General features: G+C 39.1%; 1 protein-coding gene across 2 annotated transcripts; it reads right to left on the reverse strand.

The window, feature by feature from the left end:
* Positions 1-30,703: 30,703 nt before the first annotated feature.
* Positions 30,704-58,827, reverse strand: stk40 (serine/threonine kinase 40). Of its 2 annotated transcripts, XM_012956493.3 has the most exons (12): positions 58,615-58,827; positions 53,872-53,962; positions 47,414-47,533; positions 46,153-46,238; positions 44,942-45,085; positions 44,490-44,717; positions 43,958-44,010; positions 40,217-40,332; positions 37,435-37,579; positions 35,788-35,907; positions 34,667-34,748; positions 30,704-33,818 (listed from the first exon to the last, which is right to left on the reverse strand). In XM_012956493.3, the coding sequence occupies exons 3-12, from the start codon at positions 47,523-47,525 to the stop codon at positions 33,573-33,575; spliced, it is 1,332 nt and encodes a 443-aa protein (XP_012811947.1). In that variant the 5' UTR covers positions 47,526-47,533; positions 53,872-53,962; positions 58,615-58,827; the 3' UTR covers positions 30,704-33,572. The 2 variants fall into 2 exon arrangements, with proteins under 2 accessions (XP_012811947.1, NP_001120455.1); NM_001126983.1 differs by lacking the exon at positions 53,872-53,962 and having other exon boundaries at positions 33,281-33,818; positions 58,615-58,739.
* Positions 58,828-70,466: the final 11,639 nt, after the last annotated feature.

Genomic DNA, 70,466 nt, shown 5'->3' on the forward strand with positions numbered 1-70,466 from the left:
ATTGAATTGCAAGGCCCCTAGGGAATCCCTACCCTTTCCTTATTGCTGGGGGTGACATACTAAACCAAAGAGGTCCATCATACCGCCCTCTACCAACCCGCAATGAAGGACCTCTTTGAGCATGTACACCCTTGCAAAAGGACCCACCCCCTTGGAGACCAAGCAATTCAATTGTTTATCCTTACAGTAATACCTAAACTACAAAAATAAAATGCTAAAACTCTATCTATTCTAAAACATACACAAGAATAATCTAAATATCTATACACAACTATATACATTTATGTAGCAACAATTGAATTGCAAGGCCCCTAGGGAATCCCTACCCTTTCCTTATTGCTGGGGGTGACATACTAAACCAAAGAGGTCCATCATACCGCCCTCTACCAACCCGCAATGAAGGACCTCTTTGAGCATGTACACCCTTGCAAAAGGACCCACCCCCTTGGAGACCAAGCAATTCAATTGTTTATCCTTACAGTAATACCTAAACTACAAAAATAAAATGCTAAAACTCTATCTATTCTAAAACATACACAAGAATAATCTAAATATCTATACACAACTATATACATTTATGTAGCAACAATTGAATTGCAAGGCCCCTAGGGAATCCCTACCCTTTCCTTATTGCTGGGGGTGACATACTAAACCAAAGAGGTCCATCATACCGCCCTCTACCAACCCGCAATGAAGGACCTCTTTGAGCATGTACACCCTTGCAAAAGGACCCACCCCCTTGGAGACCAAGCAATTCAATTGTTTATCCTTACAGTAATACCTAAACTACAAAAATAAAATGCTAAAACTCTATCTATTCTAAAACATACACAAGAATAATCTAAATATCTATACACAACTATATACATTTATGTAGCAACAATTGAATTGCAAGGCCCCTAGGGAATCCCTACCCTTTCCTTATTGCTGGGGGTGACATACTAAACCAAAGAGGTCCATCATACCGCCCTCTACCAACCCGCAATGAAGGACCTCTTTGAGCATGTACACCCTTGCAAAAGGACCCACCCCCTTGGAGACCAAGCAATTCAATTGTTTATCCTTACAGTAATACCTAAACTACAAAAATAAAATGCTAAAACTCTATCTATTCTAAAACATACACAAGAATAATCTAAATATCTATACACAACTATATACATTTATGTAGCAACAATTGAATTGCAAGGCCCCTAGGGAATCCCTACCCTTTCCTTATTGCTGGGGGTGACATACTAAACCAAAGAGGTCCATCATACCGCCCTCTACCAACCCGCAATGAAGGACCTCTTTGAGCATGTACACCCTTGCAAAAGGACCCACCCCCTTGGAGACCAAGCAATTCAATTGTTTATCCTTACAGTAATACCTAAACTACAAAAATAAAATGCTAAAACTCTATCTATTCTAAAACATACACAAGAATAATCTAAATATCTATACACAACTATATACATTTATGTAGCAACAATTGAATTGCAAGGCCCCTAGGGAATCCCTACCCTTTCCTTATTGCTGGGGGTGACATACTAAACCAAAGAGGTCCATCATACCGCCCTCTACCAACCCGCAATGAAGGACCTCTTTGAGCATGTACTCCCTTGCAAAAGGACCCACCCCCTTGGAGACCAAGCAATTCAATTGTTTATCCTTACAGTAATACCTAAACTACAAAAATAAAATGCTAAAACTCTATTTCTAAAACATACACAAGAATAATCTAAATATCTATACACAACTATATACATTTATGTAGCAACAATTGAATTGCAAGGCCCCTAGGGAATCCCTACCCTTTCCTTATTGCTGGGGGTGACATACTAAACCAAAGAGGTCCATCATACCGCCCTCTACCAACCCGCAATGAAGGACCTCTTTGAGCATGTACTCCCTTGCAAAAGGACCCACCCCCTTGGAGACCAAGCAATTCAATTGTTTATCCTTACAGTAATACCTAAACTACAAAAATAAAATGCTAAAACTCTATTCTAAAACATACACAAGAATAATCTAAATATCTATACACAACTATATACATTTATGTAGCAACAATTGAATTGCAAGGCCCCTAGGGAATCCCTACCCTTTCCTTATTGCTGGGGGTGACATACTAAACCAAAGAGGTCCATCATACCGCCCTCTACCAACCCGCAATGAAGGACCTCTTTGAGCATGTACTCCCTTGCAAAAGGACCCACCCCCTTGGAGACCAAGCAATTCAATTGTTTATCCTTACAGTAATACCTAAACTACAAAAATAAAATGCTAAAACTCTATTCTAAAACATACACAAGAATAATCTAAATATCTATACACAACTATATACATTTATGTAGCAACAATTGAATTGCAAGGCCCCTAGGGAATCCCTACCCTTTCCTTATTGCTGGGGGTGACATACTAAACCAAAGAGGTCCATCATACCGCCCTCTACCAACCCGCAATGAAGGACCTCTTTGAGCATGTACACCCTTGCAAAAGGACCCACCCCCTTGGAGACCAAGCAATTCAATTGTTTATCCTTACAGTAATACCTAAACTACAAAAATAAAATGCTAAAACTCTATCTATTCTAAAACATACACAAGAATAATCTAAATATCTATACACAACTATATACATTTATGTAGCAACAATTGAATTGCAAGGCCCCTAGGGAATCCCTACCCTTTCCTTATTGCTGGGGGTGACATACTAAACCAAAGAGGTCCATCATACCGCCCTCTACCAACCCGCAATGAAGGACCTCTTTGAGCATGTACACCCTTGCAAAAGGACCCACCCCCTTGGAGACCAAGCAATTCAATTGTTTATCCTTACAGTAATACCTAAACTACAAAAATAAAATGCTAAAACTCTATTCTAAAACATACACAAGAATAATCTAAATATCTATACACAACTATATACATTTATGTAGCAACAATTGAATTGCAAGGCCCCTAGGGAATCCCTACCCTTTCCTTATTGCTGGGGGTGACATACTAAACCAAAGAGGTCCATCATACCGCCCTCTACCAACCCGCAATGAAGGACCTCTTTGAGCATGTACACCCTTGCAAAAGGACCCACCCCCTTGGAGACCAAGCAATTCAATTGTTTATCCTTACAGTAATACCTAAACTACAAAAATAAAATGCTAAAACTCTATCTATTCTAAAACATACACAAGAATAATCTAAATATCTATACACAACTATATACATTTATGTAGCAACAATTGAATTGCAAGGCCCCTAGGGAATCCCTACCCTTTCCTTATTGCTGGGGGTGACATACTAAACCAAAGAGGTCCATCATACCGCCCTCTACCAACCCGCAATGAAGGACCTCTTTGAGCATGTACACCCTTGCAAAAGGACCCACCCCCTTGGAGACCAAGCAATTCAATTGTTTATCCTTACAGTAATACCTAAACTACAAAAATAAAATGCTAAAACTCTATTCTAAAACATACACAAGAATAATCTAAATATCTATACACAACTATATACATTTATGTAGCAACAATTGAATTGCAAGGCCCCTAGGGAATCCCTACCCTTTCCTTATTGCTGGGGGTGACATACTAAACCAAAGAGGTCCATCATACCGCCCTCTACCAACCCGCAATGAAGGACCTCTTTGAGCATGTACACCCTTGCAAAAGGACCCACCCCCTTGGAGACCAAGCAATTCAATTGTTTATCCTTACAGTAATACCTAAACTACAAAAATAAAATGCTAAAACTCTATCTATTCTAAAACATACACAAGAATAATCTAAATATCTATACACAACTATATACATTTATGTAGCAACAATTGAATTGCAAGGCCCCTAGGGAATCCCTACCCTTTCCTTATTGCTGGGGGTGACATACTAAACCAAAGAGGTCCATCATACCGCCCTCTACCAACCCGCAATGAAGGACCTCTTTGAGCATGTACACCCTTGCAAAAGGACCCACCCCCTTGGAGACCAAGCAATTCAATTGTTTATCCTTACAGTAATACCTAAACTACAAAAATAAAATGCTAAAACTCTATCTATTCTAAAACATACACAAGAATAATCTAAATATCTATACACAACTATATACATTTATGTAGCAACAATTGAATTGCAAGGCCCCTAGGGAATCCCTACCCTTTCCTTATTGCTGGGGGTGACATACTAAACCAAAGAGGTCCATCATACCGCCCTCTACCAACCCGCAATGAAGGACCTCTTTGAGCATGTACTCCCTTGCAAAAGGACCCACCCCCTTGGAGACCAAGCAATTCAATTGTTTATCCTTACAGTAATACCTAAACTACAAAAATAAAATGCTAAAACTCTATTCTAAAACATACACAAGAATAATCTAAATATCTATACACAACTATATACATTTATGTAGCAACAATTGAATTGCAAGGCCCCTAGGGAATCCCTACCCTTTCCTTATTGCTGGGGGTGACATACTAAACCAAAGAGGTCCATCATACCGCCCTCTACCAACCCGCAATGAAGGACCTCTTTGAGCATGTACACCCTTGCAAAAGGACCCACCCCCTTGGAGACCAAGCAATTCAATTGTTTATCCTTACAGTAATACCTAAACTACAAAAATAAAATGCTAAAACTCTATCTATTCTAAAACATACACAAGAATAATCTAAATATCTATACACAACTATATACATTTATGTAGCAACAATTGAATTGCAAGGCCCCTAGGGAATCCCTACCCTTTCCTTATTGCTGGGGGTGACATACTAAACCAAAGAGGTCCATCATACCGCCCTCTACCAACCCGCAATGAAGGACCTCTTTGAGCATGTACACCCTTGCAAAAGGACCCACCCCCTTGGAGACCAAGCAATTCAATTGTTTATCCTTACAGTAATACCTAAACTACAAAAATAAAATGCTAAAACTCTATTCTAAAACATACACAAGAATAATCTAAATATCTATACACAACTATATACATTTATGTAGCAACAATTGAATTGCAAGGCCCCTAGGGAATCCCTACCCTTTCCTTATTGCTGGGGGTGACATACTAAACCAAAGAGGTCCATCATACCGCCCTCTACCAACCCGCAATGAAGGACCTCTTTGAGCATGTACACCCTTGCAAAAGGACCCACCCCCTTGGAGACCAAGCAATTCAATTGTTTATCCTTACAGTAATACCTAAACTACAAAAATAAAATGCTAAAACTCTATCTATTCTAAAACATACACAAGAATAATCTAAATATCTATACACAACTATATACATTTATGTAGCAACAATTGAATTGCAAGGCCCCTAGGGAATCCCTACCCTTTCCTTATTGCTGGGGGTGACATACTAAACCAAAGAGGTCCATCATACCGCCCTCTACCAACCCGCAATGAAGGACCTCTTTGAGCATGTACACCCTTGCAAAAGGACCCACCCCCTTGGAGACCAAGCAATTCAATTGTTTATCCTTACAGTAATACCTAAACTACAAAAATAAAATGCTAAAACTCTATCTATTCTAAAACATACACAAGAATAATCTAAATATCTATACACAACTATATACATTTATGTAGCAACAATTGAATTGCAAGGCCCCTAGGGAATCCCTACCCTTTCCTTATTGCTGGGGGTGACATACTAAACCAAAGAGGTCCATCATACCGCCCTCTACCAACCCGCAATGAAGGACCTCTTTGAGCATGTACACCCTTGCAAAAGGACCCACCCCCTTGGAGACCAAGCAATTCAATTGTTTATCCTTACAGTAATACCTAAACTACAAAAATAAAATGCTAAAACTCTATCTATTCTAAAACATACACAAGAATAATCTAAATATCTATACACAACTATATACATTTATGTAGCAACAATTGAATTGCAAGGCCCCTAGGGAATCCCTACCCTTTCCTTATTGCTGGGGGTGACATACTAAACCAAAGAGGTCCATCATACCGCCCTCTACCAACCCGCAATGAAGGACCTCTTTGAGCATGTACACCCTTGCAAAAGGACCCACCCCCTTGGAGACCAAGCAATTCAATTGTTTATCCTTACAGTAATACCTAAACTACAAAAATAAAATGCTAAAACTCTATTCTAAAACATACACAAGAATAATCTAAATATCTATACACAACTATATACATTTATGTAGCAACAATTGAATTGCAAGGCCCCTAGGGAATCCCTACCCTTTCCTTATTGCTGGGGGTGACATACTAAACCAAAGAGGTCCATCATACCGCCCTCTACCAACCCGCAATGAAGGACCTCTTTGAGCATGTACACCCTTGCAAAAGGACCCACCCCCTTGGAGACCAAGCAATTCAATTGTTTATCCTTACAGTAATACCTAAACTACAAAAATAAAATGCTAAAACTCTATCTATTCTAAAACATACACAAGAATAATCTAAATATCTATACACAACTATATACATTTATGTAGCAACAATTGAATTGCAAGGCCCCTAGGGAATCCCTACCCTTTCCTTATTGCTGGGGGTGACATACTAAACCAAAGAGGTCCATCATACCGCCCTCTACCAACCCGCAATGAAGGACCTCTTTGAGCATGTACACCCTTGCAAAAGGACCCACCCCCTTGGAGACCAAGCAATTCAATTGTTTATCCTTACAGTAATACCTAAACTACAAAAATAAAATGCTAAAACTCTATCTATTCTAAAACATACACAAGAATAATCTAAATATCTATACACAACTATATACATTTATGTAGCAACAATTGAATTGCAAGGCCCCTAGGGAATCCCTACCCTTTCCTTATTGCTGGGGGTGACATACTAAACCAAAGAGGTCCATCATACCGCCCTCTACCAACCCGCAATGAAGGACCTCTTTGAGCATGTACACCCTTGCAAAAGGACCCACCCCCTTGGAGACCAAGCAATTCAATTGTTTATCCTTACAGTAATACCTAAACTACAAAAATAAAATGCTAAAACTCTATTCTAAAACATACACAAGAATAATCTAAATATCTATACACAACTATATACATTTATGTAGCAACAATTGAATTGCAAGGCCCCTAGGGAATCCCTACCCTTTCCTTATTGCTGGGGGTGACATACTAAACCAAAGAGGTCCATCATACCGCCCTCTACCAACCCGCAATGAAGGACCTCTTTGAGCATGTACACCCTTGCAAAAGGACCCACCCCCTTGGAGACCAAGCAATTCAATTGTTTATCCTTACAGTAATACCTAAACTACAAAAATAAAATGCTAAAACTCTATTCTAAAACATACACAAGAATAATCTAAATATCTATACACAACTATATACATTTATGTAGCAACAATTGAATTGCAAGGCCCCTAGGGAATCCCTACCCTTTCCTTATTGCTGGGGGTGACATACTAAACCAAAGAGGTCCATCATACCGCCCTCTACCAACCCGCAATGAAGGACCTCTTTGAGCATGTACACCCTTGCAAAAGGACCCACCCCCTTGGAGACCAAGCAATTCAATTGTTTATCCTTACAGTAATACCTAAACTACAAAAATAAAATGCTAAAACTCTATCTATTCTAAAACATACACAAGAATAATCTAAATATCTATACACAACTATATACATTTATGTAGCAACAATTGAATTGCAAGGCCCCTAGGGAATCCCTACCCTTTCCTTATTGCTGGGGGTGACATACTAAACCAAAGAGGTCCATCATACCGCCCTCTACCAACCCGCAATGAAGGACCTCTTTGAGCATGTACACCCTTGCAAAAGGACCCACCCCCTTGGAGACCAAGCAATTCAATTGTTTATCCTTACAGTAATACCTAAACTACAAAAATAAAATGCTAAAACTCTATTCTAAAACATACACAAGAATAATCTAAATATCTATACACAACTATATACATTTATGTAGCAACAATTGAATTGCAAGGCCCCTAGGGAATCCCTACCCTTTCCTTATTGCTGGGGGTGACATACTAAACCAAAGAGGTCCATCATACCGCCCTCTACCAACCCGCAATGAAGGACCTCTTTGAGCATGTACTCCCTTGCAAAAGGACCCACCCCCTTGGAGACCAAGCAATTCAATTGTTTATCCTTTACAGTAATACCTAAACTACAAAAATAAAATGCTAAAACTCTATTCTAAAACATACACAAGAATAATCTAAATATCTATACACAACTATATACATTTATGTAGCAACAATTGAATTGCAAGGCCCCTAGGGAATCCCTACCCTTTCCTTATTGCTGGGGGTGACATACTAAACCAAAGAGGTCCATCATACCGCCCTCTACCAACCCGCAATGAAGGACCTCTTTGAGCATGTACACCCTTGCAAAAGGACCCACCCCCTTGGAGACCAAGCAATTCAATTGTTTATCCTTACAGTAATACCTAAACTACAAAAATAAAATGCTAAAACTCTATTCTAAAACATACACAAGAATAATCTAAATATCTATACACAACTATATACATTTATGTAGCAACAATTGAATTGCAAGGCCCCTAGGGAATCCCTACCCTTTCCTTATTGCTGGGGGTGACATACTAAACCAAAGAGGTCCATCATACCGCCCTCTACCAACCCGCAATGAAGGACCTCTTTGAGCATGTACACCCTTGCAAAAGGACCCACCCCCTTGGAGAACAAGCAATTCAATTGTTTATCCTTACAGTAATACCTAAACTACAAAAATAAAATGCTAAAACTCTATCTATTCTAAAACATACACAAGAATAATCTAAATATCTATACACAACTATATACATTTATGTAGCAACAATTGAATTGCAAGGCCCCTAGGGAATCCCTACCCTTTCCTTATTGCTGGGGGTGACATACTAAACCAAAGAGGTCCATCATACCGCCCTCTACCAACCCGCAATGAAGGACCTCTTTGAGCATGTACACCCTTGCAAAAGGACCCACCCCCTTGGAGACCAAGCAATTCAATTGTTTATCCTTACAGTAATACCTAAACTACAAAAATAAAATGCTAAAACTCTATTCTAAAACATACACAAGAATAATCTAAATATCTATACACAACTATATACATTTATGTAGCAACAATTGAATTGCAAGGCCCCTAGGGAATCCCTACCCTTTCCTTATTGCTGGGGGTGACATACTAAACCAAAGAGGTCCATCATACCGCCCTCTACCAACCCGCAATGAAGGACCTCTTTGAGCATGTACACCCTTGCAAAAGGACCCACCCCCTTGGAGACCAAGCAATTCAATTGTTTATCCTTACAGTAATACCTAAACTACAAAAATAAAATGCTAAAACTCTATTCTAAAACATACACAAGAATAATCTAAATATCTATACACAACTATATACATTTATGTAGCAACAATTGAATTGCAAGGCCCCTAGGGAATCCCTACCCTTTCCTTATTGCTGGGGGTGACATACTAAACCAAAGAGGTCCATCATACCGCCCTCTACCAACCCGCAATGAAGGACCTCTTTGAGCATGTACACCCTTGCAAAAGGACCCACCCCCTTGGAGACCAAGCAATTCAATTGTTTATCCTTACAGTAATACCTAAACTACAAAAATAAAATGCTAAAACTCTATCTATTCTAAAACATACACAAGAATAATCTAAATATCTATACACAACTATATACATTTATGTAGCAACAATTGAATTGCAAGGCCCCTAGGGAATCCCTACCCTTTCCTTATTGCTGGGGGTGACATACTAAACCAAAGAGGTCCATCATACCGCCCTCTACCAACCCGCAATGAAGGACCTCTTTGAGCATGTACACCCTTGCAAAAGGACCCACCCCCTTGGAGACCAAGCAATTCAATTGTTTATCCTTACAGTAATACCTAAACTACAAAAATAAAATGCTAAAACTCTATCTATTCTAAAACATACACAAGAATAATCTAAATATCTATACACAACTATATACATTTATGTAGCAACAATTGAATTGCAAGGCCCCTAGGGAATCCCTACCCTTTCCTTATTGCTGGGGGTGACATACTAAACCAAAGAGGTCCATCATACCGCCCTCTACCAACCCGCAATGAAGGACCTCTTTGAGCATGTACACCCTTGCAAAAGGACCCACCCCCTTGGAGACCAAGCAATTCAATTGTTTATCCTTACAGTAATACCTAAACTACAAAAATAAAATGCTAAAACTCTATTTCTAAAACATACACAAGAATAATCTAAATATCTATACACAACTATATACATTTATGTAGCAACAATTGAATTGCAAGGCCCCTAGGGAATCCCTACCCTTTCCTTATTGCTGGGGGTGACATACTAAACCAAAGAGGTCCATCATACCGCCCTCTACCAACCCGCAATGAAGGACCTCTTTGAGCATGTACTCCCTTGCAAAAGGACCCACCCCCTTGGAGACCAAGCAATTCAATTGTTTATCCTTACAGTAATACCTAAACTACAAAAATAAAATGCTAAAACTCTATCTATTCTAAAACATACACAAGAATAATCTAAATATCTATACACAACTATATACATTTATGTAGCAACAATTGAATTGCAAGGCCCCTAGGGAATCCCTACCCTTTCCTTATTGCTGGGGGTGACATACTAAACCAAAGAGGTCCATCATACCGCCCTCTACCAACCCGCAATGAAGGACCTCTTTGAGCATGTACACCCTTGCAAAAGGACCCACCCCCTTGGAGACCAAGCAATTCAATTGTTTATCCTTACTTACAGTAATACCTAAACTACAAAAATAAAATGCTAAAACTCTATTCTAAAACATACACAAGAATAATCTAAATATCTATACACAACTATATACATTTATGTAGCAACAATTGAATTGCAAGGCCCCTAGGGAATCCCTACCCTTTCCTTATTGCTGGGGGTGACATACTAAACCAAAGAGGTCCATCATACCGCCCTCTACCAACCCGCAATGAAGGACCTCTTTGAGCATGTACACCCTTGCAAAAGGACCCACCCCCTTGGAGACCAAGCAATTCAATTGTTTATCCTTACAGTAATACCTAAACTACAAAAATAAAATGCTAAAACTCTATTTCTAAAACATACACAAGAATAATCTAAATATCTATACACAACTATATACATTTATGTAGCAACAATTGAATTGCAAGGCCCCTAGGGAATCCCTACCCTTTCCTTATTGCTGGGGGTGACATACTAAACCAAAGAGGTCCATCATACCGCCCTCTACCAACCCGCAATGAAGGACCTCTTTGAGCATGTACACCCTTGCAAAAGGACCCACCCCCTTGGAGACCAAGCAATTCAATTGTTTATCCTTACAGTAATACCTAAACTACAAAAATAAAATGCTAAAACTCTATCTATTCTAAAACATACACAAGAATAATCTAAATATCTATACACAACTATATACATTTATGTAGCAACAATTGAATTGCAAGGCCCCTAGGGAATCCCTACCCTTTCCTTATTGCTGGGGGTGACATACTAAACCAAAGAGGTCCATCATACCGCCCTCTACCAACCCGCAATGAAGGACCTCTTTGAGCATGTACACCCTTGCAAAAGGACCCACCCCCTTGGAGACCAAGCAATTCAATTGTTTATCCTTACAGTAATACCTAAACTACAAAAATAAAATGCTAAAACTCTATTCTAAAACATACACAAGAATAATCTAAATATCTATACACAACTATATACATTTATGTAGCAACAATTGAATTGCAAGGCCCCTAGGGAATCCCTACCCTTTCCTTATTGCTGGGGGTGACATACTAAACCAAAGAGGTCCATCATACCGCCCTCTACCAACCCGCAATGAAGGACCTCTTTGAGCATGTACACCCTTGCAAAAGGACCCACCCCCTTGGAGACCAAGCAATTCAATTGTTTATCCTTACTACAGTAATACCTAAACTACAAAAATAAAATGCTAAAACTCTATCTATTCTAAAACATACACAAGAATAATCTAAATATCTATACACAACTATATACATTTATGTAGCAACAATTGAATTGCAAGGCCCCTAGGGAATCCCTACCCTTTCCTTATTGCTGGGGGTGACATACTAAACCAAAGAGGTCCATCATACCGCCCTCTACCAACCCGCAATGAAGGACCTCTTTGAGCATGTACACCCTTGCAAAAGGACCCACCCCCTTGGAGACCAAGCAATTCAATTGTTTATCCTTACAGTAATACCTAAACTACAAAAATAAAATGCTAAAACTCTATCTATTCTAAAACATACACAAGAATAATCTAAATATCTATACACAACTATATACATTTATGTAGCAACAATTGAATTGCAAGGCCCCTAGGGAATCCCTACCCTTTCCTTATTGCTGGGGGTGACATACTAAACCAAAGAGGTCCATCATACCGCCCTCTACCAACCCGCAATGAAGTACCTCTTTGAGCATGTACACCCTTGCAAAAGGACCAAACCCCCTTGGAGACCAAGCAATTCAATTGTTTATCCTTACAGTAATACCTAAACTACAAAAAATAAAATGCTAAAATTCTATCTATTCTAAAACATACACAAGAATAATCTAAATATCTATACACAACTATATACATTTATGTAGAAACCAAAGAGGTCCATCATACCGCCCTCTACAAACCCGCAATGAAGGACCTCTTTGAGCATGTACTCCCTTGCAAAAGGACCCACCCCCTTGGAGACCAAGCAATTCAATTGTTTATCCTTACTTACAGTAATACCTAAACTACAAAAATAAAATGCTAAAACTCTATCTATTCTAAAACATACACAAGAATAATCTAAATATCTATACACAACTATATACATTTAAATAGCAACAATTGAATTGCAAGGCCCCTAGGGAATCCCTACCCTTTCCTTATTGCTGGGGGTGACATACTAAACCAAAGAGGTCCATCATACCGCCCTCTACAAATCCGCAATGAAGAACCTCTTTGAGCATGTACACCCTTGCAAAAGGACCAACCCCCTTGGAGACCAAGCAATTCAATTGTTTATCCTTACAGTAATACCTAAACTACAAAAATAAAATGCTAAAACTCTATCTATTCTAAAACATACACAAGAATAATCTAAATATCTATACACAACTATATACATTTATGTAGCAACAATTGAATTGCAAGGCCCCTAGGGAATCCCTACCCTTTCCTTATTGCTGGGGGTGACATACTAAACCAAAGAGGTCCATCATACCGCCCTCTACCAACCCGCAATGAAGGACCTCTTTGAGCATGTACTCCCTTGCAAAAGGACCCACCCCCTTGGAGACCAAGCAATTCAATTGTTTATCCTTACAGTAATACCTAAACTACAAAAATAAAATGCTAAAACTCTATTCTAAAACATACACAAGAATAATCTAAATATCTATACACAACTATATACATTTATGTAGCAACAATTGAATTGCAAGGCCCCTAGGGAATCCCTACCCTTTCCTTATTGCTGGGGGTGACATACTAAACCAAAGAGGTCCATCATACCGCCCTCTACCAACCTGCAATGAAGGACCTCTTTAGGCATGTACTCCCTTGCAAAAGGACCCACCCCCTTGGAGACCCAGCAATTCAATTGTTTATGCTTACTTACAGTAATACAAAAACAAAATGCTAAAACTCTATCTATTGTAAAACAGAAAGAAAAATAATCTAAATATCTTTACACAATTATATATATTTATGTAGCACAACTGAATTGCAAGGCCCCAAGGGAACCCCTACCCTTTTCTTATTGCTGGGGCTGAAATACTCAACCAAAAAGGTACATCATACCGCCCTCCAAAAACCTGCAATGTAGGACCTCTTTGAGCACAAATTCCCCTGCAAAAGGACCCACCCTCTTGGGGACCAAGCAACTCAATTGTTTATCTATAAAAATATAACTAAATATACATAAAACATTTCTTTCTATTAAAATATAACTATATATATTCTATTGTATAACAATATAACTAAACATTGTGAAACCTAATATTTAGAAAAATATAGCTATGTTTAAACCTAAACTCCATCAATATAACGCTAACATGTTATATAACATACTAACTTTTTAAGAAAACTCAAAATACATACTAAACTATATACATTTCTGATAAAAGGTTTTTGCTTAAAGGTTGCTTTTTCCCTTTGCTACGCAATTTCATCTGGCACAAAGAATGAAGATCGCTCCATTATGCTAACTCAGAAGTATCATGGGCTGTTGCAGTTTTCTGCTAACAGGTTCACCAGCCAAGGGTATCAGTCAAGTGATTATAATTACTAGGGGGGCACCTAGCATTTGGCCCCCAGTTATTTAATATTTTCTTCACCTTTACATACAAAAGTATAATTCTACATACCAAGACCTTATCTACAAGAATATTAATATATATTTAAATGAATACAAATATGTAGTGTGTGTCTGCACTTACCTGTCAGTTGGGGTGTTGGATTGGCTAAACATGCATCCAAGGATTTGCATACTTTTAGTTCTGTGCAAATAATACCTTTATTTATTGCATTCCAACAATTCATTCCCCACTGGGTCCTTTATCAACCTTTACAGTAGTCCCAGTTTGGACTGAAATGTTTGAATATTCTGTGTTTGTAACTGTACACATATATATGTTGGAAACCTATTATCATACTCTGTTGGGGGCCATGCATTTGTCATATCATTCTAATCGTATACTTTATTTTTAACAATGTAAATATTAAATTATACTTATACTGTTAAAGATAAGGTGTGGGAATGTATATTTATATTCATATAGGATATTAAATTTGACTTATAGGTCTTATAAGTCACTGATAGATTTGACAGTAAATACATTTGAGAAGGGGATAGGTACATTTGTAGGGGATGACATGTCCACCCAAAGAGGTTCATTAGTCAACCTCTATCAAACCTGCTATCAACGACCACTGTGTTTGAACATGTCTCCACTGCAAAGGAAAAAACGCCATTGGGGACCTGGTAATCACCTTCTGATATATGTGTTATGTATCTCTGCTTATAGATACAACTTACCTTGGATAAGAAATTCCTTCTCTCTGTGCATGAACAGAAGCCACTCTCACAGTGTTGCTGATGTCTTGAAATTTCATCCCTGTACTTTAGCCAGTGAAACCTGAAGATGAAAGCAGAAACATATTCATTAAAAAAGGGATTATAGCAGTGCAGGCTATAAGGGCATATTTATAATGATGTGAAGTTAATTGTGCACTGTGGTATATACAATACCCAAGTCCTCAGCGCTCTTGATAATGTTCCATAAGAATAAAAACGTGTGCTCGTGGTCCTGCAGCTCCTCTTCAAAATCACCCCTTTGACTGGGTCCCAAAAACTTCCAGAAATGTGTAGTAGGAGCGCATATATGTAAAGTGAAAACAACTAATAGTGAAATACCGTTTAAACGTGTAATTCAAAAGTAAATCCAATCACCAGATGTGTATAATGTTAATATTAGTCAATAAAGCCACCGTGTGCAATAATGCAAAACGCTCACCAGATGGCGATATATTCAAGCCCAACAGCAGATGTTCAAAATTGGGATGTCACCGAATCCTCAATTAAGGCTGATGCCACACCAGGCGTAGGGCTGATTTTTTCGGCAAGCGTTTTTCCACTTGCCGAAAAAATCAGCCCTACGCCTGGTGTGGCATCAGCCTTTGGCAGAAAAAGAGAGAAAAGCCGCAAATAGTGTAACACAATTTATTGTATAAATTCTGCTAGAAATGAGCTACTTACAGGATGTAGAGTGTAAACAGATACATAAAAAAGAAGTTAATTGTCATATAAAAAGTGCAAAATTAAAACAGCTTTTTAAAAATGGCTTTTATGTATTTAGTTTATCAAACCAACCCTCCTATTAACTAACACATAGCAACTCACAATACAAAATACAATTGATTTACAAGAAAAAGCAAAGAAATTAACCCGATGCATAAAGTTAGCTATTGAAAATGAAGCTTACTTGCTTAACTCCCCAGCTAGCTCTCATCTTTTACAAATTTTTTAAAAAAATCTTGCTCTTCTTTCTATGTATTATTCTACTCTTTATCTTCATCTGCTCCTTCACTTGTCTTTTTACAAATTTTTGAAGGTCTGAGCTCAAATTAAATACAATTTTTTGACAAGGCTGTTTGCTAGTCTCTCTTACACTGTTTACTCATCTACTCAATATGATAGCTCTGCAACAGTTTAAACCCAACCCTCCTAATAACTGACAAATGGTTTGTCCTAAATAAACATTTAGCCCAGGAATAGAAAAACCTATTCAAAAAACATGTCATCAAAACAAATAGCAACTCACAACATAAAATACAGTTGATTTACAAGAAAAAGCAAAGAAATTAACCCGATGCATAAAGTTAGCTATTAAAAATGCAGCTTACTTGCTTCACTCCCCTCCAAGCTTTCATCTTTTACAATTTTTAAAAAAATCTTGCTCTTCTTTCTATGAATTGTTCTACTCTTTATCTTCATCTGCTCCTTTCCTTGTCATTTTACTAATTTTTGAGGGTCTGAGCTCAAATTAAATACAAATTTTTGACAAGGCTGTTTGCCAGTCTCTCCTACACTGTTTACTCATCTACTCAATATGATAGCTCTGCGACAGTTAAGACCCAACCCTCCTAATAACTGACAAATGGTTTGTCCTAAATAAACATTAAGCCCAGGAAAAGAAAACCTATTACAAACCAGCAATGAAGGACCTCTTTGAGCATGTACTCCCTTGCAAAAGGACCCACCCCCTTGGAGACCAAGCAATTCAATTGTTTATCCTTACTTACAGTAATACCTAAACTACAAAAATAAAATGCTAAAACTCGAACTATTCTAAAACATAGACAAGAATAAACTAAATATCTATACACAACTATATACATTTATGTAGCAACAATTGAATTGCAAGGCCCCTAGGGAATCCCTACCCTTTCCTTATTGCTGGGGGTGACATACTAAACCAAAGAGGTCCATCATACCGCCCTCTACCAACCCGCAATGAAGGACCTCTTTGAGCATGTACTCCCTTGCAAAAGGACCCACCCCCTTGGAGACCAAGCAATTCAATTGTTTATCCTTACAGTAATACCTAAACTACAAAAATAAAATGCTAAAACTCTATCTATTCTAAAACATACACAAGAATAATCTAAATATCTATACACAACTATATACATTTATGTAGCAACAATTGAATTGCAAGGCCCCTAGGGAATCCCTACCCTTTCCTTATTGCTGGGGGTGACATACTAAACCAAAGAGGTCCATCATACCGCCCTCTACCAACCCGCAATGAAGGACCTCTTTGAGCATGTACACCCTTGCAAAAGGACCCACCCCCTTGGAGACCAAGCAATTCAATTGTTTATCCTTACAGTAATACCTAAACTACAAAAATAAAATGCTAAAACTCTATTCTAAAACATACACAAGAATAATCTAAATATCTATACACAACTATATACATTTATGTAGCAACAATTGAATTGCAAGGCCCCTAGGGAATCCCTACCCTTTCCTTATTGCTGGGGGTGACATACTAAACCAAAGAGGTCCATCATACCGCCCTCTACCAACCCGCAATGAAGGACCTCTTTGAGCATGTACTCCCTTGCAAAAGGACCCACCCCCTTGGAGACCAAGCAATTCAATTGTTTATCCTTACTTACAGTAATACCTAAACTACAAAAATAAAATGCTAAAACTCTATCTATTCTAAAACATACACAAGAATAATCTAAATATCTATACACAACTATATACATTTATGTAGCAACAATTGAATTGCAAGGCCCCTAGGGAATCCCTACCCTTTCCTTATTGCTGGGGGTGACATACTAAACCAAAGAGGTCCATCATACCGCCCTCTACCAACCCGCAATGAAGGACCTCTTTGAGCATGTACTCCCTTGCAAAAGGACCCACCCCCTTGGAGACCAAGCAATTCAATTGTTTATCCTTACTTACAGTAATACCTAAACTACAAAAATAAAATGCTAAAACTCTATTCTAAAACATACACAAGAATAATCTAAATATCTATACACAACTATATACATTTATGTAGCAACAATTGAATTGCAAGGCCCCTAGGGAATCCCTACCCTTTCCTTATTGCTGGGGGTGACATACTAAACCAAAGAGGTCCATCATACCGCCCTCTACCAACCCGCAATGAAGGACCTCTTTGAGCATGTACTCCCTTGCAAAAGGACCCACCCCCTTGGAGACCAAGCAATTCAATTGTTTATCCTTACAGTAATACCTAAACTACAAAAATAAAATGCTAAAACTCTATCTATTCTAAAACATACACAAGAATAATCTAAATATCTATACACAACTATATACATTTATGTAGCAACAATTGAATTGCAAGGCCCCTAGGGAATCCCTACCCTTTCCTTATTGCTGGGGGTGACATACTAAACCAAAGAGGTCCATCATACCGCCCTCTACCAACCCGCAATGAAGGACCTCTTTGAGCATGTACTCCCTTGCAAAAGGACCCACCCCCTTGGAGACCAAGCAATTCAATTGTTTATCCTTACTTACAGTAATACCTAAACTACAAAAATAAAATGCTAAAACTCTATCTATTCTAAAACATACACAAGAATAATCTAAATATCTATACACAACTATATACATTTATGTAGCAACAATTGAATTGCAAGGCCCCTAGGGAATCCCTACCCTTTCCTTATTGCTGGGGGTGACATACTAAACCAAAGAGGTCCATCATACCGCCCTCTACCAACCTGCAATGAAGGACCTCTTTGAGCATGTACTCCCTTGCAAAAGGACCCACCCCCTTGGAGACCCAGCAATTCAATTGTTTATCCTTACTTACAGTAATACAAAAACAAAATGCTAAAATTCTATCTATTGTAAAACAGAAAGAAAAATAATCTAAATATCTTTACACAATTATATACATTTATGTAGCACAACTGAATTGCAAGGCCCCAAGGGAACCCCTACCCTTTCCTTATTGCTGGGGGTGAAATACTCAACCAAAAAGGTACATCATACCGCCCTCCAAAAACCCGCAATGTAGGACGTCTTTGAGCACAAATTCCCCTGCAAAAGGACCCACCCTCTTGGGGACCAAGCAACTCAATTGTTTATCTATAAAAATATAACTAAATATACATAAAACATTTCTTTCTATTAAAATATAACTATATATATTCTATTGTATAACAATATAACCTACATTGTGAAATCTAATATTTAGAAAAATATAGCTATGTTTAAACCTAAACTCCATCAATATAACGCTAACATGTTATATAACATACCAACTTTTTAAAAAAAACTAAAAATACATACTAAACTATATACATTTCTGATAAAAGGTTTTTGCTTAAAGGTTGCTTTTTCCCTCTGCTACGCAATTTCATCTGGCACAAAGAATGAAGATCGCTCCATTATGCTAACTCAGAAGTATCATGGGCTGTTGCAGTTTTCTGCTAACAGGTTCACCAGCCAAGGGTATCAGTCAAGTGATTATAATTACTAGGGGGGCACCTAGCATTTGGCCCCCAGTTATTTAATATTTTCTTCACCTTTACATACAAAAGTATAATTCTACATACCAAGACCTTATCTACAAGAATATTAATATATATTTAAATGAATACAAATATGTAGTGTGTGTCTGCACTTACCTGTCAGTTGGGGTGTTGGATTGGCTAAACATGCATCCAAGGATTTGCATACTTTTAGTTCTGTGCAAATTATACCTTTATTTATTGCATTCCAACAATTCATTCCCCACTGGGTCCTTTATCAACCTTTACAGTAGTCCCAGTTTGGACTGAAATGTTTGCATATTCTGTGTTTGTAACTGTAGACATATATATGTTGGAAACCTATTATCATACTCTGTTGGGGGCCATGCATTTGTCATATCATTCTAATCCTATACCTTATTTTTAACAATGTAAATATTAAATTATACTTATACTGTTAAAGATAAGATATGGGAATGTATATTTATATTCATATAGGATATTAAATTTGACTTACAGGTTAAAGTCACTGATAGATTTGACAGTAAATATATTTGAGAAGGGGATAGGTACATTTGTAGGGGATGACATGTCCACCCAAAGAGGTTCATTAGTCAGCCTCTATCAAACCTGCTATCAATGACCACTGTGTTTGAACATGTCTCCACTGCAAAGGAAAAAAACGCCATTGGGGACCTGGTAATCACCTTCTGATATATGTGTTATGTATCTCTGCTTATAGATACAACTTACCTTGGATAAGAAATTCCTTTTCTCTGTGCATGAACAGAAGCCACTCTCACAGTGTTGCAGATGTCTTGAAATTTCATCCCTGTACTTTAGCCAGTGAAACCTGAAGATGAAAGCAGAAACATATTCATTAAAAAAGGGATTATAGCAGTGCAGGCTATAAGGGCATATTTATAATGATGTGAAGTTAATTGTGCACTGTGGTATATACAATACCCAAGTCCTCAGCGCTCTTGATAATGTTCCATAAGAATAAAAACGTGTGCTCGTGGTCCTGCAGCTCCTCTTCAAAATCACCCCTTTGACTGGGTCCCAAAAACTTCCAGAAATGTGTAGTAGGAACGCATATATGTAAAGTGAAAACAACTAATAGTACTTTTGAATTACAACTAAACGTGTAATTCAAAAGTAAATCCAATCACCAGATGTGTATAATGTTAATATTAGTCAATAGAGCCACTGTGTGCAATAATGCAAAAGGCTCACCAGATGGCGATATATACAAGCCCAACAGCAGATGTTCAAAATTGGGAGAAAAGCCGCAAATAGTGTAACACAATTTATTGTATAAATTCTGCTAGAAATGAGCTACTTACAGGATGTAGAGTGTAAACAGATTCATAAAAAAGAAGTTATTTGTCATATAAAAAGTGTAAAATTAAAACAGCTTTTTAAAAATGCAGCTTAGAGGCTTCTCTGCAACCTGTGTCCTACTGTAGTACCTGTAGTAGTACCTCCTTTCTTACTTTCCCTTAAAAGAAAATGTAAACCTTACACTGATGAACCTCAATCTTTTCCTGTATTTTGCCTAAGTCTTCTTGCTTATTGTTGGGGAATGGCCAGGGTGTTGCATAGGACCAAGGCGTGGTCAGAAACCAATCTTGGAAGTTGACTTCTCTGATGATCTATTGACATCTCTTGTAAATAAAAAAGGAATAAAGTTAGCCCATGTATAGTAGAAAAAATCCAATCAACACTGTATCCAAAATATTAACTTTAAAGTCCACCTTTCAAAACCATCACATAAACTTGAATTTTGTGGGAAAGCACAAAACAGAAATTCCTGGTGCATTTATAAACCAGTGAGATTCTTTTCCAGTGCACACAACCACACACCATGTGTGACAGTGAATACAATTATTGAAAGTGATATGTGCCTCTCTTGGGAGATTACCTACTCACCATGGAGTAGGTATATGCACCAAACACAATAGGGGTCATTTAATAACACTGGGCAAATTTGCACCTGGGCAGTAACTAATGGTAACCAATCAGATGATTGTTTTCAGTGTTCAATCTGCAGCTGGCTGTAAAAATCTAACCACTGATTGGTTGCCATGGGTAACTGCCCAGGTGCATATTTGCCCAATGTTTATAAATCAGCCCCAAAATGTATAATCTCCAAAACCATCAATCAACAAGGAAAGTAATACCAAATAGTAATTATGTCTTAAAAAAGGAATACAAATCCCAACTGCTTATATTCACCAATACATAACAAAGAAAAAGTTGTTTAAAAAAAAAACACTCAGTTAAATTCTGATTTGGACTGAAAGGTAGTATGTTAGTATATTAACCCCTACAGTTAGGCCACAGTCACACATGGTGTACAGTCCACTTTTCTCTGCCTATGTATTGCAAAAGCAAATATGCTCTTGTACACTGCCATCCTACACCTACATGGAGCAGAGACTGGCCCAAAAATGCATGCTTACACATTTTTCAAAATGATGACAAAGGTAAGTCCTTATATGAACATATAATATACGTATGCCCGCTCTTCAGGTGGGTAGCCATATTAAAAAAAAACCACAAAGACTAATTTACTAATGACTTTGTATGTTCTACCTGTGTCTGAATGGGTTTCCTCTGGGTCGAAAAATATACAGGCAAGTTATTTGGCTACTCCTGCGTGTGATAGGGACATAGACTGTAAGCTCCACTGGTGCAGCCATTGATGCAAATAATGTGTAATGTTTGTAGAGCACTGTGTTGATGTTTTAGAGCTATATAAATAAAAGTTATCCAGAAGGCTCAGGACCAAGGATATTCCGGATAAGGGGTCTCTCCGTAATTTGGATCTCCATACCTTACTACCATACTAAAAAAATCAGTAAAACATTAATTAAACCTATGTTTCGTAGGCAGATGGAAAAAAGCAAATATGCTCTTGTATACTGCTATCAAAAACCTACATGGAGCGGAGACTGGCCCAAAAATTCATGCTTTCACATTTTTCAAAATGATCTCCACCCCATGTAGTTGCATTCAGGCCTATGCTGTGCCTATCAGTGCAGCTACAGAAGCTGCAGATTAGATGGTACCCCAAGTGTAACTGTGGCCTTCCATGCAACTTACTGTAGTACCTGTAGAGGAACCTCTTTTCTAACTTTCCCTTAAAAGCAAATGTAAACCTTACACTGATGAAGTTGAAATTCTTCCTGTATTGCATAATTCTTTTTTTGTTGCATAAGTCCTGTTTTTATTGTTGGGGAATGACCAAGGTGTAACTGCATAGGGCCAAGGTGTGGTCAGAGACCCAATCTGGGAAGTTGACGTCTCTGATGATCTAGTGGCATCTCTTGTAAAATAAAAGGAATAAAGTTAGCCCATGTAAAGTGGAAAAATCCAATCAGCACTGTATCAAAAATATTAACTTTTGTTGATTGCACTCACAGCCAATTAGCCCACCTTGCAGGACTGCATCTCACATCGGCTGCCTTAGTGCAGCTACATGGATACTGGTGTAAAATGCATGCGTTCATATTTTAAGGCTGATTTTCACACATAGCTGCAGATTGGACCTTACACTGATGAAGCTGAAACTATTCCTGTATTTTGCATAAGTCTTCTTGTTAGTGGTTGGGGAATGGCCAGGGTGCAACTCATTGGACCAAGGTGTGGTCAGAAAGCAATTCTGGGAAGTTGAGTTCTCTAATTATCTATTAGTATTTCACTTAAAATAAAATAGATTCAAGTTCACCCATGTTTGGTAATACTATAGCAACCAATAAGATTGGTACTTTCAAACTGCTGATCAGTGAATCCTACCTGCCAATTTCTTGCTATGGGTTACCAAGCAAGTAGCAAGCTTTAGACCATTTATTGCTTTACCCCCCATAGAGTCACAGTTTGACCCCAGGCACATTAGATTACTGTAGAATATATTCCTGACAGACTTTATAACCACAATGGGCAAATTAGGGATGCACTGAATCCTGGATTCAGTTTGGGATTCGACTGAATCCAAGCCTCTTTCAGCAGGGTTCTGGCAGAATCCAAGTGCCCTGGCTGAACTGAATCTAACCCTTAAATTAACATACTTAGGTCCCACGATTAGTTACATCACAAACTGATTTCAACCCTTCCTTACCTAAATTAGCATATGCAAATTTAGGTTTGAATTTGGATCCTTTGTCAAAGATTCAATATTCAGCCAAATCCTAAAGACAGGGATTTGATGCATCCCTAGGCCTAATACAAGAGTACTTTTATAGCACAATATTGTGGCAGCATTACAGTAATAAAGAAAATGTGACACTACCAAGACTACCAAGTCATTTTGCTTAAAATGTGAAAAACAAAAAAATATACAGAAAGATGATCTAATAAAACTGTTTGTGAAAGATCTAGCATGCAAATTCTGTGCCGTCATTTGGATTTCATGCTGCCTTTCTACACTGGCAGAGTTTTGTGCTATTTATTGATAAACAAATAATATTGATGTATTATTGTGCTTATTTTGCTCTACATTAAGTGTTATTAATTTAATATGTGTCTAGTTTCAAGGGGTGAGATGACAACTCTATATCCACACAGTAGATAAAGGCAAGTCCTTATATGAATATATATATATATATATATATATATATATATATATATATATATATATATATATATATAAAATATACGTATGCCCGCTCTTCAGGTGGGTAGCCATATTGTAAAAAAATACAAAGACTAATTTACTAATGACTTTGTATGTTCTACCTGTGTCTGAATGGGTTTCCTCTGGTTCAAAAAATATACAGGCAAGTTATTTGGCTCCTCCTGCGTGTGAATGTGATAGGGACATAGACTGTAAGCTCCACTGGTGCAGCCATTGATGCAAATAATGTGTAATGTTTGTAGAGCACTGTGTTGATGTTTCATAGCTATGTAAATACAAGGAAATAAACAGCATAACCCAAGTACAGGTAAAGGACCCGTTATGCAGAACACTCGGGACCAAGGGTATTCCGGATAAAGGGTCTTTCCGTAATTTGGATCTCCATACCTTAAGTCTACTAAAAAATCAGTAAAACATGAATTAAACCCATAGGATTGTTTTGCATAAAATAAGGATTAATTATATCTTATTTGGGATCAATTACAATGTACTGTTTTATTTTTACAGAGAAAAAGGAAATAAGTTTTAAAATTCTGAATTATTTCATTAAAATGAAGTCTATGGGAGACAGGCTTTCCATAATTTGGAGCTTTCTGGATAACAGGTTTCCAGATAAGGGATCCCAAACCTGTACACGGATAAAAATGTTGCATAGTTCTTTTTGCCACCTATACTGATGCACAAATAGCAGTTGCATACACGCGTAACTCTATCCGCATTGGCTTGTTAGTCATAAGCATGTTGTGGCCAAACTTTGTAATGAACGGATGTTTTCCATGAATTTGCATGTAAGGACCAAAGCAGAGCTTTATAAATATGCCCCTATTTTACACCAACCTTTACACCTTGTTTTTCTAAAAAAAATTTTTACCCACTTTTATAACCGCTGGTTTTTCTTTGCACAGTATGCCACCTACTGCTTTTTGGCACATGTATAAAACAATGTTCAATGTTCAGAGGGAAAGGCAATAAGCAGTCACATTACTGAAACAAAAATGGGGCTAAATTCAAATGGCCCTGTTTCTCTAAGGGGTGCTACTTGTGCACTCAGTTCTCTATCAATAATAAATGATCCCAATAAACTTTAGATCACAACCCCAACCAGAGTTAAGCTGCATGAGCTTTAGAAGGAGAAACCAGGAACCTTACCTGAAATAGCTCAGTGGGGAGCTAGGGAATTTAAAAAGACATGATTCTAATAAAGGAAAAGGCTAGTGTTTACAATTGTGGACTAATAACGAGCAAATTTTTTCGCCAGGCGTGGTTTTGCAGTGAATATCCACATTCCGCCATTGGTGAATTGTCTCGCAAAACCTCAGCGAAAAGTCGCTGTTGCGTCAAAATGGGCGCAGGCGACAAAAGACGACGCTGGCGACAAACGTGTTTCGCAGATTTTTTTGCCATTTCGCAACTTTTCTTGTTGTTTCGCTCATCACTATTGTGGACAATTTTATTGGGGCCCTCTGAAGTTAATGGGCAGTGCATTGGATTAATTACACCAATTTCTTAGAATACCATTTAAAGGGGCACCACCCACCACTACCCTCCAGACTACGTAGGTAATATAGTACAGTTGTTGTAGTAAGGTATACAACCAAGATTTCTCCTAAAATCTTAAAAGAATGAATCCAAAGCAAGACATAGCTTACATCATCTTTTAATCTCGGCTACTAAAGGTAACGGCGCACAAGCAGATTTGTAATCCACAGCTGCGTTGCGGGAAACAAATGTCCTAAAAAAGACTTTCCATTGTGTAACATAAAGATTGCCGCAAGTAAAACCTATGGGCATGGAATCCGTTATCCAGAAACCCGTTATCAAGAAAGCTCTGTCTCCATTCCATTATAATCAAATAAATAACATTCTTAAAGGAGAAGAAAGGGCTTAATCTCTAGGGAGTGCCAAATCTTAGGAATCTCCCAGTGATTGTTATCGCTTGCCTTAAACCCCCAGCCAGGACTCCTTTTAGAAGAAAACTGCACCAGCCTGGCGTAAATGCAGGCGAGTAATCCTCTGCCTTCCTTTTGCAGCAATCCCATGTGCAGTTGAGCAAAGTTCAGCTTCTAAAGTTAGGCTTTTCACTACTGAGCATGAGCAGAGTGAAGAGGAACACTCGCTCAAGTACACCCTGGCCGGTGCAGTTTTCTCCTAACAGAAGCATTAGCCGGAGGTTATAGGCCATCGAATACAACATATTGACACCCCCCAGAGATTGTAACTTTCCTTCCCCTTTAAAATGATCTTCTCTATCATAATAAAACAGTACCTTGTACTTGATTCCAACTAAGATATAATGAATCATTATTGGATGTAAAACAATACACAAGCAGTTTTGTGCCAAAACACACAGACCAACACAATGGCTCCAAGTGCAGGCACTTCAATAAGCTTTTCTGGAGCATTGGGGCAGCCAAGAATTTACCACATTTGGCACTGGCACAGGATAAACACCAGATATGCTCTATAGCAGGGATCCCCAAACTTTTTTACCCGTGAGCTACATTTAAGTGTAAAAATACTTGGGGACCTAAATGCTCCCCGATATCGCCCACCCGTAGGTGGGGATATCGGGGGAAGATCCGCTCGCTTGGCGACATCGCCAAGCGAGCGGATCTGCTCGTGTATGGTCACCTTAAGATTAGTTCTTACATAGAAAGCTATACCTATTGTGTTACTACAGAGCTTATCTGCTATCTGTTAAGTAACCAGTGGCTTTTGTCCTTATTAAAACTAATTGGCTGCCTCTTGGCTACTCAGCTTATTTATATTAAGTATAGTAGTTTCTGGAGCTGCTAATTTTTTTAATATTTACTTACTTTCCATCTGCCAAATGTATTTTTATTTCTGTCTGTCTTCTCTTACCAGTTAACTGCAAGTGTATTTCTTCTCTTTCCTTCCTGGCCCGTTTTGCTGTTCTCTCCATCTTCCACATTTTTTACTATCATATCCCTCTAAACTTATTTTATTATTCTAGTTTTTACTCTCCTTTACCTCTGCTGTTTTCCTTTTGGTCTACCCATTTCTTACTTAAAAGTATTTATAAAGTACGCCACCGATAAATGCGTGCATACATTTTCAAGCGCGCAACTAATCAATCACAACGCCCCCCTTAGTCACATGACTGAAATCAATGGCTTGTGGGTAACTGGGCCCTGTACTGCGTGTGATAAGATTGAGGCAGCCAAGATGGATGCGGGAATTTGGATGTTTATGTAGCGTTCATAGTGTAGAGGCAAGGAGGGGGGAGACTTTAGCTCTGAACCCGTAACGTAGGCCTTGATCTATCTAATGGCTGGATAGTTGCGAGACGAAAGTGTGTAGTGTTAAAAGCCACAGTAAAGATGTTGGAGATGATAGTGGGCAATTTGACATTTTTTTTTTCTAATTTATATAATAGTGTCTTGCCGCACGCTTGGGTTCCCACCCTTGGGTTACAGCTCGTAGACCAATATTCCCTTATTCTCTTAGAGACAATGGGAGTTGTACAACTTTCCTGCGTTGGCTGTTGCTGAGGGAACACATGTTGCCTAATTTAACTGCACAAGTGAAGGTGTTGATGTCAATCTGGTCATGATGTGTTTTGCTTTCCCCAGTTCTTTTGTAACATGCAACACACTTACCAGAAATGTTTGTGCTTCTGTCTAACAATACATAGGGTCTGCTTGGCTGTGTGTGACAGTTATTATGGAGGAAGCTGTTGTAAGATTTTAACAGCGCTTCATAGCTAAGTTTCTTTATCTTTATAATAGTCAAAAGTCTAGATTCTAGACATTACACCTTAATCATACAATAATATTCTCCTACTACAAAAATTAGATTTTAAAGGTTCTTTACTGTAAAGAGCTAGTTCATAGTGGTTCTTTGAGATAATGCCTGTGCAGTAAATCAAATTGTCATTTCTTCCAGAAGACATTCCTCTGCTTCTTTATCTGGAAACAACTCATTATTATCTTCTCAGTCACCTCCACCCACAAAGAAACAACTTCCAAAAGGATCTTTTCCAGCCCTCCCCATAAACCTCAATGATCTTCCCCTTCATCAAGTCCACCGCCACGAAGAAGGTACAGGCGATCTCCAGCTCCACCTCCAAAAAGAAGATCCCCATCTCCAACAGTTTTCTTGTCCTAGAAAGGTTAGAGGTTCTGCATCTTCTGCTAGACCTCCAGTTAATTTGCAAATTATAAGCATTTTTAATACATCTATGTATGTATTATACATTTGTCATGTCTTTCTTTATTTCTTTTCTTTAGCATTACCTGTTAGAGGAGCAGAAAGTTGTAAGCAGCCAGTTGATAATTTGAAATATAATGAGCTGATTTATTTTTATTGGTGCTAAATGGCACAAGTGAAGTCAGCAACTTTTGAAGAGACTTTGTTTTCTATTGAGTTAGCAGTTTGAACATGTGAAAGCTTTAATTGCATTGATGCTGTCCAAGACCTATATTAAGGTGGCCAAAAATTGTTCTGGAGGTGTAATGAGCATTAACTGAAGCATGACATGCACTCACCAATAGTTTAACCTCCAACAGGACCTTTAACTATCAAGTTAAGAGATTGAACCTTCCCCACTCACTGTCTCTTTTTTGTCCAGGCTGATGGATAGTCAAATAGTTAGCGCTCTGCCATTTCACAATGGTGAAGCTGGGTTTCTCTCTCTCTCTTCCCTCTCTTCATATAGTTACATAATTTAGTTGGGTTGAAAAAAGACCAAGTTCAACCCCTCCAAGTGATCCCCAGCACACACAACCTTCTCTTGCTCTATCTATACACTCACATACTGTGCTTAAACTATATATCTATGCCAGAAATCCCAATGCTCGTCACTTATGGGGTTAGCAAGGGAAGGACATGGTCATGCAGGAGCAGCCAAGGCAAAGCATTCTCCCACTCCGTGGACTAGGGAGGCAGTACTGCAGAAAGGCCAGTACAGGGGACAATGGTCTATGAGTGAGCATGGAGTAAGAGTCTTTACTGGGCCCCCTGCAGCTGCAGGGTCTGCTACCTGCTAGTTATGCCACACAACTACCATAAGGGCATGAAAACATATGCAGATATATTTTTATTCTTGAAAACCCATAAACATTTTTAGGAAATAAAACTCTTCTTTTGGATTTTGATCTCAAGGTTTTATTTTAATGAACAGAAACACATTTAAACATTCACAAAATAAAAAGAAACATTTGTTTTCCAAGTTTGTGTAATCCTGAATTTCCTTACACTCAAACTGTTTAATGCAGTGGGGGTAATGCTTCCATATATTTCTAATGCATATTTTGTCCTGGTTTGAAAAATCCAAAAGACTTTAAAAATAACATAAAATTAAAAGAAAATAGCTAATTAAGAACCAATGCTTCACAGGAACACACTCACAAAGTAACTGAATGCAGTATGGTGTAGCCTTTTAAGAGCTAAACTACACACAAGATTTTGTGGGATGAAGCTGGATTGACAGATTGCAGTCAGTTGCATGGGTCAAAATAAAATGGGACTGATAAAAAAAAATCTGGTGTGTAAACTACATGGAAGCTTTGCCATCCAATAGAATGTTACGTCTGCATCCAAAAAGATAAAATCTGAAGGTGTCTGAAAGACTTTCTTCTCATTGAACTACAGTGACTGTCAGATGTAGAAACAAAACACACTTCTTACTTTATCTAAACCGATTTACACTACAGAATCAAATAGCATACAGATCAGATACTATAAGGGCGTGGTAGACAGGAAGATTAGTCGGGAAATCTTGGCGCCGCATATGCCATCCCACCGGCGATTTACATTAAAACCAGTGGGATGGCAAAAAATCTGATAAATCTTCTGTGTAGTTTAGTCCTAAGGCAAGTTTTATATTAATTGCCAGATTAAATTATTTGTTCCAATAATTGCCCTTTTCCTGCACAAAGTTTATTATTCTGAATGCTTTATTAGAAAATACCTGCGGAAGCAAAGTTTTAGCAGGTATTTCCTAACAAAGCATTCAAAATAATAAATGGTGTGCAGGATAGGGCAGTTATTGGAGCAGGGTAGAATAGATTTTTTACTTAAAAAATTTTAGTGTTACTTTTCCTTTAACCATATTCTCTGAATAAAATGGCCATACACAGGCAGATTTCTGCTGCCAATTTGAGTCCTTTAGACCAGCGATTCTCAACCTGTGGGTCGGGACCCCTTTGGGGGTCGAACAACCCTTTCACAGGGGTCGCCTAAGACCATTGGAAAACACATATTTACGATGGTCTTAGGAATAATCTTATGGTTGGGGGTCACCACAACATGAGCAACTGTATTAAAGGGTCGCGGCATTAGGAAGGTTGAGAACCACTGCTTTAGACAGATTCAGCAGCTAATCTACCCAATATCTGGCCTAAAATTGGGCAGGTTTGATTTTCCCATAGGATTGGGGACTGCATCGGCTCATTGATGTGGTCCTCTGTCCAAAAGCCAAACGATCGGATAAGCCCGATATTGCTCACCGTAGGTGGGCATACTGGGAGACGATACGCTCATTGGTAACCTATACCCCTGGTATTTCTTTCTACTAAAACTCCTTTAATATTCTGACATTTACAAAGATGGTAGCAGCCACCAGATAAACTCAGAATGTACAATTTGATCTATAAAGTCTGAAGTGAAGAGAGACAGGTAACATGGACAGGACAACTATCCATGCCTATCCACAAAATGCCCCAGACTCAAAATGTTATGGTTTTGAGAGGAACCTTAATCAGAAAATCTCTACAGCGCAATAAAAAAAAAAAAAAAAAAAAATCAGGGATCCAATGCATGGGGTGACCAAGCTTTGCAGCAATGTTTAGTTCTGCAAGCTCCATCACATCTGCAACTTAAGTATTTGAACACAGGTATAATAATCTTAAGATTTACTGATGACTGTGTATTGTTGGGGTTGTTACTATATTGCAAAGCTATAGATCAAACATTATCTTTTCACCACACCACAAAGACAGGAAAATTCCCTATATTAGAAACTTGGGTGTATGATGTTTACCGAGTACTGTGTCTAGTGACTGCTTGACCACCGGCAGTACAATAACACCCCCCCCACCCCCCAAGCTCTGGTGACTGACAGATAGGAGCTCTCCTCATATAAATAGGCTTTAATCAGAACCTTGTAACGTGCAGTATAATGATTACACATATTCAATGGACCATCTAGCAATTTTAGGTATTTTAACCTTTACCATTGGTGGTTAACAAAGTCAGATTTACAACAAGCACCATACAAAGACAATTTTTAGATGGAAGTGAAGCATGTAACCTTTCTGCAACAAGTAATGTAGCACATTGCAATAAAAGGCGTAACCTGGCACATGCGTATAGAAACTATCCCTATGAAATGTCAGACTTCACAATCAATGAGCTTAACGTATTACACTTAATAAAGATGATTAGTGTGGGAAACGGACCCTATTCTGAGGGACAGTAACCCTACAACTGCTACTGGATGTAAAAAGTTGTGGCAAGAAAATGGCATTGAATTTGGCTCAAGTTAAAAGGCTCTTCATCTGCAAAACACTGGGGGATTAGTTCAATTTCCTCTCAGGGAAACAAGTACATCTTTGCAACAAACTCCATACCCAAGGGTTTTAAATATTCATATAGTGTAATGGCCAGGCAAGGAGAACCTCACAAGTGATGGCTACTTGGTTAGCCAGGGGGAAAGAAAAAAAAATGCATAGTAGTTTAAGAACGCAGTACTCCGTCAGAGTTAGGTACTCTGTGGCATTTCCCATCTGATGACAATTCTGTCAAAAAGACAAGAGCACACAAGACTTCAAAGCTTTGTACAACCTATTTTAGTTGCGCTGTCAAACTAGTCAGAGTAAGGGCAACCCAATAAGGTTTTGGAAAACTAATCAAATGTGTCATACATCCAGATTTTAAGGTTCAGATCAAGTTTGAAGTACACTGCAAGAGATTGCTGGGATATTGGATGCATACATATCAGAATTCCATGCAACTGGTCAGATGTAATTACAGTTTATGTATGGAATGCCACACTGTGAATGTGAATCTGGCCTAAAGGGTAAAATGTATGCTCAGAAAATCATTTACTTATTGCACAGTAAACAGATACTGGAACTTAAGGACAAAGCCTAATTTGGGTTAACAATACATTCAGATTATCTTCAGATATGACTGGAAGCTGACTGGATCAGCAGAGGCATTCACCAAATCTAGTATTAAAAATACACAATTGTGCTCTACGGAGTTTTCAAGGAGAATGCAGAAAATACAGGAGCTTCATATATATGTGTGTGCGCGCGTGCGCACGCATATACATACATTGAGAGATTAAATGTACTGTCAGCATAATAAACGATGTCCTCATACACAGATATCTACTTACACCGATACCTTGCTTATAGAAGCCACACTAAGCCATTCGTTTTTCAAATTAAGGAAGAAAAAAAAAAAAAAGGACATTTTGCACACAGAATTCCCAAAAACCTTAGCACTGCTACATCAATCATATTTATATTACTTAGTGTAGCTTAGCAAATAATTTCTGACTAATCTGAGCATACCTAGCCTGTGCTTTGTGACTGCAAGAAGAAAAAACCTTCTAATAAATATGCAAGCATTATAATAAAAAAACAAGACATTTTAGATGACGTTGAAAGAAAATGGGAAGTTATAATCCTGATAGTTATAACACAGCTTATTCATCGAAAGAGGATATTGCAATCCAGCAGATATTCAATATCAAATATATACCTCTATATAAGGATATATATATATATATATATATTTATTTATTTATATATGTACACATTATCTAGGCTATGTCACCCTGTTTGTTTAAAGGGGTACAAACTGTCTCAACAAATACCAAATAAATGTTCCAAAGCAGACACTTTCTAATGCCATGTGTGCCCACACCATGGAACTCAATGCTAAAAAACAGAGGTAGATTTAATGTCTATGTATATATCTGTATAAAAAAAAAAAAGCAGATTCTTCTTGAAGGAAGGGGGCTTTCCCTCTAAGATGGAATAGGGAGGCATGGGGAAAAAAAAAGGTGGAGATAACTTCTTAGAAGACCCCTTAATGCCATGAAAACTTTGTGCTGCACACTGATGTCTGAAATGCACAGCAGCATTTCAAAATTAGAAACCAACAAATGTTCCATTTAAAAAGAAGAAAATCATATAAAACAAAAGTCTTGGTGCATACAGGAGTCTGTTGAAAAAAAAAATGCTACATTATAATAATATTCTTGTGCTGTAAAAGTATTGCTTTAGAACTCAAGGTGGTGTCATAAAACTGGGAAACATATGAGTACAAGGTAAATCAATCAGGAAGGAAGCAAGAATGACTTAAGAGGAGATATCTAGCACCGCATAATCTTTTCATCAAGGAAAGCTACTTCCCTTCAACAAGGGTTCCAAGAATGAATTGTCCAGAATAGCAATGCGCTAGTGAGAATTAGAAAGAGCCATGTGTGGAGGAGGAAGGTATCGCTGAGCCAATATGGCAGCGTCCAATGGGCTAACGGGCTGAGCATCATATCCCAGTCTTCTAATGGGGGGGAAATTACCAAAGTGACGCTTTTGTGGGAAATTTTTGGCTTCATGGATTGTGTTTTTCTCTTCTGCCAGCAGGAGCTGTTGTCGCATATAGTTCTCAAATTCATACTGTGAGGATTCTTCTGTCACTTTTGCCTTCAGGTGAGAAAAAAATATATACATTTCAGACAAAGGGTTAAACTCCTATTGCAATACAAATATTAAAAACATTCTAAGGAATGTTTGTTTAAAATGATTTATTATATACATTAAATGAAAATTCAAAAGAGCAGAGGTTAAGAAAAGACCTGTATATATAAACCTAAATGAAGAGACACCAATAAAAAATTAAAGTGGGACAGGGCTAAGCGGGTTTTGATAGTTTGTCTGCTGAGGAGTTTAAAATGATGCATTCGATCACAGTTCCAGTCACACGGCATCTTGTATACAGGCATCTGGTATTAAGAACAAGAAATTGCCTGCCTATCTGTATCAAAATACTGCTTCAGCAGTTAGTATGCCGCTGAGAAATGATTCCCTCACTGACACAATCCACTTAACAGCATGCATTCTCTCGGTAAGTGCAAAAGTGGGTGTAGGTGTTGAGCAAGGAAGCAAGTGAGACTGCTTTATCCATAGCATTTTAAAGTCGCCTTGTGGTTAGCCTGGCTCTGTAACAATACAAACTTTTCTGTAGGGGAATGGCACATAGAGAAGTTTGTCGTCCCTGGAAAATCTGCACTACCCACAGGCGACACATCTTCCAAATATGCCATTCCCTTTACTTGTATTTGAATCGCCACATGCAGCAATCTATTGTTTTCACTGAAAAAGTAAAATTCATATGAAACTAAAAGGGAAAGCCATTTTCAAGAGCTTTGTTGCCCACAGTGGTGCAAATTTACACTGGGTGGCAAATCTCCTTCCCAGGCTCTTATCAAGAAAAGGCTGAAAGCTTCCTTTACATTTAAGATTTTATTTCTCCATACATTGCTTGCTTTTACCTCTTGCGAGTTCTCCAGACTTGTCAGGTGATCTATGTCAGGAACAACTTGCAAAGGGCCACTAAGAGAAGACATGGACTGCCTAGAAACACAAACAGGCGAAGAGAACTAAGATTAGCCACAGCAATCATTTTATGACAGGATCTAGAATGCACACACTTGTGTTATCAGGCACTGTGGTCTGAGAAAGGCTCAATGTACATTGAGGAGGAGTGGTTGGTCACAATAAAAGCCACATAAAAAAAAGAACATTGAACATGCCAGCACTATTTATCTACTTGTGCAAATCGGCTTTTAGCATTTATCCCATTTCTCATGGATAGCCATATGGCTGAAAGGGAACAATTTCTTTATGTGGTTTATCCTCTGGAACACACCAAGTAGCAGTTCAAAATAAATTTGCACAAAAACCCTGGGTAGTTAATCTTAGGCTGTGATCCCCAAGCAGTGGCTTGTGAGCAACATGTTCCTCACCAACCCCTTGGATGTTGCTTTCAGTGGCCCCAAAGTTTATTTTTGAATTTCTGGGATAGAGACAGGTTTTGGTTGCATAGAAACTAGGCATAGTGCCTATCATAAGCTTAACTAAAGAAGTAGGCTAGAAATGCCCCACATTATGTTTTAGACCCTGTACTAGCCCAAGGCAAGCTATTAAGCAGTGAAGATCAGTGCATCCAAAGATGTTCCCAGTAGTTCTCCATTTTCTTTTCTACTGATTCAACTCAGGGGCTAACTCCCTACACACTGTATAATATAAAATATAAATGCCACAATATAACACTGATTAGTAATCAATTCATTTTATTAGTACATGGCAGTTTTAAAGCCAATGTAGCCCTGCAGCATCACCTTATACGACAGGCCAACCTAATTTTTTGCATGATAATTTTTGAAAACCCCCAAGCTTAGCTTCTCAACAGCTGCCCAAAGCACACTAAGCATGTGCAATGCCAATGACACATCTAACAAAATCCAAGATAGCTCCCGTGCCCAACTTCGAAAACTTTATCATTACTACTATAAAGGTGCTGAACTTTTATTTCTAGCCATATTCATTTTTAGAGTATGTGGTGACAGAATGTTATTCCAGTACTATTGCCTGCTAATTCTGGGTTACCCACCATGAAGAGATAATGGCACCAAGGGACTCTAAAACTTCAGATGCTGTTAGGCGCTGCTGGGGGTCCAGGACAAGCAGTTTTCGAATAAGACACACAGTACTTTCTGATACTCGCCCATCTCTACAGGAAAAGAAAATCCAAATTAGTGTGTTACACATATTGGTTTCGAATCACTAAAGGTCGATAACGCTTATCGCGTGCTTTTTTGCGTTAAAAAGCATGCAATAATTCCCGATTCATCAAAATCATTTTGCATGCGTTAAGACGTATATCGCATGCGCAAAAAAAAACGCACAATGTGTTATTTACCTCGTATTGCGGTAATTCTCGTATAGAAATAATACTAACGCTTCACAAACAATGATTCACAAACAATTCAAAGCGATAAACGTGCTAAATATCGCATTAGTCTGTGCGGAGATTAACACCAACTTGGGGTAGGCGGTACTTAAAGAAAATTGTGGTTCGTGAGCTTTTGGCAACACAACATGGGAGTCTGCAGTGGGATTTTTTTTAAGTATGTGTTGGCCCTAGAGTGATGAATCCTCCAGTTTTCAGGGAAGTGGTAATTTGATGAATGGGGAAAACGCTCACTGGGGCCTGGCAGTTAATGGTGAACTCCACTCAAATTTAAAATAAATACATATTTCTCCCTAATGAAAGAAAACGTAACCACACAATTTCACAGTATACATTAGTTTGCAAAATTTCAAAATTACTTGAAAATGTAATTGCTATTAAAAGCAGTCTGGCAGAATAGGGACAAACACCTAATAGGTAGGACAAATTTAACAATGCCCATGCCTGTCAGGATTTTTCCTGCCCCCTATGTCCAACAGCACTCCTAAAACTACACTGCTTAAAGCTATTTAGTTGAAGATGTGGCATAAGCCACTTCGGAATGGGTGATTGATGCAGAGTATTTTTTTTTATTGGCAAAGTAACACGCTCTTGTTAAAATCTATAATGCACCACTATACCTTAGAGATATTTGTAAATACAATGCGCTACTTAAAGCAGATTCTGTCCTTCTACATTCCTAGCACTGCTTATCCTGACTGCAAGTACAAGTATTGGACCCCTTATCCGGAAACCCGTTATCCAGAAAGTTCCGAATTACGGAAAGGCCATCTACCATAGACTCCATTATAAGCAAATTATTCTAATTTTGAAAAATGATTTCCTTTTTCTGTTTTCTGTAATTATAAAACGATACCTTGTACTTGATCCCAACTAAGATATAATTAATCCTTATAGGTGGCAAAACAAGCCTATTGGGTTATTCAATATTTAAATGATTTTTAGCAGACTTAAGTTATGGAGATCCAAAAACAGAAATATCCCTTATCCGGAAAACCCCAGGTCTCGAATGTGGTGTCAATACTCCTTTACTTACATTTCCTTTCATAATGCTATTATTCTGTAATTATTTTGGTAGGGTTCCACTTTCAGTTAAGAAATGTGTGGTTATTTTTCACTGCCAGTTTGCCCCATGTTTTCATTTTTAAAAACCAATACCTGTACCAGATTTCATTATCAACTGCCCTTTATAGATTAAACTTCATTATAAGCATGGAACAGAATAAAAGTCATGCAGTATGATTTTGGATTTTACACTGTTAGCTTGAACATTGTAGAGGTACTTACTCTGGAATTGAATATTCTGCTGCCTTTATTTTCCGGAACAGTTCCTGAGGTATGCTGTCATAGAAAGGAAACTGTCCATAGAGCATGGTAAAAAGTACAACACCCAAAGCCCACATATCACTTGGTTTGCCCCGGTAAGGACGACCTAAAAGAACAGAGGAAACCACAGTTAATGGTAGAAAGTGAATAACAGAATTACTGAAAGCCTGGCTAAGCAAGTCTATGCATGTAAGTACAATTGGGAACATGAAGACATAAAATTACCATTCATGTTATTATTCAAAATAAAAGTCAAGATTTTTTTGTTGTGCTACTTAATCACCAAGAAAATGTTGTATCATTAAAGTGCTACCATGTATATAAGCTAGGCACAATTTCCCCACCCAAGCCACACCATCTGTACTGCATATATCCCCTCTCTGTACCCCAGCACCATCACATTTTCCTTAAACAAATAGAGGCTTCCACCTGGCGGCCATTTTTCCTCTGACATCATCAGTGTCATTAACATCCGCTAACAGCACATGTGGAAACTGTAAAGTTCATGCAATGAAGAATCCAGGCTTACACAGGCAGAACTTACTTTGACAAAGAGTTCTACTTAGATTAAAGGAGAAGGAAAGTCAAAATCTATTAAGCACACTATTAAATAGTACTACTATTGCTGTGTAAAAACGCTATATTTCTGGCTTGCCTAATGAAATATTTACAGAGATACACATACTAGAACCTACATACTTGTTTCAGTGAATGGCGCCGCCATCTTGTCTAGCATGTCTGTATGGGCTGAAAAGCACAAGCCAGCCCCCCTCTGCTCCCCGCTCCTGCCACAAACCCCCCCAAGCTCCCCACTCCTGCCACAAACCCCCCCCAAGCTCCCTGCTCCTGCCACAAACCCCCCCCCAAGCTCACTGCTCCTGCCACAAATCCCCCCAAGCTCCCCCTCTCCTGCCACAAACTCTCCACCGCACCTGCCCCCCCCCGCTCCCCCCACCTGCATGTCACAGAGTTCTCCAATGCTGCGTCGCCATGGCAACCGGATGCTCCTGCTGTGTGCGCCACCTACAGTAACAAGTCGCCAAGTCTGGAAGGAGCAATGCATTATGGGAATCTTCTCTACACTGCGGTTTTTTTTCCTGTTTGGCTTCTGATCTTCTGAACAGGTGAAGTATGGGGAGACTTAAGGGCACTATTGAGACAACTGAAGGTATGCCTGCAGCTTGAGATTAACTCTTTATTAGCCTTTCCTTCTCCTTTAAGCCCTGTAATGGTTAAGCTGAGCTTAGAATAGGAGGTTAGGAGGAAAAAAAAAAGAAATTTTTCTCCAGCGCAGCGTTTCTATGGAAGCCAGCAGAGCTATCTCTTCATTGGCTGCTAGACTGTAGGGAGTGTTTAGTAATCTGAGTTGAGAAGAACTGAGCATGCTCAGTAGCCAACAGCCAAAGTCAATTCCTAAGGGCTGTGTGGATTACAGGAGGAGATGGAATCCTAGGTGATTAAGGGGATGTTGTAGCCTTACTATTAACCTTTGAACAGGAGTGGCAGGTACTTAAGGATATCAAAGAGGCTGTTCACTGATTAAATGTTTGTATGTGTGTGGGGTGGGGGGGCTACATGTCCTTTAAAGAATAAGTAAACCTTTTTTTTGCTCTATGAGTAAAATTACTCTGAACAGCCCCCAGAATTACTTTTACCTTTGCCCCAGCATTCTCTCTGACCTGTTTCCTCAGTCAGAAGGTATTCTTTATCGTTGCTTCCTTATGCAGAGTGAAGCCCCGTCCCCACTTCCTGTTCAGGTCTCTCATTAAAAAAAAAAAAAAAAAAAAAACGGCTAATGCACAGACTGGCTCCTGCTGGCTCCAGGAATGCACAGAAGGCTCTCCACTCGGACAACCTTGTCGAATTGAAGAGAGAACTGAACAGGAAGTGGGGGCGGGGCTTCACTCTGCACAAGGAAGCAACCAAAAAGAATACCTTCTGACTGAGGAAACAGGTCAGAGAGAATATGCTGGGGCAAAGGTAAGTAATTCTGGAGGCTGTTTAGAGTAATTTTACTCATAGAAAAAAAAAAAGGTTTACTTATTCTTTAAAGAAGAACTAAAGCCTAACTAAAGAAATAGGCTAGAAATGTTGCACATTATGTTTTGGACCCCTGTACCAGCACAAAGCACCTACAGATCTGTGCCTCCAGTAGCTCCCCATCTTCTTTTCTGCCAATTCCCTGCACATGCACTGTGCTGCTATCAGTTACTGAGCTTAGGGACCCACTCACAATATACTGTATATATAGAATATAAATGTAATAGTATAAGGCTGATTAGTTATTCATTTGGATTCACGTAACATGGCAGCTCTAAAACCAATGCAATTAGCATCAGAATATAATAATGAGACATTTAGCATCAGTTTATAAGACAGTTGAGCCTCATTTTCTGCTTGATAATGTGCAACGACCCCTAAGCTCAGCTTCTCAACAGCTGCTCAGAGTACACTCAGCATGTGCACAGTACCGAACAGAATCCAATCCTGTGACAACTGTAAAGACCTGTAACATTATTACTATAGAGATGCTGAAACTTTTGACAAGTGCAATCAGTTTGGTATATAAAATATGGCATTTATAACCATATTCATTTTTAGGGTTGCGTTCTCCTTTAAGAAAAAAAAAAAACAACATACGCCAAAGGTAGAAGTGTTTAACTTTGCAACAGGCCAGTGTTTTAAGGTAACCCAGCAGTAAACCTACTGTTTCTTGTTAAAGTATAAGCTGCATATTACTCACCACTGAGCACATCAGGACTGATATATGCTGGACTTCCTCTCTGATCTTTCAGAAGGTCATCTTCACTCACCAAGTGTTTCCCAAGGCAAAAGTTGGTGACAGTTATTCTATGAGTCCTAGAACAGGAGATGAAATGATACCAGCTATCAACTCAGGAATATATTATTTTGCTTGAAAAATACCACTGTGCCCTGCAAATGTGAATATATATGTTTCATTTTAATCACCATGTCAAAGGGGTTTTTGTTTTTTTTGTTTTTTTCACTCCTTCACACCTGCTAGATGCATCCAGCTATTTAAAAACAGAAATGAGCAATTCTCATCTCGACCAATTGTTCTACCGTATGGCAGTTAAAGAAGCTGATCAAATGCATTTAGAAGGCCCATACCAAATGCAGTCTTCCAAAGGACAAAAAATATGTTCAAAAACTGTATTCTGCATGGGTGCACTTAGCAATAATTTATCTAAATTTCATTTAGCAAAAATGATTGTGTAAGCAGTATTACAGTTGGGCAGAACTTACCACATTAATACTCCATCTATGGTATTATCCTTTATTTACACTGTGCAGATTTTACCACGATTACACACATTATTCACACCAGTCCCTGTCCCAGTTGATCTTACAACCTAAGATTCCTATCACATTTACACACATTAAGAGTCAATTTTATCAGGAGCCAAGTAACCTACATCTATGTTTTGGAGTGCAGGAGGAAACCATAGTGCCCAGTGGAAAACCACACACTAGTGAACATACAAATTCCATCCATAGTGTCATGTCTGGAACTGACCTTAGAATTCCAGCTCTGGAAGGCAGCAGTAATGCCCATTGCACCACCATGCTGCCCTGCTACAGGGAACCTTCATATTCCCTTGCCTTTTCCAATTATTCCCCCCACAACCACAATGTAGATGTAAATATAATACACATACAGAACACATACATGCGAGTGCATATTCAGGATTGAACCACAGGTGTTTCACAAACAAAGGAGAAAAGAGGTGTGTGTATATACACATGCAGAAGGCCCCTTCATTATCCTGAACAGAAGCTACTGTACTTTTAGCAATGACTCAAAATGAATAAAACGATATATATGAATGCAGCCCACTCTGATCTCTGTGGAACAGAACTAGTGAGCCGCAAACAGCTCTCATTTTTAGGGCGCCTCAATGTCTTACTGAAAGGCTTTGTGCCCATGAGCAAAATAAAACGCATTTAAAATTCTAATGTAAAGATGTGCATTAATGATGTAAAAAAAATTAGACACTCAATACATATATAAACATATATAATGCACAAGAGATTATGTAGGTCACAATTAAAAATACAAGAATACATCTCTTCCAAATAAGGAGTGTATCCAGCTGACATTCATGATGGCCTTAATATACAAACTACTCAAACACTCTGACCTATACAGGTACAGTTGCAAGAAAAAGTATGTAAACCCTTTGGAATTATATGGATTTCTGCACAAATTGGTCATAAAATGTTATCTGATCTTCATCTAAGTCACAACAATAGACAATCACAGTCTGCTTAAACTAATACCACACAAATAATTAAATGTTTCCATGTTTTTATTGAAAACACCATGTAAACATTCACAGTGCAGGTGGAAAAAGTATATGAACCCCTAGACTAATGACATCTCCAAGAGTTAATTAGAGTGAGTTGTCAGCCAACTGGAGTCCAATCAATGAGATGAGATTGGAGGTGTTGGTTACAGCTGCCCTGCCCTATAAAAAACACACACCAGTTTTGGGTTTGCTTTTCCCAAGAAGCATTGCCTGATGTGAATGATGCCTCGCACAAAAGAGCTCTCAGAAGACCTACGATTAAGAATTGTTGACTTGCATAAAGCTGGAAAGGGTTATAAAAGTATCTCCAAAAGCCTTGCTGTTCATCAGTCCACAGTATGACAAATTGTCTATATATGGAGAAAGTTCAGCACTGCCGCTACTCTCCCTAGGAGTGGCCATCCTGTAAAGATGACTACAACAGCTCAATGAGGTGAAGAAGAATCCTAGAGTGTCAGCTAAAGACTGGCATCTGCTAACATCCCTGTTAGCGAATCTATGATACGTGAAACACTAAACAAGAATGGATTTCATAGGAGGATACCACAAAGGAAGCCACGGCTGTCCAAAAAAAAAAAAAAAAACAACATTGCTGCATGTTTAAAGTTTGCAAAAGAGCACCTGGATGTTCCACAGCAGTACTGGCAAAATATTCTGTAGACAGATGAAACCAAAGTTGAGTTCTTTGGAAGAAACACACAACACTATAGGGTTGATTCACTAAAGTGCGATAAGCGTTCTCTCATGCTTTTTTGCGTTAAAACAGTTTGTAGGGAAATGGTCATTTTAAAAAAAAAAAAAGTACGAACGTAATGGTGTGTATGGCTAATATGCGTTAATTAGCATAAGAGAATGGCTTAAACAGAAGAAAATACGCCTTCTGGAGTGGCCCAGTCAGAGTCCTGACCTCAACCCGATTGAGATGCTGTGGCATGACCTCAAGAAAGCGATTTACACCAGACATCCCAAGAATATTGCTGAACTGAAACAGTTCTGTAAAGAGGAATGGTCAAGAATTACTCCTGACTGTTGTGCACATCTGATCTGCAACTACAGGAAACATTTGGTTGAAGTTATTTCCGCCAAAGGAGGTTCAACCAGTTATTTAATCCAAGGGTTCACATACTTTTTCCACCTGCACTGTGAATGTTTACATGGTGTGTTCAATAAAAACATTTAATTATTTGTATGGTATTAGTTTAAGTAGACTGTGATTGTCTATTGTTGTGACTTAGATGAAGATCAGATCACATTTTATGACCAATTTGCGCAGCAATCCATATAATTCCAAAGGGTTCACATACTTTTTCTTGCAACTGTAAAGCCCCTGCAGGCCATATGCTAAACGTCTCCTTAAAGCACTTGAGCTCCAGGGTTAACTGCTCTCAAAGAATAAAAACTTGCCTCCTGAAGCTCCTTAAGGTGCATGTCTGAATGACGTACAAGTCAGGGGTCAGGGAAAGACATGAGGGGAAGGCACATATGTGCCTCTCTACGCTCACCCACCCTTTTTGGATAGAGAAGTGCCTAATACAGGCAGGGCTCTATCCATGTGTACTTTTCTCCTTTCAGTTAAGCTGCTTTTCAAGGTGCAGAGGCCCGTGGCAATAAAGGAAATGCAGAACACAGCATAAAAAAAATGGCCGATTGTGTTTTGTTTTTTTGTTTTTTTTAACTGCGTTCTGCATTGTATATGACCCCTTACATAACAACAAAAAAAATGTTGACTTTAACAATATTGATGCCTTTACAAAGAATCTTTGCTCTATGTGCTTGTGCCAGATGTTTTATTCAACTCAAGGCACAGACCGCACTTTGTTCTGGTCAAGGACTAGGCATCATAGAATTATTATAATCAATTCCTTATCTATACATATTTAAAGCATTATCAAATTCAAAATCAAATTAAGTTTGGAAAAGTCTATGGACCGTAAAACACATGGATGCAGAACAGTTAAAAAAGCAATTTTTTTTTACACCCAAATACAAAGAAGATACTTTTTAATAAAATAATTAAAATTAAAGTACCAGCTTCCTGCTCTGCTGCACTGTCAGGCATGGGGGTGTGCTTTTGCCTCACAGGAATTCAGTTAGCCAATGTAAGAAATGCAATATTAAACAGGTCATCTACAAATGGTAACAATTTCACTAACCTCTTGTTCAGCACCATGTTGCCCAGTTTCAAGTCTCTGTGTACTATATTCTTCTGTAAAAATAAAGTTGTAATATTTAAATTAAACTGTAGCTTATTTTTGTACAAGGCTACTTCCCCAAAGCATCATATTTGTTCTGCAGAACATTAGCCTTGAATACAGGTACACAGTAAATTACAAAAGTATTATTATATTAAAGGCCCTCAAAAAGCAGGAAGGGTAGACAGCTCCTGATAGCTGAGGCCACCAGCATGGGAAATTAACCACCTTCCCTACAGCGATCTTAGATTGTTGCAATATAAAAAATAACAATAAAGAGGCTTTTATAGCAAAATATAAATTACAAAAGGGCATTTACTCTTCTGTAAATACCTTAAAGATAGTCAAATGCACTTCTGCTAAAATGTAAATATAATGAACACCTATAGATGGCAGAAAAGTGTGGAATTTAGGGAAAAGAGTAAAATTAAAGCATGCTTTTAGTTCATAAATAGGGGAGATAAGCAAAGCTTTTATTTAATAATGAACATACCTTGTGTAAGGCTTCCACAACCCGAACAACATCATAGAAAATGACAACAGTCTCACGCTCTCCTAAGCGCTTTTCTTTTATAACATAATGCTGCAGGTTGATGAGGTCAGCAGTTTTGTCACTGAAGTCATGTGCACATAAACAATCCAGAACAAGACATATGCGTTTTCTCATTTTCCGAACTAATTTATTGGCTTCTAGATCTTCCACTATTTCACAGGTCCTGTCCTGAGCAAACAAGGAAAGAGATGCTTAAAACCCATCATTAGTAACAGACATAGATATAGTCCAAAATTTACCAAAGGCAATATTATTTATCTGCATATTAAAAGATTTCATGAAAATACAATAATTTGATTCTATTATAAATTTTGAGCCATCTCCAGTATCCTATATCCAAGCCTTGTGGCTTTCACACTCACACCAAAGTTGCAATATAACCAATATTATACCTGGAAGAGGCCATGATGGTGAACCACTCCATCCTGATTATGAAGAAGAGACAGAAGTGAGTACTCTGTATGAAGAAGCATTTTGCCCTGTCTCTCCTCCTGCGTCTCCCCTGCTTTATCACCTCTTTCCTCCAAACTTAGAATCTTGGGGGGGGAAAAAAAGGCATTTATAAACAATGACACTGTACCTTAAACAAAGGCTGCCACACTCCAGAACTGCTGAACCATTGCTTATTACCAACCTACAAAGCCATTGACAATGTGCATGAAAACTATAACTAAGTTAACTGCAGATTGGGCGATTTATTGTATGTTGCTGCCTTAGTATTTCCGTTGGAGTGAGAAGATATTTGGTCAATGAGAATCAGTTCTGCATTCTGTCTCCTCGTGCTAGAAATCACCCTGTCTGCAATTACTCTTAAGGCTAACTATTACTATTATTTATTTATATAGCACCACCAACTTACACAGCACTTAATATTAATTTATAACAAAACTTCCAATAAATTTAAAAGGGTTACAGGATAAAATAAAATCCTGTTTAAACCCGAAAGCATGCAGGTTCTACAGCTTAGTGCCCATAAAACACTTACCTCTTTTGAAATCAGATGTTTTCATAGCCTTGAAGAGGCTACAAGAGCCACTTTTTAGAAACATCTTTGCCACCCATAAATGTATTAATGTATTTAAAAATTGGAGCAGCAACTCATTAAACTATGTAATCTTTAAAGGACATGTCAAACCCAAAACCCCAAACAAAACATAATTCCAAGCAACTTTTCAATGGGAATTTATTAAAAAAAAAAAAATTTAAGTGCTTCTTTTAGTGGTTGTTACCTGGGCAGTTGCCATAATTTTTAATGCAGGCACACAAAGAATAGAAGGGAAGCAGATCCACTTTTCTCAGCCTGGCCGAAAAACGCAGGACTGAGAGAAGCAGATATACGATTTGTGTATAAATAAGTAAAAAACCACTGCAATTTTGTAATGAATGTATATTGCAAAGTTGCTTAGAATTGTTTTCTTTTTTAAGTAAATTATGTTGAGGAGGCAACATGGAGGCAATGACACATAAAGCCAAAACTAATATATAATATATATATATAGCACAACAGAACGATCTATATATCAAACATACAAATTACATACCAATGGTGACCAATATAGGAGGTACAATCTAAAAGGAGATACATGAAAGTTAGATATCTCACCTTTAGCTGGTAAAAGTCATCTGTACCATCCTTCCGTGCCAAGCACTGAACAATACTGGGAACTGGAGAGTTTCCTAAACGAGGCCCTATAAGAAAAGTATAGGAACATTTCTAAAGACATCTATTAAAATGTATTTCTCCACATAAGACAACCAAAGATTTTTTTTTTTTTTACCAGAACTTTGATGGGCAAAGTTTGATTCAAAGGCAATCATAAACAGATACCATCAGTAAGGCAAATGTCAATAAGACAAACTTTATTGATTCCAAACCAGTAGCTTGTGAGACGTGTTGCTCACCATCCTTTTTTTAAAAAATTCTGAGCTAGGAAAAACATTCATAGTGCCTATTTGGCAAAGCCTGGGAACTTTTTTCATGTATGCTTGGCTCCCCAAAAGATCATAGACCCCTTAACCACAAAAAGCACTACTAAAGTTAAAAAGTTCCCAGTGAAGCCAAAAAACTGCCTTCCAGTATCATATGATTCCACAAGTTCATGGACTGGATCATGAAATTCACCAGAGGATTTTATGGGGCCCCCACCTGGACAGCTCCCATTTATAGTAAATTCAGGTAATGCTGCCTAAATGCATTTTCAAAAGGAGATCCAAAACATAAAAATTAACAGAAACAAATTATTTTTGGGCACATATACATATTAGAGTAATGTTCAATTTCTAGGAGTTCTGACTAAAGAGTTGCTGAGCCGAAAGCCTGGTATCAGCAGTCTACAGTTGCTTGTTTTGTTAATATTTAATATTTTAATTTCTATTTGGATTTAAAAAGTCATGCTATAGGTCCCTGTTAATTTGGCAAAAAGAAAAACAGATAAAATGTAAATTCACATTCTTTTAACTTTCCAAATTATTCTGTGCATCATGTTTGTGAAGGTTCTCATTCATTTTAAATTGAGAAAGCCAGTCAGATGACTGGTGAAACATCTTTAAAAGCACAGCAAGTCCAGTTTTATTTTATTTATTACTACAAATATCCCTAGGTAATTTTGCAGTTACCTTTGTCTTGGCAACCACTTTGTGTGACTTTTTGTCTATAAAGCGTCCTTTTATTGTCCTACTTCTACAGGACTATTGTTACTACAAGGGATACCTACAGTCAGGTTGAAAACTATGCTGTTTATAGCATCTTTTTAATAACAAATATAGAATTAAACAAATTGAGAAACACAGTACACACTTGACTCAAGTAATGATACTAAAAATACTTTTCATTATGTAAAAAGGAGAAAGGGTTAAACATTTACCTAGAATGAATGGCCCTGCCCTCTTAGCATTACTTCCAGAGATGCTACTGCAGAGAGCTTTGGACCTTGCTGAGGTCTCTCCGGCATCCCTTTCAGATGCTCTCCTCTTCATCCTCTCATCTAAGAAAAATAAAGAGAAACATCAGGTTAAGCAAGAGATTGCTTCTTTACCCACAGCAAGCGTACCCTCTCAAGCAGCACGTCAGTTCCTCCACCTACTCATTTTACAGACTGTTCCTAAGCACACAATGCTCATCAGATAAAGCTCACATGGTGTATACAGCAAACTGCTTTAGCCTACCTTACTGTGGGTTAATATTTTTATTAATAAAACGCTTTAGCATAAATTAGCATTTGAAATCCAATCCAAACTATTGGCAAATTCTACAAGAGAACCACTTTGCTCTGTTCATACTAATTAGGCAACCTACACAGATGCTGTACAAGCAATAAGTTACAGGTGTCTGCAGCTTTGGTTTACAGGTATGGTTACCGTACTTTGGAAACATAAATACAAAGTAGTGGACTTTGCACACTGTTAAAAGCTCATGACCTCTGTTGTACACTCAATGAACCTTGCCAAGTGTTTCATCATTTATATAGCTGGCACATAATCTCTTCATTTAAAGCCAAATAAGAAATGTACTTGCTACAGACTTCACTGTCTTTGTAACCATGCAAAATTCACCCAAACGAATTAATATGCATACATACAGTGGCGTTTGAAATTTTGTAAACCTTTTCGAACAATGCATTATTAGTGCACAGTAGTAGGATTTTCAACAGAAGTCCATTTTCTGATTTGTCTATAACAAGTGTAAATCCCTTTAAGTTCCCAGATACCAACACATCACTTTAGCAAAAGATGTTATTTCACAAACTTGGGTACACTGTGGACCTTTTATGAAGACCCCATTGCTTCATTATTTATCAGTTGTTTTTAAGTTATTTTGAGCTGCATGAACTTCTAGCATTGGGCCATGTACTTTACTGCAGAGGGTAAAAAAAGTGCTTAAATTCTATAGTCCAGTCCTTAAGGGCAGTGACACACGGGTAGATTAGTCGCCACGCGACTTCTTCGTTGTCACGGGCAACTAATTACCCCGCAATGCCATTCCACCAGCTAGAATGTAAATCGCCGGAGGGACGACATACGCGGCACCATGATTTGCCAAAGTCTCCCGAAGTTTCCTTTCAAGGCAACTTTGACAAATCGCGTTGCCGGATAAGCCATCCCACCAGCTATTTCAATTCTAGCCGGTGGGATGGCATTGTGGGGAGATTAGTGCAACTAAAGTGGTAAAGGGGATGGAAGATTTAAGTATGAGGTTAGACTGACCGAGGTTGGGGTTTTCTTCTCTGGAAAAGAGGTGCTTTCGAGGAGACATAATTACTCTGTACGTACAGTAGAGGGGATAATAGGCAGATAGGGGATGTTCTTTTTTCCCATAAAAACGATCAGCGCACCAGAGGCCACCCCTTTAGATTAGAGGAACGGAGCTTCCATTTGAAGCAGCGTAGGGGGGGTTTCATGGTGAGGGCAGTGATGTTATGGAATGCCCTTTCTAGTGATGTTGTAATGGCAGATTCTGTTAATGACTTTAAAGGAAAAGTAACACAAATGTTTTAAGTAAAAAAATCTATTCTACCCTGCTCCAATAATTGCCTTATCCTTCCCAGCATTTATTATTTTAAATGCTTTATTAGAAAATACCTTGTAAAAATGTTGCATCTCATTTCAAATATGGCGATCCAGAAGATGCAGAATCCACTATGCAACAATCAACATCTCCACCAGCAATCGATCATCGCATAGTGGATTCTGCATCTTCTGGATCGTCTTATTTGAAATGACCGGATACAACGTTTTTACAAGGTATTTTCTAATAAAGCATTTATAATAATTAACGCTGGGAAGGATAGGGCAATTATTGAATCAGGGTAGAATAGATTTTTTACTAAAATTTTGTGTTATTTTTCCTTTAATTGGGGCCTGGATGAGTTCTTGAACAAGCATAGTATCCAAGGCTATTGTGATACTAATATCTACAGTTAGTATTAATAGTTGTATATAGTTTATATGTGATAGTATAGATTGGTAAGTATAGGTTTGTGTTTGCTGGGTTTACTTGGAAGGGTTGAACTTGATGGACTTTTTTCAACCCTATGTAACTATAAGTTTAACTATAAAAATGAATGCAATTTTTTCAATTGTAAAAGTGCTCAGAGAAATCCTGAGCAAGTTTGCATTTGTCTCAGCTTTGAGTTTAGATGCCCTTTAAAATGGTTCTAATTGTGCACTATAAGGGGTATATTTATCAGGCTGTGTAAAAAGTGGAGTGAAACATGTGTGGTCATAAACTGAATTTATTTCATTATAAGTTTGAATCTACAGTATTTTCATAAATTAAATGTGTATGAATGAACAAACAATACACTTTAATCACTAACATGTTATTAACCGGCCTGAATGTTTATGGAGTGTGTGGGGAAAACAGAGTACTCAAAAAATCTAAATACACATGGAGAACATACAAACTCCTTGCAGGTAGTGCCCTGGTTAGGGTTGCCTCCTGTTTAGTTGGCTGGTTCAAGATCCCCCGTTCAGGTTCCAGAGCATGTGAAACGTGACAAAAATCCCTTCCTCTCTTAACCACAAAATGTCATAACCCAAATGGCTGTGGCCCATTCCTAAAGCCCATAGGACTACCACTGTCAGCACGCCTCACCCCTAAAGTCATTGTCCAGCCCCCTCTGTCCAGGCTTTGGCCCCAACCCTAGCTTCTCCTATGACGGGGCTATGAAATTCTGAAAGTGTACTCATTATTATAAGTGACTAAAATTAGTATAGAAAATTTTACTAATGACATGTCAGCATACATTTCCATACATTAATAAGTGTGTTTACCAAACCTAGCTTGAAGCAAGAAATTGCCAACGTTATACACTCAATCCTTTATACACTCAATCCACATTCTTCTTTTAAGTTCTCAAAATATTCCTCTGTTTTCTCTAAAATTCTGCTCCAGTGAAGATTCATCAGTTTTGCTACAAGGGTAGCTAGTGGGGAATATACCAGCAGAAAAGCATCCAAGACAAACCAGAAAAGCCACCTTTAGTTAGGCTTTCACTTTGCATCTTGCAGAAATGTAGGAGTTACTATGAGTAAGTTCATGAGAAAGTTCCTTAGTTGACATTAATAGCTGCCTTGCACAACAGATGACTATTTGTCATATTTTGGATAACTTCCTGCTACGATGCCTGCCAAGGGAGAAACTATTTTAAATGTAAATTTACATTAAAAATGTAAAGACTTCAATTGACAAATATTTACCTATACAAGATAGCAAAAAAAGTTCCTTTGAATCAGCAGTCCTGATTTTACTGCAGCTTTTATTCTGTTGTCTAAACCCAATTCAAATAAACAGCTCAAATAAACATAACATGATTTTTTAGGAAGTGATGAATTTTTTAAAAACCTTTGGTCAATTTACATTTTTTGTCATTACAGGCTCTTTCACAAGACCAAAGGGGAAAATAGAACAATCATCAGAAGAGCACTTAAAGGGGTTGTCCAGCTTTTGTCACTGCTACCCAAAATATGGTAGATTATGTTCCCCTGAGTATGATAATATGTGTCATGCAAAGACTGTATCTATGTGACTGAATAAGCTGATGTAAACTTACTATAGTAGCTGCAGTTCACACAGAAAAACTTTTCAGCATTACACAAAGCTTCAACACGCTGGTACAGGCTTGTGCAGAAAGGGGTCAGTGACCCCCTCCCCTGGTGCCTCCACTGACTCCTGCCCTATACAGAAACACTATCTTCAGAGGGAATTCTCTGAAACAATAGTTATTTTCTGAAAGAGATACATTACATATTTTACTAAAATTACCTAATCTGCTAAAATAGCTTTATTTATGTGAAGGTGAACCACCCCTTTAAGGGATTCTTCCAACAGAATGAGTAGAAGTAGGATATCATTTATATATAAATGGAATATTTAATCTATTCTAGCTATAAGATATGGCTAATTAGAAGACCACTTTGAAACTGTGGGGGGTCAAAAAATTTAATAAAGAGCCACTTTTACTTTATGATTTCTTAAAATCAATGGAGATGTTCCCTAATTCCAGCCCAAACATCAGTGCAGAAGGTGCAGCAAATCTTCAGCACAAGCCTGTTTATTTTGAACGAATATCTTCTTAAAGAGATACTGTCACCAGAAATGAAAACTGTTTTACATCTATCAAAACATTGTCTTTGCATGAGCTTTATAATTTTGCCATAAAAGTATTTGCTGATGCTTTTCCATTCCTTATCTGACCCCCCCATGGTCTTCTATGAGGGGGCAGCCATATTTGTGCAGCAGTAGGCCATTAGCATTAGAAGCTGAGATGGGACAGTCAGGTTTAGAAACTTCAAGCAACAATTACATACAAAACCAGCCCTAACAGTAAAAAAAGATCAACATGACCTATAGGTAACTTTTTATGTAGATTCATAATTTGAAAAGTCGTTTTATTGTGTCAGTATCACTTTAAGAACTTTTGCAATCAAGCAAGACAAATGTTCAAGTGAAAGAATCCTTTATGTGATCTACTAAGTAAATACCACTTTATGGTTCTAATGCTCTCGAAAATATTAGCTGCACAAATCATGTTAAATGTGATCAGGGATTTCGGAACGCACATACATAACCTCTGCCAACGCTTTACCACAGACAAGGAGACACTTCTACATGAGTGAAAATGCCTCAAACATGTATGTGTACAAAGAGTTTCCAGGAGAACAAAGCTTCTTTTAAGAAGAGGTGCGTGGGAACATGTTCTTTGCATATTAACCAACTAAGCTTGAGGAAATGAACACCAGGCAGCATTTTTTGCTTCTGTTCAATGCCTATTGCTACGCCATAATAAATGCTCAACCAGAGAAAATTCACTATGTCAAGTAATGAGGATCTCCAAAACTAACTCACTCTGACTGGGTGGCAGTTTCTACAAAACTTTGACAAAACATTACTTTTGAATGGCTTCTTTATAAAGATACCACCACAAGGCACTATATAAAATTCATGTACAAATAAATGTTTATTATACATATTTACAGTCTGCAGCCTACTGTGTGTCCTGCAGCATTTCTACAAGCATTATGCTCTGTTGCAAAACATGCAGCATTTCTCAGCAATGGAGTATATGTACAATGCAATTAAACTGTAGCTGCTGTGTACATTCTGTACAGTAAGCTAGTGTAGTTGTAGAGGGCAATATGCTAAAGCCCCCAAAGAAGTTTAGGAGTAACCAGGTCATTTATCCACATTCGTTGATTCATGGCCCCTAAAGGATGCAGCCTCTCAATTTAGGAGCCAATGAACCAAATTTCTTACAAAATACTCTGAATCCCACACATGATGGACTAACAAATGATATTTCCTGCGACCAATGGTCAAAGGAATTATAATTGTTACGCATACAATTACAATCGTAATTGTTTACATTACACATCCAATCACTATCCAAATCTTGTCGAATTCACTTGCGCTACACTGCTCAAATATCAGAATAGCACTCAGTACTAAGAAATACAAGTCTGGCTTGGGAGTCCTTCAGTTACATGGGAGTAGGAGAAACAATAGGTTACCTGAAAGCAGTTCTAATGTGTAGCGCTAGCTCCTTCTGAAAGCTCAGAATCAGGTACAATACACTGATATGGCAGCCTACACACCAATATTATAACTAAAAAAATTAAATTTGCAGGTTCAAAAACAACATTTTTAGGGTGAAGACACTGTAGCTGCTACTAAGTAGCTCTGTGTGTCTTCACCCTAAATGGTAGAGTTAATTATTTGCTATGTAAACAGTGTAATTTTGAAATAAAAAGTACACCATAAAAATCACAACAGAATCCCTTTAAAGGAGAAGGAAAGGCTAAGTCACTTGGGGGTGCCAAAATGTTAGGCACCCCCAATTGACTTAAATCGCTTACCTTGTACCCCAGGCTGGTGCCCCTATTAGGAGATAACAGCACCAGCCCGGGGTACCTGTAGAGAGCGCTTCCTTCTTCCACAGCGAAAAACCTGGGCCAGAGCATGCGCATTAGAGTGAAAAGCCGACTTTGTTGTTAAAGTTCGGCTTTTCACTACGTGGAAGAAGGAAGCGCTCGCTGCTACCCTGGGCTGGTGCGGTTCTCTCTTAACAGGGGGGTTCTCTCTTAACAGGGGGGTAACATCCCGGGGTAGAAGGTAAGCGATTTAAGTCACTTGGGGGTGCTTAACATTTTGGCACCCCCAAGTGACTTGGGCTTTCCTTTAAGAGGAAGAAAACTAGTCAACATCCCTGGAAACAGATTCCACCATCTAACTGCTGTTAATATCCTCGGTGCTCCAACAAACAAATATAGGGATCATTTACTTCCATAAGTGCAGCAAGAGCAAAGTGTAATTTTGAAGAGTCACCTTTTTTCGCATAATGCAGTATTTTTTCCAAAATTCCAGTGTAGTTGAAGTCAAAAGGGGTCCTTGTGTGTCACGCAATTGCAGAAGTAACCTATGGTAAAGTAAGCAAATTTTATGCCTGTATCTTTGGGATCCATATAGTCAACCAGCAGCCAAAAAATAATAGCTTTCCTGCTTGATCAGTGTATTCAGACCTTGGCTTGTCCCAGCCAATTTGGCAATGCATAAATATACACTATAAGATACACTATAAGATCCGCTCGCTTGGCGATGTCGTTGATGCGGTCCCCGATCCGACTGGATTTTCTAACCTGGCCGATCGAGATCTGCCCAATTTCAGGCCAGATATCGGTCGGCCAGGCCGCTCGGTTCTGCCCATACACGGGCCGATTAGCTGCTGAATCGGTCCAAGGGACCGATATCGGCAGCTACTATCGGCCCGTGTATGGGGACCTTTAGTGCATTATTATAATTATACTAAATTATACTAAATTATAATTTCAATACTTTCTTTAAATTTGCTAGTTTAAATTGTATACATGCAAATCACAGCCTAAGTGAATAACTACTGTATAAACACCTTTTTATCAAACTTTAACGCCCGCAAGTCACGCCTCTACTAGCAAATGCACATTTTTTTTAATTAAAAGTAGTTAAATTATATTTACCACCTACATGAAAAAAACAGAACTGGATAAAAAAACAGGGGGCTATTCAGCATTCACAAAAAGGACCTGACTAGCTCATTCTCAACCTGTCATGCAGGGATGATAGTGGGCAGGAGAACTCCCAAGGACTGACTAAGCAAAACCAAAATTGGCAACACTTATTTCAAAGAAGAAAGCAATAAAAAGGCATCTTAGTAAAGCCTAAACCACCACCCACAACTGTGTCATTTTAGTAAGTCAAAGAGAAAACGAATGTCATTATTTCCATGGAAGATTTAAAACATTCTACAAGTGGGAAAAAGAAAAAGTAACTCATCTATAGCTCTAGAGAGAAATAAAAATAAACCAATTGTACCCCTTTACCTCATCCACAGACATGTTAAGCACATGTCTGGACCAGTCCCCCTCAAGGTGATTTGCTTAGTTATTAAGTAGTGTTATCTCCTCTGACCTGGTGCCTCTAGTGCCTCCAAATCCTAGTTCTAACCACCATTCCTGTCTTTGGATTATACTTCTTGATCACCCGTTCTGTGCTATGCTTCAAATTGCTCCCCATGTATTACTTAACCTGCTTTTGACAACTGCATTTGATTTCCAGTTCCAATTCAGTTTTGCTCAGTCAAGTCCCAAACTTGTGCTACCATTAACTCAAACACCCTACAACACTTTTTTGCTAAAAATTAACATTCAACTTCCTGAGCTATTCTGGACTGCCTTTGGTTGTGCTACGCTTACCTGTCAAAGACTTTGGGGGTTAGGTAAAAACAAAAGTGCAGTAAACCATATAAACCAATTAGTAGAATCCAGTCAGCTGTTTAAAAGCAAACATTTTATTGATTGCTATGGATCAGAGTTGTCCAACTGGAGGCCTGCAGGGCTGGATGTAGCCCTCCAAAGGATTTTTAAGACTTTCAGTGCTGAGAGGCTCCACGGACTTCACTGCATTACAATATCCTTTTTATTTAATCAGGCCTATGAACATACTTAGTGGTTACCACTTCTGTGCAAACTTAGTGCCTATTATCACATACGAGGACATGTGTTATACCTACTTTCATTTTCCTTGTCAATCCCCTTGCACCAGTGGGTAGATTTTCTTGCCTCCTTCACAGTACATTTTTGTTCTTGCAGAGGGGAGATACAGTTTTATCTCCAACCTTTCATTCAAAACATTGTTGGGCACTTGCCAACAGATCTGAACTCTATTATTTATATTAATTCAATCTTTAGTCACATATGCCATGTGCTTATGCCGCTGAGAAAACTGTATAGTAATCTATGGGGACCACTATGCCTGCAGTGTAAGCAATGGTGCCAGGCTGGTCAAGCATTTATGTGAGATGGGTTAGGTGTTCATCGGGCACTGCGCTTCTCATGGTTTACTATGACAGATGGAGATTGGCATTTTAACTGCCCCTGTTTCCACCTTGCATAACTTTTTAGCCTACAGAATCATCTTTAGCTTAAAGGAACAGTAACACCAAAAAATGAAAGTGTTTTAAAGTAATTAAAATATAATGTACAGTTGCCCTGCGCTGGTAAACTGGTGTGTTTGCAACAGAAACGCTACTATAGTTTATATAAATGAGCTGCTATGTCAACACGGGGGCAGCCATTGAAGCTGGGAAAAAGGAGAAAAGGCACAGGCACATAGCAGATAACAGATAAGCTTTGTAGAATATAATGGGGTTTTATCTGTTATCTGCTAAGTAACCTGTGCCTTTTCCCTTGTAAATGGCTGCCCCCGTGGCTACACAGAAGCTTTATTTATATAAACTATAGTAGTCTTTCTAAGGACAACACACCAGTTGTACCAGTGCAGGGCAGCATTACATTATATAGTAATAACTTTTATACACTTTAATTTTTTGGTGTTACTGTCCCTTTAAAACTGTAATGCCTAATGAATATATTTTCTGATGTATTCAGATATTTTTATCCCTTGGTAAAACAAACGCACAGTAATTTCATCATGTCTAAACTGCATTGTTTTCAATGGAGCTGTTGGTCAGGTGCAAAAACCACAATGGTTAATGACACACAAGTCGGTTTCTCTGTTGGCATAAAAAAATCTGACTGTACGTTTACTAAAAGCCACAGAATCGGCTCATCAGCATACACGCAGAAAAGCTTATGTGTGCATTTTTGTGCCAAAATCTGCACAATTTGCCCCATGTGCACAGTGACTGGTGGGTATGTCATAAATGGAAATAAAGATCCATACAGAGTAAAAAGTAAGTATTTTCTTGAGATTTAAGGGCTCTGGCACACGGGGAGATTAGTCGCCCGGCGGCAAAACTCCCTGTTCGCGGGCGACTAATCTCCCCGGATTGCCATCCCACCTGCGAAAATGTAAATCGCCAGTGGGATGGCAAACGCGGCGGCGCGATTTCAGTGAAATAGCGCAAGTTGCCTTGAGAGGGAACAAAATCGCGCCGCCGCGTATGCCATCCCACCGGCGATTTACATTTTCGCTGGTGGGATGGCATTTCGTGGAGATTGGTCGCCCGAGACACAGTAGATTTGTCGCGGGCGACTAATCTCCCTGTGTGCCAGAGCCCTAAAACTGCACCCAGACTGCCCTTCTTAGCACCTGGATAGATCATTGGCAGATCAGATAATATTACAGCTCCTATTAACTTTGTATAATCGTTAGGTTGCTGAATGGAAGGTATTTACAGGTGGTAATCTCCATTTTCCAGCTCAAAGAGAATTTTCTGACAATTTCCCATGGGCGACAAAACATCTCAACTCGTATTGGCCTTACAACAAACAGACCTTTCCAATCCTTTGAAATGCAAAGTAGTATCTCATGAATACAGATAATGTAAACAATAGCCTAAACCTCAATCTCCCCCCCCCCTATTCTAGTTTTATGGCATTAAACAACCATATTGGCTATCCTACATTGTTTCTTTCCCTGCCACATTATAACCAAGGCATTTACTTTACCTGCAAACAAAGCAATCACTGCAGAATAGAACTGCAGATTACTGCTGTGTTTTTCATTTGCATTGAATTACATCAACAATGGAGTGCCACTATCCATGTTAGTCTCTAGTTCATTATCCTTTACAAGTTTATTAGCAAGAATCAAGAATGACTTAAAGAGTGTAGCAATTTAAATATAGAACAATGCTTATTACAGTAATCCAATCACTATATTATCCTTGTTCACTATCCTTTGTTTACCAAGGTGACCTCTAAAATATATATTATCATATCTCTAACAACTGCCTTTCATTCATCTGAACTACGACAACCCCACCATTGTAACACCTGTCTAGCTGCTTCAGGAAAATACCTTGGGTTTTTTTTTGTTACGGGACAGATGCACATATCCACCAAAGAATAACCACACTGGGCCCTACTTGCAAGGGGGTTTGCAGTGGCGATCCTGATTAAAACTATGTAGAAAATACAGTATCCAACCATGCAGCAGCTACCTGGACAACACAATAGTGGAGTGTATAGCACTGATATTATAGGTTTTAATTCAGCCAGGGCACTATGTGCAAGGAGTTTGTATTTTCTCCACTGCAACAGGGATTAATGTAAACTATGGATAATCTCTGCAAATTATAATGCATGGTCAGGGTGGTGGCTGAGTAGGGTTAAAGAGGCAAATTTTAATGTAATTTTTTTTAAAGCAAATCACGTAACCATAACATAAGCCAGTGCTTCCATTCTTAGCCTTCAGCATACCCCTCTTGTGAATAATACATATAGCGCACGGTTGTAACTACAGCGCAGATTACAGTTACGATGGAATCTTGACAGCACGTGATTGATGCGTTCGTATTCCTTTAGCAACATGCAAATTAACTACACACCAAACACCCATTATAGCCCTGGCCCCTTACTAGTATCAGAAGCCGGTCCCTCCGGTGTCTGCAACATAACAAAAACCCGCACACATGCGCCCTCCGACCACAACACACTCGGAGAATGGTACGGTGTATAGATTTGATTTTCAGGGACAACTGGGGAGCCACAGGTTGCAGAAGCCAGCATTATTCCTTATCCTCCTTTCCCGTGCCTCACACGCCCTTTAGCTACCCCGAACGCTTATTACCTGTGACACAAGCCAGCCCGTGTTCCTCAGTTCTTACACATCGCTCTGGTTCAGCTTAAGGAGTAAGGTACAGCGGACACCGGGCCTGCGCCGCTCACCGACCCCGGCTCTCCATGGCTGCGCACTTGACAACGGAAATTACGCATCAGGCGCTGTAAAAAAAACGGCAACGAATCGAAACAAGACTAACAAAACCTCGGCCCCGCCCTGTTACACCTAAAGTCACCTCCTATTGGCTTGACTGAGCCCTCCCTTTTCCAAACCTACGGGGGCCGTGTAATCACGCCCCCAAAGCTACGAGGGTGATGAGATCATGGCGCTGCTGAATGGCTTATGCTTGTGAATGGAGGCGGCTCTGATTGGCCGCTGCCAAGAGTGATTTAAAGCCCAGATAATGAAACTGGAATAACTATTGCAGCCGCTTATACTGATTAAATAGGACAGAAAGAGTCTCACACCTCACTATTATTATTGCATCAGATTAGTTTGGGACGGTGTTGTTATGCAGGTGTAATTATTCTGATTGATTTGATTCAAGATTTTGTTGCACGCTGGCATGAACGCAAAAGGATTGTGAATACACAGAGACTTGTATCAATTAGTTAAACAATTCATACAATTTTATTTATTCTACCTACCTATACCTGTTTAGAATACAGACTCGTTGTACCGTATAAGCATATTGTATCTTCTTATTTGTACCAGAGCTGCTGCTTTTACAGAAATCACATATTTAGAAGAAAACATTGGAATGGCCAAGGAGTGTTGATGATTTTCCAGCATGCACAACTGTCTCCAGTTTAGTGACACACACAAGAAAGCAATGAGAAAGATTGGCTGAAAATTGTAAATGTCCAAATTATCAAATATAGTGAATAGAATGTATACCCATAGGCTGTATGGATAGAGGCTCATTGGGCAGACATAGATCTATTAACTTACTTTGCAGCGGATTACAAATGCACAGTTAAAGCATGGTGATACCCAGAATATGAATTATTTTAAAATGGGGGAGGCATAAGAGCTGTTGGAAGTGCACAACAACGGTATCCAGTGGTACAAAACAGAGGAGATGGATTCACAATTGTGAGGGTCTGGGGGAAGGAAGGGGGTAAGGTACTGAGTAGAGTCAGGCATGGAATTATAGAAAGGCAACATAGGCTAGGCTAGGGATCCCCAGCCTTTTATACCAGTGAGCCACATTCAAATGAAAAAAGATTTGGAGAGCAACACAAGCATGAAAAAAGTTCCTGGAGGTGCCAATAAAATAGCCAATATAATTGGCTGGAAGCCTACAGAAGGCTCTGCTTGGCAATATCACTGATTTTTTTTTTATGCAATCAAAGCTTACCTTCTAACCAGACATTCATATATAAGCACCTGCTTTAAGGCCACTGGGAGCAATATCCAAAGGGTTAGCAAGCAACATGTTGTTCACATGCAACTGGTTGGGGATCACTGGGCTAGGCTAAGGCCATCCTGGAACACCTTCCTATGGTTGATTCTGAGTGGCACAACAACACCATCATAAAAAGAGAGGACAGAGGAGAATTTTGAGTTTCCTTTGAGGGCCCTGAAAGTAATTCACTGTTACTTTATTGTCCATCTTGGCTTGTCAACCCAACCCCCCCCCCACCACAGAACTGGCAAAAAGCCAGGACTGGTAAGCTATAGTGTTCCCTGAAGGAGGAGACAGGAGAACTACTGTAAGACAAGGTCACATAGTAGCAGGTCCTGAGAGAGATATTTAAAATTGCCCTGCATTATAGGTACAGAGGGCCAAAACAGCCCCCACCAGCCCAATAAATAGTGACTGTCTATGGCATCTCATAGCAGCATTTGCCAAGTTACACAGATTGCCAGTCTGGGCTGAATAATTCTGGAAATTTGACTTCAGGTTACAGCCCAGGCCTAATGATATAATACAACTTATAACTGGGCTTTAATTGCTCTTAAATTGTTGCAATTACATAGCAATGCAAATCCAGGCAACTTTCCAATATATGTTAATTGAAAATGTCATTGGGTTTAAGGGAAAACAAATTATTCCCTGAATGGACCAGGCAGAGTAGCTGTTAATCTATTTGGCTTTAAAAGTATTAAGTAAGCGATCAACCATATGTAAGCAAATCTTACTTACGGTTGGGCCCCTAAATTTATGCCACCCTAGGCCCAGGCCTTTGTGGCTTTGCCACAAATCCAGGCCTGGTAAGATCCACTTGCTTGGCGTGGTTGCCAAGCGAGCGGATCTTTTCCCGATATGCCCATCTACAGGTGGGCGATATTAGGCTTATTCGATCGATTGGCCCTAGGGCAGGTGTAGGGCTGATCACTTACTACCCTTAAGCCGGCCATACACGCACATACATACACGATATTAACGTACGAAACCTCACTTCGTACAATATTCGGTGCATGTATGACAGGTCGAAGAGGTGACAGATATCACAAAGGCTGCGGATATCGGTCGACTCGACGATCGGCCAGGTTAAAAGATTTTGATTGGGCGCCATTGAAGGTTCCCCGAGCAAAATCTACGTTTAGGGCTGAAGCACCAGGTAGAGGTAGAATTTCAATTGTTTCTACCTCCATATCTGACGGTTCAGCCCTGAACGTCAGTGAAGGGTGGGAACGGTCTTTCGTGAGACCAATGGTTGCAGGAAAAATCGGAATTGCTAAGTGTATCGCCACCTTTAGACAGCAACACAAAGGGGCAGATTTATCAAAACACGAGTTCGAATCCCAAATGGGAAAAATTCGGATTGGAAACGAAAATTTCTGAAGATTGTAAATATCACAAAAATGCTTACGAAAAAATCATATTAGTCACGATAATATTGTATTGGCGATCCGAAAGTCACAAAAGTTTCTCACCGAATGATTGCAAACAGCGGCATAACCGATCCGATTTTTTGTGCTAAAAATACGAAAAAGTCGCACAAGGTACGAAAAAGTCGCAGAAAATACAATTGGACCGATAGAATGAACGCTCGGAGCATTCGTGGATAAGTGACCCAAAGTGTCAGATGGTGAGGTAAAAATAAAAGAGTGAAAACAGCTGACACTAGTGATAAGCCACAGTGTACCAATTAATGCAATGAACACAGCATACTTGCATATAAAGATTTTGGCAAATGTGTTAGTTTGGAGCCAAGCACCAGAAGTGGTGAAATCCCAACACCGAAACTGCATTCGATTCGTGTCTAAGTGCAAGTGCAGTTATGTGCATTTTAACTTATCAGCCGCAATTTGCATCAGCTGCAATGCCACCTTGTGACCACAATTATGCTGGAATACGGGGGGGGGGGAAACTGGCTTGTGGGTAAAATCCATGGTTAAATTGCACTTTGTACACTACACTCTGCATTTATTGCAGATTGTAATTGTTTCTTTTGAAAAAGTTAGACCTATTTTAAAATTAACTATATTAAGATTTATTAAGAAATGTGCAAAGTGCAATATTCAGAACGATTCACCAAAAGCTACAGACATGTTCCTATAAAATGAAGAAATGTGCCAGTATTGCTAATAATGCAGCACTGAATCATTGGTTTTGTTTGCCTATTTCTTCCTACAGCCCAGCTTCTGTGTTTTGTGTGTATATTCAATGCACTAATGAATCTCTTTAGGTTCTCAAGGTAGGTATTACAGATGACACATGGTGGCACAATGGTCAGCACTGCTTTTTTGACATGTTGCTTCAGTTCCAGCAAGGGCACTGCAAGGAGTTTCTAGGAGGTTACAATTAAGAACGTAAAGTGGAAAAAAAAAAAAAGGCACAAACAGTTATTGGTTATGATTTTCCTCTATACACATTGTGTTCTCCATTTTCTGTATTTTTACAGTCTTCTGCGCCTTGTTATGTACAACTCTATCCAAGGTGGGGGGTGGGTGGGATAGCTATGAGCCTCCTTCCACTGCCATTCTTAGATAGATTGCCCTAACTTCTATCTCCCGACACTCCGGTGGTAAATTGTATATTATACGTAAATCTGACTGCTACTGAAAGCTGCATGTGACTGTACCATTCAGGTGCCTGCCTTGATGGTTCCGACTTTTGAAAGAGTATAGCAGAAACTATCTACTTAGACCTGTAAATAAGTAGGCTGAACTAATGCTAAGCTGTTTCAAGAGACAATACCAGAGGTGCAGAAAGAGACTGAAAACTACTGCTTTCAATTTAGCTTACATTTCCAAATAACTTTAAAAGCACCAACTGTTTTTTATGGATATTTAAATTAAAATTGCTTCGATTTTCTTTATTAATAAACACAAATCATATTTGTGGGTTTAGATCTACTTTAAGTACAGGGGTGCTTTCTCCTATAAAGTTGCTCCTTATTTACAATAGCTGCAGTCTCCTTTACTAACATAGGGATAATTTGCACCTGTATTATAACCACCAACAACCAATCAGTATTTAGCTTTGTACAGATGGTACAAGTATGCATTTCAGTGCTGAAAACTGCTCTTTGTGTCTGCACCTGGGCCAACACAGTGGCTCCAGGTGCAGTCACAACAGTTGGCTGAGGCAAGCATTTATCCACAGGTCAAGAATGAACCTGGTAAAGCAGTAGCCTTAAGTGGACACAGGACTCATTTATGAATGCTGTAATAAAAAGCGTTTCAATGTGCAGAAGGCTGTTAGGTAGGATTGCCATCTTTCAACAGCTTGCACTCCAGACAGGTGGGCGGGCAGTGAAGTGATGAGGCGGGCTAGTGTCACAGGGTGGAACCGTGATGTCACAGGTCAGAACTGTGATGTCACAGGGGTACGAATTTTATGTTGCAATCAGCGACTGGTCAATCGTGTGTCAATCAGGGGGAGTCCTGTAGGATTTCCTCATTTGTTAAATTACTAGGCAGTTTTGACCCAAACAGCCTCTCCAAAAACAAGGCTTTCCTGGTCAAAACAATACAGGTGGCAACCCTACTGTTAGGGTGCTGCCCAGCTGCCTCTATTTGCACCACCTCAAAACATGAGATGTCAATATGAATATAAATATAATATATATATTATATAGTATTTCACTTTACAATTTCCTGAAAAAGCACCATAACAGCAAGAAGCATTTGCACTTTCTATTAACTGCACCTTATATGCATTTATTTAAATTCATATAAAGCCAGCACACAGTGGCTGTAATAAAAGCAATGTTTTTTTGTTGTCTGTGCATATGTGTGGGCCAGAGGCTGATCCTGTCAACACAGATACACACCCTGAATGAGTCAGCCAACATCAAACATCTGTAATCCAAATATATCTCTGAGGTCCAAGACTTGGCGCCTGTGACTAACTTTGCCTCTAGAGTGACATTTTCAGGAACTCTCATAAACATATTAGACAGCTCACAGGGCTCATTTACATCTGCAAGTGTAAAGTGCAATTTTGAGCACAGTCTCCATGTTTATTTCTCACAATGCAGCATTCTCTTCCAGAATGCCAGCACCATTATGGTTGCAAAAGGGCATGTGCACCTTCCGCAATTGAGTTTGGTTCGCCAAAATAAACACAACTGTATGCGCATTTCCACGCAAATTGAATGCAATTACATGAAAGTCAGACTTCACTTCTGTTGTTTGGTGTGTGAGTGATGTCTGCCCTTGATTCTTTAGGTGCAAGTGTGCTGTGCCTATTGACACAGGGCACAAAGGGATCCCAGGAGCTGCCGCCTGCTCAGGAGGTTGCAGTGGCTCCAGTGATCCCCTGCATTAATAGGCACAGCAACACTCAATCTGGGATGGAAGAGAAGGGCTGAGCGACACCAACCACAGCTATACAGAAGTCCAAGAAGCACTTTTTAATGTAAGTACCTAATGAAGTGAAAGTGATTTTACTCACAGCTGATCGACTGCACTTTGTCAAAGTAAATGAGCCTTGTACATATGAGGTAGAAAGTGGAAGAAAATGTTCTAAATAGTTTCACTAATACATTCACTTATCCTTATGGCATCCTTATAGTGCTGTTCCCTGATGTAATGTCACTCAGAGACATTGAGATAATCTCGCAGCACAGGATTTGTCAGTGTTTTGTCGTCACTGGGTGTCCCAAAATGATGATGACAGACAGCAATTGTTGCCAGTAGACAACTGGAATCTCCTCAACTATGGCTAACCCGCACTACTATAACCTGAATACACAGGTGGACACCTTTCCAGGTATTTCTCGTAAAGGTAGGCCATACCAACACAGCAATCACACTATACTTTAATGCTGCTTTAACTTCTTGTCTGACATTACTGTTCTGGGTGTTACCAGTAGCTCAAGGTGTGATATATTTCAAAGAGAAACCTAGAAACATAGAATCAACAGTACTCTCTCAATGGTACTTTCTGTGTATGCGCCATAAATTCGACATAACCTGGTGTGCAAAGGGTTAAAAGGCCTAACCTATTACATCCTGTAGCAGATAAAAAATTAGTAGATGAAAGAAAAAAAAAGAAAGCTAGCTCTTACTGGCCGGTGTTAGTTTTAGTGGTGAGAGAGGCATCTCCACCCAAGGCAGAGCCTGTGTGTTCCCACAGACAGAAGAGGGGATATGTCATAGCTGTTTACTTGGTATTTTCAAGAGCTGACGTGGCCTGAAAGTCAAGGTGATGACTCAGCTTGCAAACACAGGATTGCTCATCAATGGGTGAACTTTTGTTACCTACAGGGCTGTTCCATTAAAACAGAATTGCACAACCCATAGGAAAATATGTGTAGCCATCTGCAGACGCAAAGAACAGCACAAATGGTTTTGAAAACACTTTTCTATGATACTATCTATATCCATCTTTTCTAAACATTTTGTGTTTTATGTCATTGAAAGCTATGGAATACTTGGTGCCCTGAGTGTGGTAACAGAGACAGTTAATTCAAAAATTCATAACATTTTTCATATATATAACAATCTTACATTAGCACCCAGACTATAATCATATAGGAGTGTATGACTGTCAGTCTTTTATATATGAATCTCTCTCTCTCTCTCTATATATATATATATATATAGAATATGATCTTTTCAAAAAAGTGAATGAATGGTTCCATTAACTCATGAAGGTCACAGCATGAGACTAAAACTTTTGAAGTCTATGGGAGATGGCCTTCCTATAATTCCAGATAATGGGTTTTTGGATAACAAATCCTATACCTGTACATCCCACAGATGTTTATTCAGGTTTAGGTCAGGGTTATGTACATAGAAGTCAAGTTCTGCAAACCAATTCTGTATGTACCTCATTTTTTTAAGGTAGTCATTGTTTTCCTCAGTTTAGTGGTCGTGGGAGTACTCCAAGGTTAACTAAAGTGTAAGTAAACTGTAATAGAAATGTAACTGATCTGTCCAAAAATGCCATCCTGCAATTATAGATTAGTCTTAAGGTAGCCATACACACTAAGATCCCCTCGCTTAGCAAGGTCTCCAAACAATCGGATCTTCTCCCGATATCCCCACCTATGGCGATATCGGGCAAATTCAGTTGTTTGACCCTGAGGCCAATCCCATCCTTGGGACCCCCTAAATAGCCCCATTTGCAGTACCTAGTTCTAAAATGCAGAATAGAGCAGCAGGCTTGTAAATAAATTCCTGGCATGCAATAGGCTAAAAAACAGTTATGGCTTTCCATGATTAGTGTGCTCACAATTAAATCACACCTATTCTATGATACTGGCCTATATTATCATCAGGTAAAAAAATGATAGCCTCCTTATAGCTATGCTCAGATAAACAATACAATTCATGGAAACTATTTTTTTTTTAATAAACATTTGTTGCACATCATAATTTTTCATGATATTCATTATTTAATATATGAATCTTTTTATTAGCTTCCTTCATTAAAAATGATTTGTGAACTCTAAAGGTGGCAAACCTATAAAAATGTACACCAACAAAAGTAATGCTATGTTATGGATATAACATTAGTAATGACAATTTAATGTTCAGTACATTCTTGCATTTGTAATCACTTCTTGTACTTGGTGTGTCATACATAAGATGTTTGATTACATTGTTTGCAAACAGAAAGCAAGGTTAAACATAAGTAATTATGAATTATGCTATGTTTCATTTTTAAAATGGTGCCAAAGATTGTGAAATTACTTAGTATTTGCACTGTTTGCCCCTCAGACAGTGTGGGACTGGGGTTCCTGGGACTCACCAAGGAACCTCACATGAGGGGTCAGCCATACACATGATTATAACTGCTGCTGCGCTCCACCCACCCCAGATCTGCCACTAAGATCATAGCAGAAAATAGGTACTGAGCATATTAACCCCAGAACTGTCACTAAGATCACTGCAGAAAATGGGTACAATACATACTAATCCAAGACCTTCTAATATGATCATTGCAGAAAATGGGTAATGAGCATATTAACCCCATAACTGCCACTAAGATCACTGCAGAAATGAGCAATATGCATATGAACCCCAGACATGCCAGATCTGCTCCAGATCTGCCACTAAGATAACTGAAGGAATAGTGAGCATATTACTTCAAGACCTTCCACTAAGATCATTGCAGAAAAAGTAAGAATCATATTAACCACAGACATGCCGATAAAGTCACTGCAGAAAATAAGCAATATGAGAACATAAGCCAAGACAGACATGCCAGAAAGGTCAGATAGCATTAAATCATTACCTTATCAACAATTGTACAGGCAGAAGGCCATCATTCAAGTATATAACTGAAAATCCATCAAAAATTGCAGTACCAACTGTTCATGTTGGTGTGGTCATGATCAGTTACCTGGGTTTTCATGATAAGTTTCCATCTCCTTTCCTACTCTGCCTGCCCTACCTGTGTTAGCCATACTCTGCCTTCCCTATGTGTCAGGATCAAGGAAGAAGTGTTGTTGGAAGAACTCGTAGAGGAAGGACCTCTCCTACACCTCCCACTAAGGAACACAGCCGCTGGAGCTGGAGACAGGACTGGACCAAGTGGAGGAGTGGCAGGAGTGCCGAACCAGGCGTCAGAGCAGAATCGGGAGACAAACGGATAGTCGGGCAGGCAAGAGGTCGGTACAGGCAGCAGGATTCGTAGTCAAGCGGAAGCCGGATCAAAAACAAGTCTTTCAGAAGGATAACAACGCTCAGTGTCTTCCAAGGTGAAAAAGATCACTTCGCAGTGATCCTAGGCCTCTGGCGTCTTTTAAAGCGCAAGGCGCATGCGCCAGGACGCACGCTGGCGTCAGAGCATGCGCCGGCGTCAAGTCGCGCGCTGGCGTCAAGGCGCACGCCGGCGCCAAGACGCGCACACGCGTTAAGGCGCGCGCCGGCGTCATTGCGCGCCCCCTTGTGGCCAGGCGGGCGGCTGCGTTGTCGCCATTGGGCCTTACATTGCCCCCTCCCAAGGCGCGGCCTCCGGACGTGCACCGGAGCAGGTTTGCCAGGAAACTTTTTATGGAAGGATTGAATCAAGCGAGGAGCGTGGATATTGGTCACGGATTCCCAGGAATTATCCTCAGGCGAATAGCCTTTCCATTGGACCAGGTATTGTAAACGTCCTCTACGGAATCTGGAGTCAAGGATAGCCTGGACCTCGAATTCCTCCGCACCTTGCACAGTTACCGGTTCTGGAGGTACCTCAGTACGACCTGGAAACGGGTTTCTTACCACTTCCTTTAACAGAGAGACGTGAAAGACAGGATGAACCCGAAGATTAGTAGGCAGTCCCAATTTAAAAGCCACAGGATTGATCTGTTCGATAATGGGGAAGGGCCCCATAAATCTTTGACCTAGCTTCTTAGATGGACACGAAAGCTTAAGATTACGGGTGGACAACCAGACGAGGTCACCGACCTTAAATCCGGGATTTTTCCTTCGTTTCTTGTCAGCCAGTCTTTTATAATTAAGTTGTGCTTCTTGTATAGTTTGCTGAAGAAACTTGAAATTATGGTTTAACAATTGAAGCCTGTCTTGAGCTGCGGGAACCGAGACTTCTGATAGCCCCGGCAAGGAAGTAAGGTGAAAGCCATAATTGGAGAAAAAGGGAGTCTGTTTAGAGGAGGAATGTACAGCATTATTATAAGAAAACTCTGCTAAAGGCAAGAGCATAGACCAATCCTCTTGAGAGTAGGAGGAGAAACATCTTATATACTGCTCCAAAGTCTGGTTGGTACGCTCGGTCTGTCCGTTCGTCTGTGGATGGAAAGCAGAGGACAGGGCGAGCTGAATATGAAGCCCCTTGCACAGTGATCTCCAAAAACGTGAAGTAAACTGAGATCCTCTGTCAGAAACTACCACTTTGGGTAGGCCATGAAGTCGAAAAATCTCCTTGATGAATACTTCCGCCGTAATAGCAGCAGATGGTAGACCAGACAAAGGTATAAAATGAGCCATCTTAGTAAGTCCGTCAACCACTACCAGGATCATGTTAAAACCAGCAGACTTAGGAAGATCCACGATGAAATCAATAGAGATCCTCTCCCAAGGTTTCTCAGGGACCGGAAGGGGCTGCAGCAGGCCCATCGGGCGTGAGTGCGTATCTTTGAACCGGGCACACGTTTGACAAGAAGTGACATATTTAACACAGTCCCTTGTCATGCCAGGCCAAAAAAAATGTCTCTTAGCCAGTGCCTGTGTTTTGCGAACCCCCAAATGGCCAGACACAGGATGGTCATGAACAAACCTGAGTACCTCAAGTCGTAAAGCTTCGGGAACAAAAATCTTATTATGAGCTATGAGGTAATTGTTTTGGCGAATAACATTTACTGGCGGGTTGGTGATAGATTCGGAAGCACGTTGGATCTTGTAAAGCAACTCAGACTGAAGGAGGAGAAAATTGGAGGCCTGAAGGATCGTACTGGGCGGGTCAGTTTCAGAGGCGGAAAACAAGCGGGATAAGGCGTCTGCTTTCCCGTTCTTGGAGCCAGGTCTGAAAGTCACATGAAAGTTGAATCTGGAAAAGAAGAGTGCCCATCTGGCTTGGCGAGGTCGAAGTCTCCTTGCAGAGCGTAAATACTCCAGATTCTTATGGTCGGAGAACACTAAAATAGGATGAGCGGCCCCCTCCAGAAGATGTCGCCATTCCTGGAAAGCAGATTTGATAGCGAGTAATTCTCTATCCCCCACATCATAATTCTGTTCGGAAGAGGAAAGTTTCTTAGAGAAAAAGGCAACAGGGTGGAGCAAACCTTGAACTTCATTTCTTTGTGACAACACAGCCCCGATGGCATACTCAGAGGCGTCCACTTCGAGAACAAATGGACGAGTAGGATCTGGATGCTTCAAAATAGGTGCTGACGTAAAGCGATTCTTGAGATCGGAAAAAAGCTTGTTGAGCTTCAGGAGTCCAACAAAATTTCTTTAGTGAACTGGTAAGGGCGGTAATAGGAACAATGGTCTTGGAAAAGTCCTTGATGAATTTTCGATAAAAATTGGCAAAACCAACAAATCTCTGCACTGCCTTGCGGTTATTTGGAACAGGCCAGTCTAACACAGCAGAGACTTTACGAGAGTCCATAGACATTCCCTCTGGGGAAATGACAAAACCAAGGAACTCTATTGTCGACTTCTCGAATTCACATTTCTCTAGCTTGGCGAACAGTTTGTGAGTGCGTAAGCGTGAAAAAACCTGTTTAACATGAAGACGATGTTCTTCCAAGGAGGAGGAAAAAATTAGAATATCATCTAGATATACGATCACAAATAGGTCCAGAAAGTCCCTAAAAATGTCATTTACAAAGTGTTGGAAGGTTGCAGGCGCGTTACAAAGGCCAAAGGGCATGACCAAATATTCAAAGTGCCCATAGCGAGTACGAAACGCTGTCTTCCATTCGTCCCCTTGCCGAATGCGAACCAGGTTATATGCCCCCCGAAGGTCTAGCTTCGTAAAGACACGCGCCGAGCGTAGTCTTAGG

This window comes from Xenopus tropicalis, chromosome 2, assembly GCF_000004195.4.
Source record: "Xenopus tropicalis strain Nigerian chromosome 2, UCB_Xtro_10.0, whole genome shotgun sequence".
Classification (NCBI taxonomy): Eukaryota; Metazoa; Chordata; class Amphibia; order Anura; family Pipidae; genus Xenopus; species Xenopus tropicalis.

Bases quoted from the DNA above. Each gene is read 5' to 3' on its own strand.
- stk40 (XM_012956493.3), bottom strand. From the start codon at position 47,525: ATGAAGAGGAGAGCATCTGAAAGGGATGCCGGAGAGACCTCAGCAAGG. The intron at 34,749-35,787 runs GTGGGTAACCCA...TTGTGTTTCTAG, and splicing joins GGTGCCATTATCTCTTCATG to GCAGTCCATGTCTTCTCTTA. The intron at 33,819-34,666 runs GTAAAAGCAAGC...TCTCACCTGAAG, and splicing joins GTCTGGAGAACTCGCAAGAG to GCAAAAGTGACAGAAGAATC.